This window comes from Orbicella faveolata, unplaced genomic scaffold (genome assembly GCF_042242905.1).
Source record: "Orbicella faveolata isolate gen_17 unplaced genomic scaffold, um_ofav_v1 contig_12, whole genome shotgun sequence".
Lineage (NCBI taxonomy): Eukaryota > Metazoa > Cnidaria > Anthozoa > Scleractinia > Merulinidae > Orbicella > Orbicella faveolata.
The window spans coordinates 15,933,848-16,002,500 of NW_028301539.1; the positions used below are offsets into that span (position 1 = coordinate 15,933,848).

At 39.0% G+C, this 68,653-nt stretch overlaps 2 protein-coding genes, 1 long non-coding RNA gene and 1 pseudogene across 5 annotated transcripts in view; 1 reads left to right on the forward strand and 3 right to left on the reverse strand.

The window, feature by feature from the left end:
• Positions 1 to 7,255, reverse strand: part of LOC110045286 (uncharacterized) — a 62,997-nt gene extending 55,742 nt beyond the window's left edge. The window contains exons 1-3 of the mRNA XM_089282538.1: positions 6,113 to 7,255; positions 5,378 to 5,628; positions 4,430 to 4,520 (exon numbers count right to left, since the gene is read on the reverse strand). Of these exons, the coding sequence (XP_089138664.1) occupies positions 4,430 to 4,520; positions 5,378 to 5,608 (322 nt within the window). The 5' untranslated portion in view covers positions 5,609 to 5,628; positions 6,113 to 7,255. The remainder of the gene's footprint in view (positions 1 to 4,429; positions 4,521 to 5,377; positions 5,629 to 6,112) is intronic.
• Positions 7,256 to 17,539: 10,284 nt separating this feature from the next.
• Positions 17,540 to 41,914, reverse strand: LOC110045293 (MAM domain-containing glycosylphosphatidylinositol anchor protein 1-like). Of its 2 annotated transcripts, XM_089282537.1 has the most exons (5): positions 41,560 to 41,914; positions 33,794 to 33,988; positions 19,542 to 19,670; positions 18,807 to 19,057; positions 17,540 to 17,949 (listed from the first exon to the last, which is right to left on the reverse strand). In XM_089282537.1, exons 2-5 carry the CDS (start codon positions 33,891 to 33,893, stop codon positions 17,851 to 17,853), a joined length of 579 nt encoding a protein of 192 aa, XP_089138663.1. In that variant the 5' UTR covers positions 33,894 to 33,988; positions 41,560 to 41,914; the 3' UTR covers positions 17,540 to 17,850. The 2 variants fall into 2 exon arrangements, with proteins under 2 accessions (XP_089138663.1, XP_089138662.1); XM_089282536.1 differs by lacking the exon at positions 41,560 to 41,914 and having other exon boundaries at positions 33,794 to 34,152.
• Positions 41,915 to 51,705: 9,791 nt separating this feature from the next.
• LOC110045279 (uncharacterized) lies at positions 51,706 to 58,770 on the forward strand (annotated as a pseudogene). The gene is made up of 2 exons (XR_016205490.1): positions 51,706 to 51,980; positions 56,500 to 58,770. The product of XR_016205490.1 is annotated as an uncharacterized LOC110045279 (transcript).
• A 7,494-nt stretch (positions 58,771 to 66,264) lies between these two features.
• Positions 66,265 to 67,936, reverse strand: LOC149116876 (uncharacterized). The gene is made up of 2 exons (XR_016204041.1): positions 67,828 to 67,936; positions 66,265 to 66,537 (listed from the first exon to the last, which is right to left on the reverse strand). It is a non-coding gene; the product is annotated as an uncharacterized LOC149116876 (long non-coding RNA).
• Between the last annotated feature and the right edge of the window lie 717 nt (positions 67,937 to 68,653).

Sequence of the window (68,653 nt, forward strand, 5' to 3'; positions counted from 1 at the left end):
AAAGAGTAAGGCTTCCTCTGTCGTTCTGTGAAATGAAATTTTGGGGCAAGTTAAACTGCGAATTTAGACGACCGAAAATATTTACGGTACTCGCTTGAAGTTTGACCTTCGAACTTACAGTTGTCTTCATGAATACAAGAGATAGCCTAAACAACAGTTGAAATTTTAGCCTGAATGCGGCCCCTTCTCCCATTTAAATGATTTATAGTTATTTTTTATCTTCTCTGGGCAATTTTATCGAAAGTAATATTTTTTTTACGCTGAAAAGGAGTTCTAACTTGTTTATGAGTACGTGCGTATTTGTTTACTGAAGCGGAAATTTGTGGATATTAAGTTTATTCCATTTATGTTCTATTTCGTGTGCTGCAAGGCGTTTCGTGTTCTCATTAAAAAAAATGGTATTGCCGAGCAGAAGGTTTTCTTCTCAGATTTTAAAATAACATATAGTTTTTGACTTAACGTCCACATGCATGGCTTGATTTACTCAGCAGCGTTACACCGGGTGTGATAGCGCTAAGATGGCGTGACGATAATTGACAAATCGCTTTTTGCAAATCGAATTCATCAAAAAATATTTATTATATCTTTTGACATCATAATGCTTCGAGACTACTTGATAAAGACTCTTGTGAAAAAAGTCTACAAAATTTTGAAACTCTCATGACGGTGAAATGAAGAACCTGGATCTACTATTTTTATGCCGCGGTCGTGTGATCCTCGAGTGTGGTATCACATGACAATATCAACTGAAAAATGGCCACCTGCAGTTATTCTCAAATCGTCGGTGGCATGTGCGTCACGTGCGGTCCCAGGGTTTCGAATCCCGCACATGTTCAATTTGTTAAAATTGGATAATGTGGCAAAGATATTCGAGGTGTGTTCAGAAACGGCGGAGGTCTGGGTATCTGTACTTATTTCTAACGGATATCCCTCCTCGTTTGTACAGCAGATCACAAAGGCAGAACAACCCCAAGAAGAGAGCCCGAAGCGGAATTTAAATCCACCGCCGTTTTACCTTATGTCCAGGGAGTTTCGGAGTCTCTCTGCCGCTGCCTAGAACAACAAGGCATTCGCACCGTCTTCAAGTCCGACACGACACTTCGGTCACACTTAGTGCGACCAAAGGACACCGTCAACCCGGCTAAACAAGATGGTGTTGTCTACAGGATTCCCTGTGAGTGCGGCAAGCTATTCACATAAGCTATTCACATAAGGAAGCTATTCACATAAGACTTCACCCTAATAACATCAACAGGGATAGTGGAATTGAAATTCCTGAAGCATGGATGCGCACGATCAAAAAACACAACAACAGGAGAACAGTACAACAGCGGACCACCGAGGGAACATCTACTCGTCGGAACAATGGAACAATAGGAGGATCGAAATGCACCAATCACAGCCGACCTTTGTGATATAAATGATACCGTGTAATTAGTCGACCTTATCGCCAGAAGAAGACTAGCAGTAAGCAGTCGAAACGTCGCGATCTACATTTCAAGTGACCACATCGTGAGACAAACGATAATACACTTTATTACGAGAGCCTACAGGCAACAAAATTTGCGTCTGAGGGTGGAGTCTTCTTGACTGAACCAGATCTATCCCACGATTCCCTTTCTGGTTCTTCTTATGTTGTATCCATTGCTCTGAACAGGAAGAGTTCTTTTTGTTGCTACGCCACCTTATCCCCCATAGGTCCCGATGACGAGGACATACTGTTGTGTTCAAAATACCTTCATCCACGTCAAAACAACCTTGGAAACAAAATGTGTGATATGCGTTTACTGGAAGTTTAGTTTAACGGTAAGGGTTTCGAAAAATCTGACCCCGGGGATGTAAGCCCTTGGATAACATTAAGAAAGGCATCACAGAAAATGTCACGCAGTATTATAGGACTCCGCTTTCTTACGCATTTTAAATGATACGTGAGAATGTTTCGGCGACAGAAGGAAGCAGAGGAGCCATCCGCGTTTTTGTTCAGTGAATGGGATTCAATGCTGGTAGGTGCCTTTATACCTTATTTAACAAGCAAGAGGACAACAATGCGATGAGTCATCAGATTCGCGGATTTTGATAATAACAAGCGGGGTCTACAAATTATTATTATTTTTTCAGTCATCTCTGTAATTCCCTTATATGCCTACTACCCTAAAGTTTCTCTTGACTTATCTCTTGTAGTGAGGCAAGCCGACAAGTATTCCCCCCCCCCTGCCCCACCTTTAATTTTTAGTCCCACTTCTCCACGTGGTTAGTATTGGGATCATTTTCGTGGGAGCAACTTGTAAATAGCCGGGCCGCAATATAACTCAAGAGACTATAGTCTCAAGAGACTATTACACTTTTGCATGGTCAGCTACATTGAAAGAGTGCCATTAGATTTTGATTTCGCGTATCATAAAATCACGCCTTATTGGGCCTCATGGTGATTGTCTGTTACCGTAACATTCAGTATTTTCTCGATAATCTTTCGCAATATTTTCGATCTAAAGAGAAAATTGAATTACGAATACACTGACCCGCTCTACCCAACAGTAGCCTTGCTTCGTCCAGAGAAGAATCGCTCACATCAATAGCCTTCAAATCACCTTGAATGTCTTTGTCACATTTTCGAATTAAAACACATTGAACATGTGTGGGATTCGTAACACTAGGACCGCACCTGCCCCCAACGATGTGAGAATAACTGCAGGTGGCCATTTCTTAGTTGTTATTGTCATGTGATACCACACTCGAGGATCACACGACCGTGGCAAAAAAATAGTAGATCCAGGTTTTTTTTTATCACAGCAATGAGAGTTTCAAAATTTGCAGACTTATTTCACAAGAGTCTTTATCAAGTAGTCTCAAAGAAAGATATTATATTTATATATTTTTTGATGAATTCGATTCGCGAAAAGCGATTTGTCAATTATCGTCACGCCATCTCACCGCTATCACACCCGGTGTAACGCTGCTGAGTAAATCAAGCCATGCATGTGGACGGTAAGTCAAAAGTTATATGTTGCTTTAAAACCTGAGAAGAAAACCTACTTGGCAATACCATTTTGTTTTAATGAGAACACGAAACGCCTTGCAGCACACGAAATAGAACTTAGATGGAATAAATTTAATATTCACAAATTTCCGCTTCAGTAAACAAATACACACGTACTCATAAACAAGTTAGAACTCCTTTTCAGCGTAAAAAAATATTACTTTCGATAAAATTGCCCACAGAAGATAAAAAATAACTATAAATCATTTAAATAGGAGAAGGGGCCGCATTCAGGCTAAAATTTCAACTGTTGTTTAGGTTACCTCTTGTATTCATGAAGACAGCTGTAAGTTCGAAGGTCATAAACTTCAAGCGATTACCGTAAATATTTTCCGTCGTCTAAATTCGTAGTTTGAGTTGCCCCAAAATTTCATTTCACAGAACGATAGCGGAATCCACGTACCAGGTAGGGAGTTTTGCTGTTGAAATTTGCCAAAATCGAGCTTTCTGATAATGCTGTTTAGGAGGGTAAATTTGAAAATTTTTTAAAAATTCAGGTTTGAATCTTTTCCAATTCTAATAACTGTACTTTGTAAAGGAAGGGTCATTGAATTATGTAATATCGAAATAGTTTTGATAATTGTTTTAGTTTTCTTACACGAGTCGCAAATACGAAGCACATTTTTCAGTGGTTCGAGGGCTTCTCCAAGGGTGAAAATTAAAAAGTCGCTTTACTTGAAAAATATAAATCCAAACGAACTAAAAGTTGTATTTTCCTAAATAGTTTCCAGAGGGCTTTCTTGTGAAAAAGTTTGAAGGAAATCGATTTTTGCATTTTGCACACCTATCCGTAGTATTTACCGGAAGTTACTCTTAAAACATTTATAAAAGCTTATAACAGCAACTTTAGGTAAAAACATTTAAAAGCATTGTTGCCATAGAAGCGTCCTGTTACGTGTCTAAACAACAGATACACCTAAATATTCCCTGACACTTTTCTGGAAATTTCAGAGTGTTTCACGACTGTAGCTTGAATGTTATTCAAATAATATAAGAAAAGAGGAACATCACTTAAAGTCCTCCAGCTTCTTCCCCTCCCCACCATTTGGCTAAATAGAGTTAAAGTACGCGAGGAGAAAATAAAAATAATGATTATTAAAAAAAAACACTACGATAGAAAATATGGAAAATATGGAGCTGCCAGCACATGCAATGTACCTATCTGTATGCGCATCTCCAATTTACTGTGTGTTGCAAGTTGAAACTTTTAGACCCCTGAAATTTAATTGTCCTAGCGAACAATGAACTGCTATATCCATAATTTATGCAGCTATAGAGGCATCCCTTAAGCTCTAATCCAATCCCACTTGCACATCAGAGGCCGCTGCGCCCCTGAGAACACAATTTTTGCTATATTTCTTTTCAAGCAAAGAAATTAAGGTCTTTACTCACCTAGCCTTTGACATATACCCTTTGTCAATTTAATGTTGTCGATGGCAATATCGCTTGAATAGGAAAGTCCTCTTACACCTTCAATGACAATCTTAAAATGGAAATAACGTAATCATTTTCAAAACTGATAACTATGCTCGAGAACGTGACTTAACCGTCCTACAGCACAGTAAAGAAATCTCTTTAAGATTAAAATTGATACTGTAGTCACTCGCTGCAAGGCATCTAGCTAACGTTACTATTTTTTTGTTTACAATGTTATCGTTTTTCTTTTCTTTTTTCAAGGTGTCATTTATACAACAGAAACGTTCTACGCATATCTCTTTCATGTTACCGGTCATGGGTTAGGGTCTGGTTGTTTCTTAAACAGTTTATTAGAAATAATTCCCTCCTACTTGTTCCACCCCATCGTTTCTTAATGTTTCGATGTTTCAAAAATTACTGGGTAAAAGTCCCCATGTCAGTGGCTTTACATGACTTAGCCTTTAACTTCAAAGAACAGCTGATCGTTTCATTCAAGGTGTGATATACAATAATCTTAGTAATGTTGCATTTGATGGCTGTTGCAGTGCAGTATAGTACTTTTCGCCATTGCTATGTTCAGAAATGAAATGACACCGTTAAAACTAATAAGAAAATACCCTGTAAAAAGCTGTTACTCCATAACGCCAGAGAAGCACAGGCGAAATATTAATGATGGAGCGTGCGAGCAATAAAAAAAATTAAAAATAAGCAAGCGATTTTTATTTATTTTTTTTCCAGTATTTTTTACAAAGGAAAGCATTTTCTCTCTGTTTCCATCGATTTAGTCTGGAAAAACTGTGGAAGCACTCGCCTGTGGCTCGTGTAACCACTGCATTTCTTGACGTGAACAAGGAAAATCATTTCTTTTTTTTTTTCAAATTAATAATTTCACTTCAGCTGATGCAGCCTTAGCTAATCGATCACCTGGTAATCAAAGGATGAGTTAAAGAATACTGCAGCCTCCAACCATTGGTCGGGATGATTTCCCGTTTTGATCCACTCGACTGTTTCACTGCTGTTGATCTTCGTGTAGATTATTAAGCTTCCCATGTGGGCGCCATACATATGATACATCATTGAAAAACACTTTGGACCTTGCATTACTGGACTAATAAGCCTAACGTTGTCGCCATGTTGACGACCTGTGGCTTCCATATAAGCATACTTTCCATTGCCTATAGAAAAAAAAGATGTTATTTTTCTCTGCTTACAAGAATTGTTATAATCCTTTTATCATTAACTAAAGATCACACGAGGTGATAAGGATACCAATAGTTCGTATAGCATCAGCTTAAACTATGGAATCCTACAAGGTTTAAAACCTTTAAAATGATAATTTACACTTTATACTATTCAGTCTATTCAGTAGACTTTAATTAAACGTGCCCACGAAAATTACAGAGAATATATGCAATTCGTGTGAGATGGAGATTACCGGAATATATAATTATTATACCATTATAACTGTGTAAACTCAGTGCAGTGAAAAGAACACAAGTTATATTTGAAAAGTTTTATTTTAAAAGCACTTGTCAACGACGTCTGAATATTTTTACGTGCATTCAACTGTCCTAGTTGAAATATGACTGTGAGGAATATCTTACTATCATACGTTGCGTCATACCAGTGATCGAGTTTTCATAACTGCTGAAAGGTTACCTGACACATCCGATTGAGGTCCTGTAGTTACGCTTGGCGTGCTCCCTGACCATATGACCCAGGTAAACTTCGCTCTTGTCGATTTGTCATTTTCCCAGCCACAGAAAGTTGAATTATCAAAGTCGCAGTCTGAAACGATAGAAACAAGAAGATCTGTTAGATCTTATAACCGCGCTTTTAAAATTTAACTGTTTGCTTAGCACTACCGTCGGAACGCAGTGCACATTCCAAAGCAGTTATTGATGATTCTTTTCTTACTGTAGACATCACATCACTTGATCAACACAAACTGTATTATTGCACCATCAGTGGTAGCCATTGACAAATATCCGATGACGTAATGGTCTTAATCTTTGTAGAACTTTCTTCGGGATATGTATGGGCATGAGCGATATGAATGACATGATAATAACACTATTAACAACAGCTTTCTTTCTTAAAAGTCATGATTAAATTTAATTAGTGTTTTCCACGAGTAAAGGGCTAGCAAAGTAGTCACACAAGTCATATAATTTAATAATAAAACTCTATCCCGACCGATGTATCGATTTTGGCCACTCCAGTGACCACAGATTGAAAACGTGACAGAAAATTGGCGTTACTTTCGATGATCTCATCATTAGCCAATTATAGGCCATCTTTCAGCTCTTTTCGTCATATCCCCCCCTCGGGAGAATTTTGTCAAGTTAGCTAATTTAGTATGCAAGCCACCGTAATGGCGGTCACCGTCGACGAAATGTTTATTTGCTCAAAATTGGGGCAAAATCTTTCGGAGATGGAAATCAGGACATTTGTAAGGATACAGAAAGTAATTTGGGGCCGGTTGCTGGCTTCTAAGGCTGAATTTATCCAGAAGTAAGCTGTATTTTCGTTTTCGTGCCGAAAGCCGTGCGATGAAATGTTATCGGCTTGTTCTGCTGTCTTGTTCTGTTTTTCTCTTGGTCTTTCTTGTAGCCCGCCGAGGCCAGTCTTTCGTCTAAATCAGTTGAAAAAAGTTCGAAAAAGATGTTCCCATTCAAGTTTAAGCTCTCAGGCGATAATTCTGGAGATTTTTGGCCGAAACGTTCGGCTTTGTTATGTTCGTGTTTTTCGGTTGCTATGGGCGACCGTTGCTTCCTTTGTTAGGTCAAGTCTGGGGAGTGAGGTCACAAAGAAATTCGAATTAATTCTGGTTTTGTTCGATTTCGCTGAAATTTTAACACGATAAGGCTGGATTGTTAACGAATAGATTTACCGCCTGCCGATGTGTGGTAGCTATTAACGCTGAAGTGTTATATCGCTTCGAAGTCAGGGTTTTGAAGAGATTTTTTTGCAACATGTGGGTTCGGCGTGATTTTGTAATCGGAGGTTTTTGTTGACCCCGAAGGAAAAAATATCCGGAAAAGGTCATTTCATCAACGATTCAAAGGAATATAAATATGTATATGTTCCGAGCTAAATTTCTGGTGAAAAAATATAATTTTTGACAAACGCTGGGTTTTTAATTTTTTCCCGCGAAAGTCAGTATCGGAGATGAGATTTATTAATGTTTCAACAGCTTTTGGCGAGTAAACATCACAGGTTGCGGGACTAAAAATTTGGCCGAGTGGAAGCTTGGGTCTGGTCGCAGACAAAACTGCGAAAAAAAAAAAAACACGGGTAAACCATGAACCGCGCTCGGCCCATGGCCGCGCGGTTAAAAAAGACTTTTTCCTATATTCCTCTTCTAAACGTGAATTACGTTACTGTACTCGCTGCGGTCATACGACCATATCTGACTACCTACGGCAGCAAAACAACAACAATAATAGTTAGCAAATCGAATACGAATACCAGGAAGCAGGTTGACCAATTCTTTGTTTATTAAATTAAACGTGATGACAAATAAATGACCAACTGAAACTAAATGACAGTGCTCAACGTTGCTCCTAAATAAGGGGGTCTTTTCTCCTTTTCCCGAGATTCTGATGTAGCGACCGGGATTGATCAGTACTGAAAATGTTTCGCTGCGCAGCGTCCTCGATAGTCAGGTCTCTGAATCATCTCTCCGTCAATCTAACTGTGGCACCTTCCCCGTGATAGCATAATTCTATGGAAGCTGCCAAACAGGACAAACGTCGATTGGAGAGAAAATGGAAAAAATCCAAACTTGAGATTGAACATCATTTGTACAGTGCCCAATGCCACACTCATCAACTACTACTAAAAAACACAGAGACCTATTACTACCAGCAGAGGTTATATGTTCGCGATGACAAAGAACTGTTTCGGTTAATCGACAAATATTGCAGTCCTCACTTAAATAGATAGTTTGCAGAGCCTACCCAGTATATTTAAATTCTTTTCTCCGGCAAACCGATGATCTGTGAGAGCTACTTGACAATTGACTGCGTCGAAGTACAAACTAACCCAAATATGTTCACTCTTGAAATCAGCGGCGGGACGCTTTCTGAATTTTAAACCTGTTACAGCAAATCAAGTCAATGCTGTTGTTTCAATGTCACTTCCCAGGTCATGCGGTCTCGCTTCTATTACGACGCAGCACTGAAACGTTGTCTGGACGATTTCCTGTATAACCTTTCACCTCTCATTAGTATTTTAATCCTTCCTTCTCGATGATCTCGTTTCTTTCACTCTGAAACTTGTAAGTCACACCTATTCTTAAGAAAGCAACTGTACGGGCCCAATCGAATTGACGAGCACACCGCTGCATTTTACTCTGAAAATTTTTTATATTTGAGCAAAATTACTACTTCAACTTTAAAGCTCTCCTACAACCGACGTTTTGAACTCAACAACCAATTCACATCTCAAATAGAATTTGATTAACGTTCTAAAGTCTCCTGGGACGTCTGCACTGACGCCCGTAACGTGAAATGTATGGCACGTCGGCTTGTACAGCAACCCTCCATTCTGATGTTCTGCATAGTTACCTATCGCTCAAGCTCCAACCTTCCATTTCTTTATTTCTAAAGTTTCCGAAAGGACGATTCCCGCCTAGTCTGCATCGCAAACCTTCCCTTACGAAGAGCTTTTTCAGCATTCTCACCGCGCGCAAATTGGAGCGAGAGCAAAATATTCGAACTTTTCTCTCATTTTGTTAAGGTACGGGCAATCATTACGATGGTCACGTCGGCCACACTTTATTATTTTGCTTGCTAAGCTATACCACTGGCAATCCATCCTGTTGTTCATTCAAGGTGACGAAATCTTTTCTGATATCTTCGTATTTGCTTTTGACACTCTCCCATTCGAAACCTTAGTAATCCGTTTGAGAAGAATATGCACGGACAACTCCTAGCAGAAGTTCAATTTGTCGTTGTCCGACTCAAATTTGCTCAGTGGCATTAAGATTGACTCTAGTCTTCTTGTTTGGCGACATTTTGCTTCACCTTGTCGGACGAGACAACAAACTGCTTGGTAACCATCCCTTCATGAATGTTGCCGGAGTTACCGTTGTGTGTAAACGGTTAGGAATCCGAATACCCATTCAGTGAAAACGCCTACGAATCCGAGTACTCTAAAATTGATGAATCCGGAAACATTTACGAGTCTGGAAAAATCTCCTTTAGTGTCAACGTAGTCTTAATCAGTAACGTTGGCAGGGTAAGAAGCTCCCACGACCGACCCACCACTGAACGTTTTGTCCATGCGTTCATTTCATTGCTTCTTGCTTTATTGTAACGTGCACCTTGTCCTATAGCCTCCCTTCGGACTTGATTGAGAAATTTCAGCGCATTCAAAATAAGCTAAAATATTGCTGCTAGGCTTGTCCAAGAGATTATGATCTAAGAGAACACATCCCGCATACATGGGCCTCTTCCAATAATAATCTTTTTTAATCTAATTTTAGCGCTTGGTCAAACTGCGAGGCTATTTTAAGGAAAGATACCAGATTGGCCAATTCAATTGACGTAATAACCGGCCCTGACGGTTTAATTTTAACAGTTAATCAAACATGCACCTGGATCTTTGGAGCGCAGTTCATAAGGACAGATGGAGAAAAATTCTAACTGTCTGGCACTTTAAAAGAGCTTTCCAAAGATATCTTATTCGCTTTAGGCCGTTCAGTACTTTTTGAGAAACGACTTTAGAGTGGGTTAGAATGGAATTCTTGTCAGCAACTATAGCGCTTAATGTGAATCAGTCATGCAGAGAAATGACAAGATTAATAATTACCCAGGCAGTGAGGCCCGGGTTTAAATTTCGGCTCCGTTTTTTAAGCGATGACGTATTGTGTGACGTCATCGCTTTATGCTGGCATGCATGCATTCCTTTGGATAGTGATTTCGCATAGTTTGTCGCGCTTATGTCCGTGCGCTTATGTCGCGCGCGAATTATCACCCTGTGGAAGCGAAACGCACTCTGGGAGTTCCTTTGCTGCTTTCCTTTGCTGTTTGTAGGTTCAGCGGAGTGCTTTCAATTGTAGCTTTTAAAAGAAGCTTTAGGGGTGGATTTTGGTTTAAACAGTATCGGATAAATTTGCGTTCACGGGCAAACTCATAATAAGAACATATCCTCAATACATACAAGTTTAGATTGACAAGCTAAGTCGCACAGGCGATAGGTTAAGGCTTTGCGGCTTTCCTTTGCTGTTTGTAGGATCAGCAGACTGCTTTTAATCTATATGACAAGTATACAGTTAAAACAACAAATTAATTTCCGGTGAGGTAATTAGTGTTGCCAAATGTTTTTAAAGATAATAAGGTGTCGATTTCAGAGAGAGTAACATTCCTTTTGCGGGTTTCCTTTGCGGCTTTCCTTTGCTGTTTGTAGGATCAGCGGAGTGCTTTTAATTTCAGCTTTTAAACGAAGATTTGGGGGTTGATTTTGGTTTATACACTGTCGGATAAATTTGCGCTCACTGGCAAACTCGTAATAAGAACATATTGTCCATACATACAAATTCAGATAGGCAAGCAAGTCGCACACGCGATACCTGAAACCGCCTACATAACATTTACGGATTGGTAACGCAGTTGTACTTTTGCCAGTCTTGAAGTGAATTGAATGAGCATTGTATGAGCACTGAAATATACAGTTTACAGTGGTGATAATGAAGTCAGGGTATGATTCATTTGCAGTTTTCAGTTTTTTTATGAAGTTTTGGAAATGTGCTGTTTTATATTTTCCGTCAACGAAAGAGTGGTTGTGATTAAACAATCGATAATCATTTTGTCAGGGTAAAGACAATACGAATGTTCATTGATGACAAGTATACGGTTAACAGCAAATTAATTTTCTGTGAGGTAATTAGCGTTGCCAAATATCTTTAAAGATAATAAGGTGTGGATTTCAGAGAAAGAAACTTGTACTTTGCGGCTTTCCTTTGCTGTTTGTAGGATCAGCGGAGTGCTTTTAATTTCAGCTTTTAAACGAAGATTTGGGGGTGGATTTTGGTTTACACAGTGTCGGATAAATTTGCGCTCACGGGCAAACTCATGATAACATATCTTCGATACATACAGTTTTAGATAGACAAGTGGGTCGCACACGCGATATGACAAGTCAAGAGAAAATGATTTTCTCTTGGACTAGCATATGGTTAAAACAAGAAATTAATTTCCGGTGAGGTAATTAGCTTTGCCAAATATCTTTAAAGATAATAAGGTGTTGATTTCAGAGAGAGGAACTTTTCAGCGGAGTGCTTTTTATTTGAGTTGGTACATTTCGCTGACCCCTAGCACATGGACTAACAAGATGGACCTGGTACATGAACTACTTGAATGAACCACCAATAGACTACCCTAAATGTAAACCCCTAAAATTTCTAACCCAAAAGTTTAAGAATCAGTTTGTCTGCTCATGTGCCAATCTTCTAGGTACAATTTTTAAACGTCATCGCTTCTGCATGCATTTTTGTTCCTCGTTCAGTCACAAATCGCCGTCTGGTCTTTAAAGCGCATGCGTCACCTGTGCACGCGTACAGCACATGGAATTTACAGAAGTTGTCATCGTGAAAAGTTAGCACGGATTCCATGATTTCTAAGGCGATGAAATCATATACAAACGAACACACCGTTCGAGGTAACCAACACTAAAGGACATTAAGCGTTTTCGGAACGGGTCGGTCTGCAAGCCTTACGAGAGATCAATTTACGAGCGAACATTTTGAGTGAATTTATCAAGAATCATGTTGTACCAAAGGAGCCATCAACCGGGGCTGTCAACTCCGGCTTCAACTTGATAAAGAGCATCTTCAGAAGCGTCATCGTATTTTTAGACGTGATCGTGAACCAAGTAGAATCCCAGCACGAACTAAAGAACGTCTGAGCAACAAGAGCAGAAAGGTTAGAGAATTTGTTTACGAATGTATCTCTTCGAGTGCACCTAAGTAAAACGCTCTGAGAAACTTCGTTAAGTACAACAAAGATAAAATCTCGAACTAATCGATATTTTCTCGTAATTTTCTTGTGACAGAGTTATGTGTCTTTACAAGAGTGAAACCCATGTAGCGGATTAGTGTACATTTAAGCTGAATGTACGTGTATGTTGACCCTAGGAAAACAATTCTTGCCTTTCACTGTCACGCAATCCTGACGCAATAAAAAAATATTCGAAAACCATTTAGTGGATTAAATCAAGAAATTGTGATGTTATAGGAAATTAATAAAGATGACACTTCTCTCATTTTTAAGTCTCTACGTTTTCCCAAGCTCAGATATTCGTCGAATATTTTGCACAAATTTACAGAGACCAGTATGGAGCCGCCATGTTGGTGTACCTCCGCGGTACGCCAACATTGCGGCCGGAAAATAATGTAAACATCTGGAGCTTACTTTGGCTATCTAGGCGACTGATCATCCATACTGAACAAACAAGCATTTACATAAGCACCTTTCCAAGTACTTTAACTTCTGAATGGGCTAAAAATCGCGAGATAAGTATATGTTTTTCGATAAACGCGTTCGTAGGTCTATGTCACTCACCGCCATAACTCGGAAAGTCAAAATGTCTCGCTTGCTTGAGAAACGCAGATAGGACCCGGACGCACTGGGCAAATTTTTGTTTATTTTGCGAAAAAATCTGTCATCAATTCCCTGAGACAAGTGCGTCCGGTGATTTTTAGATCTACCAAATTTTGTCAAGGCCTACCAAACTTCAAAGACGCCGTCGTCCTGCCTCGGAGCAGGACAACTTTTTGTCAGGCGTGAAATCTGACAGATTTGTCAATTTACACGCCATGATTTGAAGGAAAATGTCAATCAAGAAAATTTGATCTCTATTTTTAGTCGGAGTATTTCAGTCCGAAGTCCGCCAAAATTAAATTTATATTTGCGCGGCAATCAACGATAAACATGGAAGATTCGTACCTCGGTATGCTCCATGACGATCCGTTCGCACAGTACAACTATTACGGTTCTCAAGTCTACGTTAACGTTCCAGCTGCATCTCCAGGACCAAGCTCTGCTCAATTTGTACATCCGTATGTCCACCTGAGTCAGCCGAGTACAAGTACAAGTGCAAGTTTCACGACTACATGTAATCAAATTGAAAGCGCGCAAGCGATGGTGTTAATTTCCATGTGATTGACACTTGTGGTTAACAAATATTTTGCTGTGATTCAGTGCGCCCACGCTTGATAAATTAAAAATTTGGCAGAGACAAAATTTGTCGAGATTTTTGGAAGGGCCAAACAAATTTTGTCAGTCCAGTGCGTCCGGACCCATAACAACGACAAAGGCTGAGGAAAATAAACCGAAACGTTTATAGACTGATATAAAGACCTTGACTCATTTCACGCCTGCAAGACCTGCAAACGAGTAATAAGCTATTAATCGATTCCAAGAAATGCAATCAAAAGCAGAATACCTTAAGCACATCGATTCGATTGAATCTCGTACAAATTCAAATGCAGAACATTTAGCTCAATTGCTCGTGCTTCTCAGTTTAACGACTGCCTGGGTACACGTAGCAAAACGTCTAGTTTTTGAAGTAAATTGAGGATAAACACATAGTAGATAATTTTCCTACCCAGCACTTTGAAAATGCTTTTCAAAGAGGCCTCTCTCGATCCAAACGATGTGGTAGTTCCAGAGAAACTCTGGTAAATATTACACAGAACTTTCGAAATTAATTATGCAAAAATTTGCATCGGTATTTTCGGAGCGAAAGTTCTAACAAACTGAAAAAAAGTATTTTAGCTGTCCTGAGCTTTGAAAACCTTTCAAAAGCGATTTTTTTCAATTTCATCCGTTCAGTATTTTTCGAGAAACGACTTTCGAACGTGTTTATTGGAATGCAATTCTTGTCAGCAGCCACGGCATGGCGCCTCATGTGAATCAGTCATGCAGATAAATGGCAAGACTTATTTTTGAAGTAGACTCAGGATAAACACATTGAAGATAATTTTCCTGCCCGGCACTTTGAAAAGGCTTTCCAAGGAGAACTCTCTTGATCCAAATGTTGCGGTAAGTCCGGAGAAGCAGCTTTTCTCGCTGTGGACATGCAAACCTGGTAAATATTACATAGCACTTCCAAAATCAAATATGCAAGCATTTGTACCAGTTTTTTCGGGGCAAAAGTTCTGAGGCCATCCCCTTTTTTTTCGTTTATTGTCGAATGCGTTTCTGATTTTGGGCCGGTCGGTCGGAAAAGGTAAAAAAAAAAAACAAACAAAAAAACCAAAATAAAATTGGAAAAGGAGTCTGGAGCTAGGAGGCCCGGTACCTCAGCATAATATCCGTGGAGCCTGGAAACAACAAGCTGTGGTTACAAAGTCAACATCGCGGCAATGGAGGAAGGAAAAAGTCGACGTCGTTGTTCAAAAGAGAACAGGGAAAAACTAAAAATCTGTAAGGCAAAAAATTGCTTATGTTTCAGATTAAAGTGACAGTTGTTTGAAATAATGTGTCATTGCTTTCATTGCCTTCTGTGTAATTTTTTTTTGTTTTTTTTTTGAAAACGCGAAAATCTGGGTCGGTCGGACGACGCTAAACAGAGAAAAAAAGGGGGATGGCCTAACAAACGAGAAACAAATATTTTAGCTGTCTTGGGCTTTGAAACAACTTTCGAAAGAGATACTTTTCGCATCAATCCGTTCGGTACTTTCCGAGAAATAACTTTCAAGCGGGTTAGGAATTAGAGTCTTGGTGCTTTGTGTTAACCATTCATACAGGGGAATGACATGACTTCTATTAATTTTTTAACTTTGGAGAAGCATGTATAATTTTCCTGCCCTGTGAGCACTGTGAAAATATTTCCAATGCTAACAATGTGGTATACATGTAGTTCAAAACAAACTTATTTTTCTCTTAACCCGTCATATTTTCAATTTCGTGTTTACTGTAGTAGTCGCGACCCGATGAAACTTGGCCATTGCCTGTGCGATCATGGGACCTAGACTAAAAATAACTTTGACAGCGTGATGCGAAGCTTGAAATAGATTGAAAAAGATTATACCGCACGGGGATGTGTTTTCATTTTCATTTTCTCTTGGCTTGTTACAAAGTCGTCCCACTAGACTACATTATCTCCATGATGCGGCAACTGCAGTAGCTCCCTTTTTCCATACGCATTATATTCGAGGTCATGCCCCTAGCCTATAAATCAATTACGCTCTTTTGTAGCAGCTTGGGAAAAGAGAGTGGTTGAAACAAAGTAAGACATAGTGATTGTTTTTATTATATAAACTGCAATGTTTTACAAGGATTTCCATTTCCTGAGAAAAGCCGTAATTGAACACGTGTAAAATTACGATTATTTCACTCTGATGATATCGATGACGTAATATATAACTGAACAATAGCCTCTATTTGGCGCGAGAATATATATATCTTATTAGATTTTTCGGTGTGTAGTATTAACCTCTTACTAACCGAGCGCGAGGGCCGTACTGGGGAATATTGGCCCGAGGTCGTGGCAGTACGTACCGAGCACAGCGAGTTCCGTACAAAAACGACCGAGGGCCAATATTCCCCAGTACGGCTCGAGCTAGCTAGGTTAGTAAGTAGTTTAATATATGGCACTCGGGCCATGCTTGTTTGTTGTCTGTTAAAACGTACTTCCGGTCACGTGAATTCAAAGGGCTTCCGCCGTAACATGTTTTTGATGACGCGAGCAACTCAGAAAAAAGAAGCCACCACGAGTTTAATTTGAAAACAAGTTTACTGAAGATGAATCATGATGAATATAAACAAGACTTCAGAACGATTTATAACGGAATTTGACAGAGGTCTCAACAGCTGTAGGTTGAAATTCGGCAAAGGGTTTCTGTCGATCCTGGAATATTTTGATTTGCGCATCACAAAATATGGATGAAGAAAAGTCAAAGTTGGTTGTTGTGAAAATCATTTAAACTTATACACAGCTGACGAAGAAGCAGCCTTAAAGTAAATCGTCCTCGTCACTCTCGATAACAATTCGACGCTTCTTTTCATTCTGGACAATTCTGCGCTGAAAATTGGAAATTTTTGCTGGCTCGTACTCTTCTCCATTTTTCCTGCGTGTGTTCATAAAAAAAATTGCACAAAGGTGTTCAAGCTCCGTCGCAGGTAGGCTTTCAGTTCTTTTATTTGTCATACCGTTACCTTCCAGGTAGTGGAGAAGAGTGTTCATTTCAGTAGCCGTCTTCTTATTTGTGTTTGCACTTTTTCGTTTGTTTATAAAATCGTCTATGGCCTCCTGACTTTCGCCAATGCCTGTGTCAGTTCAGTCTACATTAGACGTTTCCAGATCTCAAGGACAATAAAATTCGCTTGGTGATTATTCGTCTTCCTCGTCCATGTTCTCTGTAAAATCTCAATCTTTTAGGTAGTTTCTTTGCGAAGAATGAGAGTATTTACACGTTTTCTTTTCGTAGTTTCAGTTGCAAATCTCGAATTTGCCGACTTTCGAAAACAAAAAATACACAGCGTATGACCGTTTCCATGGAAACGGTCAGTATGGCGAAATCCCGACTAAGATAGAACCAATCAGAACGCTCGGATTTACCTCAAGACTATCTTGACATATAATAATGCTGTATATTTTTACGAGTTGTGCCGTATTTTGATGAGCCCATAGGGCGAGTCAAAATACAAACAACGAGTAAAAACATAAAGCGATACTACACACCAAAACATCTGATAAAAAATTTATTATTCAACTGCCGTAGTCAATAAATTTATAAGTGGAAGAGGGAGAGTGCGACAGTTTTGCGTGCGCGCGCCGACATGTCCGGCAAACAGGTTTTCTCCTGAAGTTACTCTTAAAACATTTATAAAAGCTTATAACAGCAACTTTAGGTAAAAACATTTAAAAGCATTGTTGCCATAGAAGCGTCCTGTTACGTGTCTAAACAACAGATACACCTAAATATTCCCTGACACTTTTCTGGAAATTTCAGAGTGTTTCACGACTGTAGCTTGAATGTTATTCAAATAATATAAGAAAAGAGGAACATCACTTAAAGTCCTCCAGCTTCTTCCCCTCCCCACCATTTGGCTAAATAGAGTTAAAGTACGCGAGGAGAAAATAAAAATAATGATTATTAAAAAAAAACACTACGATAGAAAATATGGAAAATATGGAGCTGCCAGCACATGCAATGTACCTATCTGTATGCGCATCTCCAATTTACTGTGTGTTGCAAGTTGAAACTTTTAGACCCCTGAAATTTAATTGTCCTAGCGAACAATGAACTGCTATATCCATAATTTATGCAGCTATAGAGGCATCCCTTAAGCTCTAATCCAATCCCACTTGCACATCAGAGGCCGCTGCGCCCCTGAGAACACAATTTTTGCTATATTTCTTTTCAAGCAAAGAAATTAAGGTCTTTACTCACCTAGCCTTTGACATATACCCTTTGTCAATTTAATGTTGTCGATGGCAATATCGCTTGAATAGGAAAGTCCTCTTACACCTTCAATGACAATCTTAAAATGGAAATAACGTAATCATTTTCAAAACTGATAACTATGCTCGAGAACGTGACTTAACCGTCCTACAGCACAGTAAAGAAATCTCTTTAAGATTAAAATTGATACTGTAGTCACTCGCTGCAAGGCATCTAGCTAACGTTACTATTTTTTTGTTTACAATGTTATCGTTTTTCTTTTCTTTTTTCAAGGTGTCATTTATACAACAGAAACGTTCTACGCATATCTCTTTCATGTTACCGGTCATGGGTTAGGGTCTGGTTGTTTCTTAAACAGTTTATTAGAAATAATTCCCTCCTACTTGTTCCACCCCATCGTTTCTTAATGTTTCGATGTTTCAAAAATTACTGGGTAAAAGTCCCCATGTCAGTGGCTTTACATGACTTAGCCTTTAACTTCAAAGAACAGCTGATCGTTTCATTCAAGGTGTGATATACAATAATCTTAGTAATGTTGCATTTGATGGCTGTTGCAGTGCAGTATAGTACTTTTCGCCATTGCTATGTTCAGAAATGAAATGACACCGTTAAAACTAATAAGAAAATACCCTGTAAAAAGCTGTTACTCCATAACGCCAGAGAAGCACAGGCGAAATATTAATGATGGAGCGTGCGAGCAATAAAAAAAATTAAAAATAAGCAAGCGATTTTTATTTATTTTTTTTCCAGTATTTTTTACAAAGGAAAGCATTTTCTCTCTGTTTCCATCGATTTAGTCTGGAAAAACTGTGGAAGCACTCGCCTGTGGCTCGTGTAACCACTGCATTTCTTGACGTGAACAAGGAAAATCATTTCTTTTTTTTTTTCAAATTAATAATTTCACTTCAGCTGATGCAGCCTTAGCTAATCGATCACCTGGTAATCAAAGGATGAGTTAAAGAATACTGCAGCCTCCAACCATTGGTCGGGATGATTTCCCGTTTTGATCCACTCGACTGTTTCACTGCTGTTGATCTTCGTGTAGATTATTAAGCTTCCCATGTGGGCGCCATACATATGATACATCATTGAAAAACACTTTGGACCTTGCATTACTGGACTAATAAGCCTAACGTTGTCGCCATGTTGACGACCTGTGGCTTCCATATAAGCATACTTTCCATTGCCTATAGAAAAAAAAGATGTTATTTTTCTCTGCTTACAAGAATTGTTATAATCCTTTTATCATTAACTAAAGATCACACGAGGTGATAAGGATACCAATAGTTCGTATAGCATCAGCTTAAACTATGGAATCCTACAAGGTTTAAAACCTTTAAAATGATAATTTACACTTTATACTATTCAGTCTATTCAGTAGACTTTAATTAAACGTGCCCACGAAAATTACAGAGAATATATGCAATTCGTGTGAGATGGAGATTACCGGAATATATAATTATTATACCATTATAACTGTGTAAACTCAGTGCAGTGAAAAGAACACAAGTTATATTTGAAAAGTTTTATTTTAAAAGCACTTGTCAACGACGTCTGAATATTTTTACGTGCATTCAACTGTCCTAGTTGAAATATGACTGTGAGGAATATCTTACTATCATACGTTGCGTCATACCAGTGATCGAGTTTTCATAACTGCTGAAAGGTTACCTGACACATCCGATTGAGGTCCTGTAGTTACGCTTGGCGTGCTCCCTGACCATATGACCCAGGTAAACTTCGCTCTTGTCGATTTGTCATTTTCCCAGCCACAGAAAGTTGAATTATCAAAGTCGCAGTCTGAAACGATAGAAACAAGAAGATCTGTTAGATCTTATAACCGCGCTTTTAAAATTTAACTGTTTGCTTAGCACTACCGTCGGAACGCAGTGCACATTCCAAAGCAGTTATTGATGATTCTTTTCTTACTGTAGACATCACATCACTTGATCAACACAAACTGTATTATTGCACCATCAGTGGTAGCCATTGACAAATATCCGATGACGTAATGGTCTTAATCTTTGTAGAACTTTCTTCGGGATATGTATGGGCATGAGCGATATGAATGACATGATAATAACACTATTAACAACAGCTTTCTTTCTTAAAAGTCATGATTAAATTTAATTAGTGTTTTCCACGAGTAAAGGGCTAGCAAAGTAGTCACACAAGTCATATAATTTAATAATAAAACTCTATCCCGACCGATGTATCGATTTTGGCCACTCCAGTGACCACAGATTGAAAACGTGACAGAAAATTGGCGTTACTTTCGATGATCTCATCATTAGCCAATTATAGGCCATCTTTCAGCTCTTTTCGTCATATCCCCCCCTCGGGAGAATTTTGTCAAGTTAGCTAATTTAGTATGCAAGCCACCGTAATGGCGGTCACCGTCGACGAAATGTTTATTTGCTCAAAATTGGGGCAAAATCTTTCGGAGATGGAAATCAGGACATTTGTAAGGATACAGAAAGTAATTTGGGGCCGGTTGCTGGCTTCTAAGGCTGAATTTATCCAGAAGTAAGCTGTATTTTCGTTTTCGTGCCGAAAGCCGTGCGATGAAATGTTATCGGCTTGTTCTGCTGTCTTGTTCTGTTTTTCTCTTGGTCTTTCTTGTAGCCCGCCGAGGCCAGTCTTTCGTCTAAATCAGTTGAAAAAAGTTCGAAAAAGATGTTCCCATTCAAGTTTAAGCTCTCAGGCGATAATTCTGGAGATTTTTGGCCGAAACGTTCGGCTTTGTTATGTTCGTGTTTTTCGGTTGCTATGGGCGACCGTTGCTTCCTTTGTTAGGTCAAGTCTGGGGAGTGAGGTCACAAAGAAATTCGAATTAATTCTGGTTTTGTTCGATTTCGCTGAAATTTTAACACGATAAGGCTGGATTGTTAACGAATAGATTTACCGCCTGCCGATGTGTGGTAGCTATTAACGCTGAAGTGTTATATCGCTTCGAAGTCAGGGTTTTGAAGAGATTTTTTTGCAACATGTGGGTTCGGCGTGATTTTGTAATCGGAGGTTTTTGTTGACCCCGAAGGAAAAAATATCCGGAAAAGGTCATTTCATCAACGATTCAAAGGAATATAAATATGTATATGTTCCGAGCTAAATTTCTGGTGAAAAAATATAATTTTTGACAAACGCTGGGTTTTTAATTTTTTCCCGCGAAAGTCAGTATCGGAGATGAGATTTATTAATGTTTCAACAGCTTTTGGCGAGTAAACATCACAGGTTGCGGGACTAAAAATTTGGCCGAGTGGAAGCTTGGGTCTGGTCGCAGACAAAACTGCGAAAAAAAAAAAAACACGGGTAAACCATGAACCGCGCTCGGCCCATGGCCGCGCGGTTAAAAAAGACTTTTTCCTATATTCCTCTTCTAAACGTGAATTACGTTACTGTACTCGCTGCGGTCATACGACCATATCTGACTACCTACGGCAGCAAAACAACAACAATAATAGTTAGCAAATCGAATACGAATACCAGGAAGCAGGTTGACCAATTCTTTGTTTATTAAATTAAACGTGATGACAAATAAATGACCAACTGAAACTAAATGACAGTGCTCAACGTTGCTCCTAAATAAGGGGGTCTTTTCTCCTTTTCCCGAGATTCTGATGTAGCGACCGGGATTGATCAGTACTGAAAATGTTTCGCTGCGCAGCGTCCTCGATAGTCAGGTCTCTGAATCATCTCTCCGTCAATCTAACTGTGGCACCTTCCCCGTGATAGCATAATTCTATGGAAGCTGCCAAACAGGACAAACGTCGATTGGAGAGAAAATGGAAAAAATCCAAACTTGAGATTGAACATCATTTGTACAGTGCCCAATGCCACACTCATCAACTACTACTAAAAAACACAGAGACCTATTACTACCAGCAGAGGTTATATGTTCGCGATGACAAAGAACTGTTTCGGTTAATCGACAAATATTGCAGTCCTCACTTAAATAGATAGTTTGCAGAGCCTACCCAGTATATTTAAATTCTTTTCTCCGGCAAACCGATGATCTGTGAGAGCTACTTGACAATTGACTGCGTCGAAGTACAAACTAACCCAAATATGTTCACTCTTGAAATCAGCGGCGGGACGCTTTCTGAATTTTAAACCTGTTACAGCAAATCAAGTCAATGCTGTTGTTTCAATGTCACTTCCCAGGTCATGCGGTCTCGCTTCTATTACGACGCAGCACTGAAACGTTGTCTGGACGATTTCCTGTATAACCTTTCACCTCTCATTAGTATTTTAATCCTTCCTTCTCGATGATCTCGTTTCTTTCACTCTGAAACTTGTAAGTCACACCTATTCTTAAGAAAGCAACTGTACGGGCCCAATCGAATTGACGAGCACACCGCTGCATTTTACTCTGAAAATTTTTTATATTTGAGCAAAATTACTACTTCAACTTTAAAGCTCTCCTACAACCGACGTTTTGAACTCAACAACCAATTCACATCTCAAATAGAATTTGATTAACGTTCTAAAGTCTCCTGGGACGTCTGCACTGACGCCCGTAACGTGAAATGTATGGCACGTCGGCTTGTACAGCAACCCTCCATTCTGATGTTCTGCATAGTTACCTATCGCTCAAGCTCCAACCTTCCATTTCTTTATTTCTAAAGTTTCCGAAAGGACGATTCCCGCCTAGTCTGCATCGCAAACCTTCCCTTACGAAGAGCTTTTTCAGCATTCTCACCGCGCGCAAATTGGAGCGAGAGCAAAATATTCGAACTTTTCTCTCATTTTGTTAAGGTACGGGCAATCATTACGATGGTCACGTCGGCCACACTTTATTATTTTGCTTGCTAAGCTATACCACTGGCAATCCATCCTGTTGTTCATTCAAGGTGACGAAATCTTTTCTGATATCTTCGTATTTGCTTTTGACACTCTCCCATTCGAAACCTTAGTAATCCGTTTGAGAAGAATATGCACGGACAACTCCTAGCAGAAGTTCAATTTGTCGTTGTCCGACTCAAATTTGCTCAGTGGCATTAAGATTGACTCTAGTCTTCTTGTTTGGCGACATTTTGCTTCACCTTGTCGGACGAGACAACAAACTGCTTGGTAACCATCCCTTCATGAATGTTGCCGGAGTTACCGTTGTGTGTAAACGGTTAGGAATCCGAATACCCATTCAGTGAAAACGCCTACGAATCCGAGTACTCTAAAATTGATGAATCCGGAAACATTTACGAGTCTGGAAAAATCTCCTTTAGTGTCAACGTAGTCTTAATCAGTAACGTTGGCAGGGTAAGAAGCTCCCACGACCGACCCACCACTGAACGTTTTGTCCATGCGTTCATTTCATTGCTTCTTGCTTTATTGTAACGTGCACCTTGTCCTATAGCCTCCCTTCGGACTTGATTGAGAAATTTCAGCGCATTCAAAATAAGCTAAAATATTGCTGCTAGGCTTGTCCAAGAGATTATGATCTAAGAGAACACATCCCGCATACATGGGCCTCTTCCAATAATAATCTTTTTTAATCTAATTTTAGCGCTTGGTCAAACTGCGAGGCTATTTTAAGGAAAGATACCAGATTGGCCAATTCAATTGACGTAATAACCGGCCCTGACGGTTTAATTTTAACAGTTAATCAAACATGCACCTGGATCTTTGGAGCGCAGTTCATAAGGACAGATGGAGAAAAATTCTAACTGTCTGGCACTTTAAAAGAGCTTTCCAAAGATATCTTATTCGCTTTAGGCCGTTCAGTACTTTTTGAGAAACGACTTTAGAGTGGGTTAGAATGGAATTCTTGTCAGCAACTATAGCGCTTAATGTGAATCAGTCATGCAGAGAAATGACAAGATTAATAATTACCCAGGCAGTGAGGCCCGGGTTTAAATTTCGGCTCCGTTTTTTAAGCGATGACGTATTGTGTGACGTCATCGCTTTATGCTGGCATGCATGCATTCCTTTGGATAGTGATTTCGCATAGTTTGTCGCGCTTATGTCCGTGCGCTTATGTCGCGCGCGAATTATCACCCTGTGGAAGCGAAACGCACTCTGGGAGTTCCTTTGCTGCTTTCCTTTGCTGTTTGTAGGTTCAGCGGAGTGCTTTCAATTGTAGCTTTTAAAAGAAGCTTTAGGGGTGGATTTTGGTTTAAACAGTATCGGATAAATTTGCGTTCACGGGCAAACTCATAATAAGAACATATCCTCAATACATACAAGTTTAGATTGACAAGCTAAGTCGCACAGGCGATAGGTTAAGGCTTTGCGGCTTTCCTTTGCTGTTTGTAGGATCAGCAGACTGCTTTTAATCTATATGACAAGTATACAGTTAAAACAACAAATTAATTTCCGGTGAGGTAATTAGTGTTGCCAAATGTTTTTAAAGATAATAAGGTGTCGATTTCAGAGAGAGTAACATTCCTTTTGCGGGTTTCCTTTGCGGCTTTCCTTTGCTGTTTGTAGGATCAGCGGAGTGCTTTTAATTTCAGCTTTTAAACGAAGATTTGGGGGTTGATTTTGGTTTATACACTGTCGGATAAATTTGCGCTCACTGGCAAACTCGTAATAAGAACATATTGTCCATACATACAAATTCAGATAGGCAAGCAAGTCGCACACGCGATACCTGAAACCGCCTACATAACATTTACGGATTGGTAACGCAGTTGTACTTTTGCCAGTCTTGAAGTGAATTGAATGAGCATTGTATGAGCACTGAAATATACAGTTTACAGTGGTGATAATGAAGTCAGGGTATGATTCATTTGCAGTTTTCAGTTTTTTTATGAAGTTTTGGAAATGTGCTGTTTTATATTTTCCGTCAACGAAAGAGTGGTTGTGATTAAACAATCGATAATCATTTTGTCAGGGTAAAGACAATACGAATGTTCATTGATGACAAGTATACGGTTAACAGCAAATTAATTTTCTGTGAGGTAATTAGCGTTGCCAAATATCTTTAAAGATAATAAGGTGTGGATTTCAGAGAAAGAAACTTGTACTTTGCGGCTTTCCTTTGCTGTTTGTAGGATCAGCGGAGTGCTTTTAATTTCAGCTTTTAAACGAAGATTTGGGGGTGGATTTTGGTTTACACAGTGTCGGATAAATTTGCGCTCACGGGCAAACTCATGATAACATATCTTCGATACATACAGTTTTAGATAGACAAGTGGGTCGCACACGCGATATGACAAGTCAAGAGAAAATGATTTTCTCTTGGACTAGCATATGGTTAAAACAAGAAATTAATTTCCGGTGAGGTAATTAGCTTTGCCAAATATCTTTAAAGATAATAAGGTGTTGATTTCAGAGAGAGGAACTTTTCAGCGGAGTGCTTTTTATTTGAGTTGGTACATTTCGCTGACCCCTAGCACATGGACTAACAAGATGGACCTGGTACATGAACTACTTGAATGAACCACCAATAGACTACCCTAAATGTAAACCCCTAAAATTTCTAACCCAAAAGTTTAAGAATCAGTTTGTCTGCTCATGTGCCAATCTTCTAGGTACAATTTTTAAACGTCATCGCTTCTGCATGCATTTTTGTTCCTCGTTCAGTCACAAATCGCCGTCTGGTCTTTAAAGCGCATGCGTCACCTGTGCACGCGTACAGCACATGGAATTTACAGAAGTTGTCATCGTGAAAAGTTAGCACGGATTCCATGATTTCTAAGGCGATGAAATCATATACAAACGAACACACCGTTCGAGGTAACCAACACTAAAGGACATTAAGCGTTTTCGGAACGGGTCGGTCTGCAAGCCTTACGAGAGATCAATTTACGAGCGAACATTTTGAGTGAATTTATCAAGAATCATGTTGTACCAAAGGAGCCATCAACCGGGGCTGTCAACTCCGGCTTCAACTTGATAAAGAGCATCTTCAGAAGCGTCATCGTATTTTTAGACGTGATCGTGAACCAAGTAGAATCCCAGCACGAACTAAAGAACGTCTGAGCAACAAGAGCAGAAAGGTTAGAGAATTTGTTTACGAATGTATCTCTTCGAGTGCACCTAAGTAAAACGCTCTGAGAAACTTCGTTAAGTACAACAAAGATAAAATCTCGAACTAATCGATATTTTCTCGTAATTTTCTTGTGACAGAGTTATGTGTCTTTACAAGAGTGAAACCCATGTAGCGGATTAGTGTACATTTAAGCTGAATGTACGTGTATGTTGACCCTAGGAAAACAATTCTTGCCTTTCACTGTCACGCAATCCTGACGCAATAAAAAAATATTCGAAAACCATTTAGTGGATTAAATCAAGAAATTGTGATGTTATAGGAAATTAATAAAGATGACACTTCTCTCATTTTTAAGTCTCTACGTTTTCCCAAGCTCAGATATTCGTCGAATATTTTGCACAAATTTACAGAGACCAGTATGGAGCCGCCATGTTGGTGTACCTCCGCGGTACGCCAACATTGCGGCCGGAAAATAATGTAAACATCTGGAGCTTACTTTGGCTATCTAGGCGACTGATCATCCATACTGAACAAACAAGCATTTACATAAGCACCTTTCCAAGTACTTTAACTTCTGAATGGGCTAAAAATCGCGAGATAAGTATATGTTTTTCGATAAACGCGTTCGTAGGTCTATGTCACTCACCGCCATAACTCGGAAAGTCAAAATGTCTCGCTTGCTTGAGAAACGCAGATAGGACCCGGACGCACTGGGCAAATTTTTGTTTATTTTGCGAAAAAATCTGTCATCAATTCCCTGAGACAAGTGCGTCCGGTGATTTTTAGATCTACCAAATTTTGTCAAGGCCTACCAAACTTCAAAGACGCCGTCGTCCTGCCTCGGAGCAGGACAACTTTTTGTCAGGCGTGAAATCTGACAGATTTGTCAATTTACACGCCATGATTTGAAGGAAAATGTCAATCAAGAAAATTTGATCTCTATTTTTAGTCGGAGTATTTCAGTCCGAAGTCCGCCAAAATTAAATTTATATTTGCGCGGCAATCAACGATAAACATGGAAGATTCGTACCTCGGTATGCTCCATGACGATCCGTTCGCACAGTACAACTATTACGGTTCTCAAGTCTACGTTAACGTTCCAGCTGCATCTCCAGGACCAAGCTCTGCTCAATTTGTACATCCGTATGTCCACCTGAGTCAGCCGAGTACAAGTACAAGTGCAAGTTTCACGACTACATGTAATCAAATTGAAAGCGCGCAAGCGATGGTGTTAATTTCCATGTGATTGACACTTGTGGTTAACAAATATTTTGCTGTGATTCAGTGCGCCCACGCTTGATAAATTAAAAATTTGGCAGAGACAAAATTTGTCGAGATTTTTGGAAGGGCCAAACAAATTTTGTCAGTCCAGTGCGTCCGGACCCATAACAACGACAAAGGCTGAGGAAAATAAACCGAAACGTTTATAGACTGATATAAAGACCTTGACTCATTTCACGCCTGCAAGACCTGCAAACGAGTAATAAGCTATTAATCGATTCCAAGAAATGCAATCAAAAGCAGAATACCTTAAGCACATCGATTCGATTGAATCTCGTACAAATTCAAATGCAGAACATTTAGCTCAATTGCTCGTGCTTCTCAGTTTAACGACTGCCTGGGTACACGTAGCAAAACGTCTAGTTTTTGAAGTAAATTGAGGATAAACACATAGTAGATAATTTTCCTACCCAGCACTTTGAAAATGCTTTTCAAAGAGGCCTCTCTCGATCCAAACGATGTGGTAGTTCCAGAGAAACTCTGGTAAATATTACACAGAACTTTCGAAATTAATTATGCAAAAATTTGCATCGGTATTTTCGGAGCGAAAGTTCTAACAAACTGAAAAAAAGTATTTTAGCTGTCCTGAGCTTTGAAAACCTTTCAAAAGCGATTTTTTTCAATTTCATCCGTTCAGTATTTTTCGAGAAACGACTTTCGAACGTGTTTATTGGAATGCAATTCTTGTCAGCAGCCACGGCATGGCGCCTCATGTGAATCAGTCATGCAGATAAATGGCAAGACTTATTTTTGAAGTAGACTCAGGATAAACACATTGAAGATAATTTTCCTGCCCGGCACTTTGAAAAGGCTTTCCAAGGAGAACTCTCTTGATCCAAATGTTGCGGTAAGTCCGGAGAAGCAGCTTTTCTCGCTGTGGACATGCAAACCTGGTAAATATTACATAGCACTTCCAAAATCAAATATGCAAGCATTTGTACCAGTTTTTTCGGGGCAAAAGTTCTGAGGCCATCCCCTTTTTTTTCGTTTATTGTCGAATGCGTTTCTGATTTTGGGCCGGTCGGTCGGAAAAGGTAAAAAAAAAAAACAAACAAAAAAACCAAAATAAAATTGGAAAAGGAGTCTGGAGCTAGGAGGCCCGGTACCTCAGCATAATATCCGTGGAGCCTGGAAACAACAAGCTGTGGTTACAAAGTCAACATCGCGGCAATGGAGGAAGGAAAAAGTCGACGTCGTTGTTCAAAAGAGAACAGGGAAAAACTAAAAATCTGTAAGGCAAAAAATTGCTTATGTTTCAGATTAAAGTGACAGTTGTTTGAAATAATGTGTCATTGCTTTCATTGCCTTCTGTGTAATTTTTTTTTGTTTTTTTTTTGAAAACGCGAAAATCTGGGTCGGTCGGACGACGCTAAACAGAGAAAAAAAGGGGGATGGCCTAACAAACGAGAAACAAATATTTTAGCTGTCTTGGGCTTTGAAACAACTTTCGAAAGAGATACTTTTCGCATCAATCCGTTCGGTACTTTCCGAGAAATAACTTTCAAGCGGGTTAGGAATTAGAGTCTTGGTGCTTTGTGTTAACCATTCATACAGGGGAATGACATGACTTCTATTAATTTTTTAACTTTGGAGAAGCATGTATAATTTTCCTGCCCTGTGAGCACTGTGAAAATATTTCCAATGCTAACAATGTGGTATACATGTAGTTCAAAACAAACTTATTTTTCTCTTAACCCGTCATATTTTCAATTTCGTGTTTACTGTAGTAGTCGCGACCCGATGAAACTTGGCCATTGCCTGTGCGATCATGGGACCTAGACTAAAAATAACTTTGACAGCGTGATGCGAAGCTTGAAATAGATTGAAAAAGATTATACCGCACGGGGATGTGTTTTCATTTTCATTTTCTCTTGGCTTGTTACAAAGTCGTCCCACTAGACTACATTATCTCCATGATGCGGCAACTGCAGTAGCTCCCTTTTTCCATACGCATTATATTCGAGGTCATGCCCCTAGCCTATAAATCAATTACGCTCTTTTGTAGCAGCTTGGGAAAAGAGAGTGGTTGAAACAAAGTAAGACATAGTGATTGTTTTTATTATATAAACTGCAATGTTTTACAAGGATTTCCATTTCCTGAGAAAAGCCGTAATTGAACACGTGTAAAATTACGATTATTTCACTCTGATGATATCGATGACGTAATATATAACTGAACAATAGCCTCTATTTGGCGCGAGAATATATATATCTTATTAGATTTTTCGGTGTGTAGTATTAACCTCTTACTAACCGAGCGCGAGGGCCGTACTGGGGAATATTGGCCCGAGGTCGTGGCAGTACGTACCGAGCACAGCGAGTTCCGTACAAAAACGACCGAGGGCCAATATTCCCCAGTACGGCTCGAGCTAGCTAGGTTAGTAAGTAGTTTAATATATGGCACTCGGGCCATGCTTGTTTGTTGTCTGTTAAAACGTACTTCCGGTCACGTGAATTCAAAGGGCTTCCGCCGTAACATGTTTTTGATGACGCGAGCAACTCAGAAAAAAGAAGCCACCACGAGTTTAATTTGAAAACAAGTTTACTGAAGATGAATCATGATGAATATAAACAAGACTTCAGAACGATTTATAACGGAATTTGACAGAGGTCTCAACAGCTGTAGGTTGAAATTCGGCAAAGGGTTTCTGTCGATCCTGGAATATTTTGATTTGCGCATCACAAAATATGGATGAAGAAAAGTCAAAGTTGGTTGTTGTGAAAATCATTTAAACTTATACACAGCTGACGAAGAAGCAGCCTTAAAGTAAATCGTCCTCGTCACTCTCGATAACAATTCGACGCTTCTTTTCATTCTGGACAATTCTGCGCTGAAAATTGGAAATTTTTGCTGGCTCGTACTCTTCTCCATTTTTCCTGCGTGTGTTCATAAAAAAAATTGCACAAAGGTGTTCAAGCTCCGTCGCAGGTAGGCTTTCAGTTCTTTTATTTGTCATACCGTTACCTTCCAGGTAGTGGAGAAGAGTGTTCATTTCAGTAGCCGTCTTCTTATTTGTGTTTGCACTTTTTCGTTTGTTTATAAAATCGTCTATGGCCTCCTGACTTTCGCCAATGCCTGTGTCAGTTCAGTCTACATTAGACGTTTCCAGATCTCAAGGACAATAAAATTCGCTTGGTGATTATTCGTCTTCCTCGTCCATGTTCTCTGTAAAATCTCAATCTTTTAGGTAGTTTCTTTGCGAAGAATGAGAGTATTTACACGTTTTCTTTTCGTAGTTTCAGTTGCAAATCTCGAATTTGCCGACTTTCGAAAACAAAAAATACACAGCGTATGACCGTTTCCATGGAAACGGTCAGTATGGCGAAATCCCGACTAAGATAGAACCAATCAGAACGCTCGGATTTACCTCAAGACTATCTTGACATATAATAATGCTGTATATTTTTACGAGTTGTGCCGTATTTTGATGAGCCCATAGGGCGAGTCAAAATACAAACAACGAGTAAAAACATAAAGCGATACTACACACCAAAACATCTGATAAAAAATTTATTATTCAACTGCCGTAGTCAATAAATTTATAAGTGGAAGAGGGAGAGTGCGACAGTTTTGCGTGCGCGCGCCGACATGTCCGGCAAACAGGTTTTCTCCTGTACAAATCACTGTACGATATCGCTGTATATTTGTACTGTTATTTGGACGGTATTCGCTGCAGTTGGATAATAACATTCGGATATTCCCCAGTTTTAGCTGGCGGATATTCAGTCACTTCGCGCTTAGACCGATCGCGCGCGAACGAACAATTTGTGGAGAGTCTTCGGAAATCTTCGGAAAGTGGTCGGAAATCTTTGGAAAATCGTCAAAAACGTCGTTATTAGTATGTTAATATAATAGACAAATAATACATGGTTTCTTGTAGATATGAAATTTATCTTCTCGTGTCCAACTTTATATCTCAAGGGCTCACTCGTGAAAAATTCCATATCTACACGCGCCCATACCCATGTATTATTTTCTATTTCATTAACATTTTCAGCCTCTCAAGATAAAGCGTGGTGAGCGTTGAAACAAAGTAGGTAAAAGTAATAATCAAAGGTATTTATAACAAAATTCTCGTCTCGTGATTGGTTCTCCGCGCGCCTATTCGTCACGTAATCGACGCTTGATCACGTGGGTGTCCAATTACAGATATCCAATTTGAACTTTTGTAATTGGATACGATTACTTCCTTAATAATATACATGAAAAAATTACTCGATTTTGATTGGCTGAGAGCAGTGCAAATGAGAAAAAAATGGCTTCAAGAAAGATCTTTAGGCACTTCCTCGACGTGAATTTTTTCATGTTTGTATTATTAATAAGTAATCATACGGTTTTTCCCGTTCAATTTGGAATTAATTTGCACTTGTGGGTTTTTCAAAAAGCTGAAACTGCACTCGTCGAAGCGGCTCGTGCAATTTCAGCTTTTTGAAAAACTCACCCGTACAAATTAATTCCAAATTGAACGAGAAAAACCGTATGATTACCTATAAGAATTGTTTGACCTAATTACTAATTAATCGTATCTATCGAAAATTTCGGAATAGAAAATGTCTTTTGGGAACTTCGTTTGAGCGAAAAGTTTGTAGCTCTTTTCGTAAGTTTCAAAAACTGTAGGAAACATTCAGAAGGAAGCCATTAAAGCGTGCGTAATTGACGTGCGAATGACGTAGGTATCCAATTACACGTGCTCGTAATTTCAAAATGGCCTCGCGCGGTTACTCCTTGTACTCTACTCGGTCCAATTACTATAACTTATTACCCGTTAACATTTTCAGCCTCCCAAACTGAACATCTCTAGACGAGAAAGCTGTCCAATGAGTTAAGCGTAAGGGAAGAAAACCCAAAAATAATTAAGTAGATTTAGTAGGATTTAACCGAAAGCTTTGCATTTAGATAACCTTAGGCGATAGGAAGAAAGACAGAAAAATCAGCAATGTTAATAATTGTGCCATCTGTGAGCGAGCTATATTCTTTCTCGTTACTGGAGACCGATTCAGTTTGAAAACTCGAGAAAAACGAAAGCAAAGAAAAAGTAAATACAGAGCAAAGTCTCAATTTACGGCTAGCCTTCTTTAGTGCTAGAGTTTAGGACTCACAATCCTTCAAACTCGGCAACTGAATAGCAGTGAGAGAATTCTCGTCCAAACTTTGATTATGTGTGCCCAAAACAGTAATCCATTGAAAGCAAGCGATATTTAATTTCTTTCTTAAGATGAATACCACAAACTAAACTTGACTTCCAGCACTCGGTTGCTTATATACAGTTGTGTTTAACAAATAAAGAGGCCTCGACTGTGCTCTGTTCTGTTGTAAAGCACGCAGGAAGCGGTAGAGCACGGAAGAAGTGTAGGGGAAAGCACGAGACGTAGTCGAGTGTTTTTCCTTACTTCTTGAGTGCTCTACCACTTCCTAAGAACTTTACAACAGATCAGGGCACAGTCGAGGCCTCTTTATTTGAAATTACCAAACAAGGAGCTCAAAGCTTGCGGATGAAAATGCGAAATGCTGCGTTAAATTTGAAAGAAGCTACAGTTACTTACGGCTTGCAGCCGCTTGCAGCAAGATTGCCCGAACTAGCGTAAAAGTTAGAAAGACTGAACTGCCCCCACTGGTTCTACTACGAGCACAGAAGAGAATATCAGAGCAAGCTTTGAACTGGCCACTCGTCGGTTCACTTCGCTGAGATGACCAGAGAACGAGCGTCACTACACTGTATGTGAGTGTTGTTTGAGCAATTGGGCATTTTTACAATTGTTGTTTTCGGTCGTTGCTTTACTTCTAAGGTATAATTTCTGCCTTCAAAACAAATATAATGTCTGTTATCGAATCACTGGTTAGGTTGAGAATTTGCTTATTTCGCTACGTGTTTTGTCGGCGGGAATCTAGCAAAACTTGTTATTTAAGTACAGTTTTAACGCTACTGTTACTAACAATGATCTCCGTGAACCATATTTACTGCAGGCATAGAGCTCGTTTCCATTGCGTTTGTCTGAGTCACAGGGGATGTTTAATTTGGGTCAAATTTGTCAAAATTCGGAAGCAAAAATTTAAAAGCCAGCATACCGTCATCAACCCGTGCTCTGTTCTCTGATAAAGCACGCTTTTTCAGTCAATCAGAGCGCGCGTTATATGAAAACTTTATTATAATGTGACATAAAATAATTGATTAGAAAGTGCAAACAATTTAACCGTTATATTGCTCACATTCCCAAATTTAGTCGAGATGTAATTTTACACCAGGATGGTCATTTAGTTGTACGTAGGAAAATTGCGTTTTCGAACTCTCGCTTCCCTCCTTTATCATAAAAAGCTACCTACCCGAACATTTACTGTAACAAGCCAAACCTGAAATTAAACTGGCAAAACAAAGAAGACTAACAACAGCGTAGATCAAACAGCATTCCCGTACTCCGGTACGGTCGGTACGGTTCAACATGATTTATAGATGAATGTATGATGCAGTCTGTTACAGTCAACTATCAGGACTGGCCTTTTCTCATTATTTTTCCACTTCCTTCTGTAGCTCAGATGTTTTGTCCACACTCGATGGTGATTAAAAAATAAAAACCTTCATTCGCTACAACCTTTTTTGTCACGTTTTCTCAAATGGTATACCGCATAATAAGTACAATACTTTTTTAAATAATAGTCTTCTTTGATGGCGTTTTCCAGGATATTAAAATTACTAACTTCTGAAAATCTCACCTGAAAGGAGATGACTGGAAATACTTCTTCCCGTGTACGGCCATAGAAAAAATAGCTTGAGAAACGTAAAGACGATATGCCAATCTTTGGAAGAAGTCATGTCTTCAAGTTGGCTTTCGTCTCTGGTGAAAGTAGGAATCAGATCAATGGAAGCCTGGTTAGCGTAGTGTTTTGGCTCAAATGACCTCTGTGATACTGCAAAAAATACATTGCCAGAATATTTCATTATCATAGAAATTGCAATGATATTTGCAAGGGCAAATGACGGATATAGTGTCCTCTGCGTATAGCTAATTGGAAAAATATCCATTATTGCCCATTTTAAGACTTTCGATAAGTCAACAATTACAATAAATATTAAGATTTCGTACTTAATGAAGGAACTGTTAAAACTGAAGGTAAAATTGAAAAAAAAAGAGATAAAATTTTAAGAAAAAGCCTTGCTGAGTTGCACGTGTAGTCACACTTCCTGACTCCAAATCGAGAAGGCAGTTTTTAGTCTTTCGACTGATTTGCAACCTGAAATTCAATAGGGAGTTTAAGAAAACCACGACGGCAACGGCAACGGGAACGTCGCTAACCAAAAGGTTTAATGACCAGAACAATGGCTTTACACGTGCATTATAATTCTTGGTACATTTCTTTGCCGTCCTCTGCAAAACAGCAACGTGAAATGACCAAATTCTGCGTTGTCTGGAGAACGTGAACGGCAACGGCTAATTTTTTAAATTTATATGCCAAATTTAACACTGTGTTCCATGTTCAGTTTCGAGGTAATTTTGACAGTGAGAAACAAACTAAATGACTTAAAGGTATCGCGAGATTCGTAGGTAAAATATAAGTTCATTTTTTAACCGACGTTGTCTTCAGCGTCGCCGTCGTGGTTACTTAAACTCCCTATTTACTTGGACTTTACTCGGCCCCTTTTTAGCAGAAAGAGTGAAATCATAATAAACTGAATAAAAGCAAGATCTCAATGACCGAGGCTTTAAAATTTGGCCACGAATTACTTTCTTTTACATAATTCTAGAAATTAAGTGAAATTGTCACCTAAAGTGTGCTTCTTGTTAAGAGTGCTGGCGTTTCCAAGGTGCTTTTTACTCTGACGGAGCAAACAGTGATAGTGAATTTAACATTCGTACCGGATGTTCATTTCCCCGTACCTTTACCATGTTGTGACGTTATTTTAGAATAATGATTGCCAGTTTGCTCGAAGCAGCTGTTTGCGTTTTGGCAAGTTCCGGTTTTCACTGTTAACTGAAAAATGCCACTTTTGCATCAAAGAGCAAAAACAAATATGTCTTCTTGTCCACCGTTCATCAAAGCGGTGAGAATAATTAGCGGCTAGACGAGTTCACATTAATATTAGATTCAATCGATTGAATCTTTTTACTTGGAGCATAGTCGGTAGAAGGGGTTATCAACTATGCTCGGCGTAAAGGTAATCCCTTTGTGTCATGTTAGTAACTAAATAGTGTCTGTACGTAATGCATTGTTGGGACTGTAGCAGATAAAAACGGTAAACTCTTCGCAAATTTTGCTTTTTAAATGCTCATATGAGAAATTTACTTGCGAAACTGTTATTTCATCAAAAGTATTTTTAAATTTACTACATCTGCCGATTTGCCTTAACATGGCATGGCGACACGTAGTCTCCAGCGGCCATAGTGCTATTATTATCTCTTCGCCACAATTAGGGCGGAAATAATTATTATTCTACGACTACGACGTTATCGTTAGGATTATATGCGCTTGACCCCAGCCTTGATTTGGCTTAAGTATCTCTGCATAAAAAAGGTAATTGAAATAAATTTGCCACTTATTTCCAAAAAGCGGGCTAATTACAAAAGCTATATATGCCCTTAATATATTATCAAATGTATAATGGGGCTCAAATGGATTACCCAGTTTCTCAACGGTTAATGTTGTCAATAGTTCCGCCACCTTATCAGCAAGGAGTAATGTCCAGGTGCCATTACGCATTGTCAACTACGCTAATTAACCGTAGCAGCTTGAAGCAGTTACCAAATTACTGGCTAGTAGACAAAGTTGGGCTCGGTTGTTTTACTACAATTTTCCATTACGTAAATTTATGAGGGCACGAAATATATTAATACCGTAAATTTTGTCGTTACGGTGTCGGTGAATCTTTGGCACTATGCAGGCGTAGACTTGATAGATACATGTAGCACTGACCGAACTTTGATCCATTGTTCAAAATATTGGGTTGCGCTAATGTAGCATAAAGGGCTTTAAGTCAGTTCCGTTATTTCCACGAATTTCCAGCGTTATCGTACATTATACACAAAAAGTGATATTGTACCTACAGAATATTCTGGAATGGATTTACTACCTATCTTGACAGCGGATGTCCGTTTTTATTTCAGCGAACTTCAGGCATTGCTTGCAGAATGAATTTTCAACAGGAACATTCATGCAAAAAACGGTAATAAGTCCTCTAAATTATAAATTATTTCTTTCTCTCCTTAACTCACTTGAAGCTCGTTGTTTGGGAATTAAGCGTTTTAAATTTCATCAACTTAGTGGAGTAGTCTGTTGTGACAAAATATATTAAATGAAAAGAAATATTTTATTCTCTGTAGCTCGTGAAGGATTTTTTTTACCAATAGAAGAGTCTGAAACTCGTGCTCACTTTGGTTGACGTCAAAGACATTTCTATTATAATTAGAAGGTCCCATTGGAGGTTTCAATTACTACCTATTTTTAAATATCCCGTTTCGCTTTAATAGTGTGGTTAAGGTAAATAAATTATATTATATTATAGTTCAAAAGTCTTCTGGTGTCTTTTCTCTTCATCGACAAAGCTTGTATAAATGGAAGTGGGAGATTTAACAAACTGAAATAAACTTAAACCTTTTCAGTGAGAAGAGTAACGCCAGTTTAATTGTTTTGGATAGAATCTTAGAACTTAGGTGTAATTGGCAATCGACGCGAGGTATTAAACGTGGTATTGGGACCTGAGCGAGGAACTTGAGAATGTTGTTAACTTTCGTCATTGCAAATTGAAATTCCGCCTTTATATGCTTTCACGGACAGGGTCAAACAATGAAAGGAAGCAAGTGGAAATGCAAAGATGAAAAAGTATTTTTCAAGATGTTATTTACTCTCAGTTTAACTGGACTCGGCCGCATTTTTTTCTCGAAAAGCTTAGGATATTGGGCGTGGCTCCGTCATTCAGTGGTATCAGCGTTTTGCATAAGGTTATGGGTCTTTTCAAAGTTTAAGATATGCCATCGTTTGTTTTTCACATAGAGGCTAATATTACACTTTTCAATCGATTTCAATAGAAAACCCCTCCGCAGTTCTGTATAATTATGAATATAGGTTCAGTAGCATTTAGATTTCAAGTTCAAATCGTTGGAATTGGTATTATGTACGTTTGAAGCTTTTCTTTTTGGCAAAACACAACGAAATTGACATCTTTACAACTATAAAGGAATTTTCTCTAAAGGAAAGTCACTTGCCACTTGGAAAATTAACGGCGCTAACTGATCCGGAAAGAATTCAAGGCTGTTCAGTTGAGCTGATAGCAGAGGATCTTCTGGTGTTTAGCAATGGATGCCGTAGTGGGAGCTATACTTTTGAAGATAGTTTCAAAGGATCTTCCTGGATCAGGTATCCTGTCAAACATTTCTTTCATGTTTTTATCAACATTATTATGAAACTGTGGTTATCAAGCCACCCAATTGGCTCCTAGATCACCAGGCTTTGAATTGAGTGCTGCTTGTCAACTCTACGCAATGGCAAATTTCTCTTCGTCACATTATTTGCAAGGTGTTCTACCTTCTATGACAGGAGAGCATGCTGACCCATACGTTTTCTGTTTAGCTAACAATAGGTTGAAAAAAGAATTTCGTGGATACTTGTGATCAACACCCTCGGATTCATGGGCTACGACTGAGTTCTTCAAGGCTACAAAAGGATCGTTTCCTTCAAATATATTGCTTTTTTTGGTCGTCTGTTTTCCAGATCTCGAAACCTTTTCAGTTCAAATGTTTTTACCTCCCACACCTGCCGAGATTCTGATTTTGTTTCACCACATCAAATCAGGAATAACTGGATCGACATACTAATAGTACAAGTACAAGCCAACCGCAACTGCCGCCCAGCGCCTGCCTACAAATGTAACCGGTTTTCTTTTAGCGCCTGCCTAACTGTTTTTCGTTGAAGAAATTTGTTTTGAGCAAACGTTTTCAGCTATCAAAAAAAAAAAAGAAAAAAAGAAAATGCCACTAGCATCAAAATTTGGCATTTTATTATGGTATAGTTTGTCTGACATCAAGAACTCTATTCAGGAGCCAATGCTCAATTCCATTGTTTATTACGACTTTGTGTTTCAAGAGATTAATCTCTAGGGTCTGTTTCTATGAACCCAATGGCGGAAAATTGCAAAACTCCACGATAAAACGGTTTAATCGCCAAAGAATTACCATCCAATAGATACATTTCGCTAGTGACAGGAATTGATATTTTGAGTTAATCTGTTCCTAGCTGTAGAGAAACAACCTCAATCGATCTTTACGTTTATGTAATTTGTAGAACACTCCCAAGACAGTGTACAGAATATGTATGCAAGAGTTAATTTCGAAAAAAAAAAAAACCATGAGGGGCACATGCTTTACTCAGTGTTTAGTAAATGTATAGCTCCGATCCTAACCCTAAAGTACAGGGAATTGAAAGTTACTAACAACACAAATGAGTTGCGCTGAAACTGAAGAATTGAAGCCTGTGGGAGAAAGAAAGAAAGACAGAAGGAAAGATTTTTTTTTTCAATTTGTGTGCATTTTCGTAATTTGTAATAGCGCTTTTCCCCATTTCGTACCCCTTACATTCTCAACAGAAATATATGTCACTTTTTGAAGACATGATTGATCATCCCAGTTATACACACAACGTTTAAAAACGGTTATGAAATTAAAGCCTGAAAAAAACATTCAGGCTTGAACGGGGACCTCTGCGATACCAGTGCAGTGCTCAACCAACTGAGCTATCAAGCTAACTGGCAGCTGGTCACTTTGCGAGTTCGTAATATACCCGTAGATGGTGAAGAATACAAGTGAATATATGAAAGATCATATATTTGAACTGCGGAGAAAGATATGAAGACATGACTGATCATCGCAGTTATACACAAATTAAGCGGTTATGAAATTAATTTTTTCAGGCTTTATTTTCACAACTGCTTAAGTTGTGCGTATAACTGCGATGATCAATCATGTCTTCATATGTTTCTCCGCAGTTCAAATACATGATCTTCCATATATTCACTTGTATATGTCACTTTATAGGAAAGACAGTATTTTTTCCGCCTGAAGTAAGAGTTTCATATTTTTTAAATAACCTTTAACCTATCCTGACCAGCAAAATATTAAAATGACCATTCAAAAGAGAACTGAGGAGATTATTTTTTAAAAGATGGTTCGTAATGTCTTAGTCCGTGAATCAAAAGAAAGGATATTTTATTTAGAAATATATAATATATTATATATTTCCAATATACACACTATGTTACTCACTAAGAGTTCAGGTGATGTTCACCGTTGAACCGAAGATAGTGCTCTTCAGCAAAGGAGCAGATCATACCAATAGATGGACTACTCCGTTGTTGGTTTTCTCTTTACAAGATATATGGAACCGTTGAAATAATCATGTCAGCAGCTGTTATTACCAAAGGCACAATATAAAAGCGCTGTTTGTGGTGATGCGTAAGGCTTTTGGCAAAGTTAAAATAATAGGCACCTTAGCTCTTTGTACGATTTTTTGTTCATTCGAAGGGTTTTCGTTTTGGCGCAACTGGATATAATTTATAGTCATTTATATCAACTTCCCATTTTCATTTTTATTCTTATTGAAAGTCTTCCTGCTTGCAGTTATCATAAATTTATTCAAGCTAATCGAAGTATATGTCATAAAGATGTCACAACAGCGATGAATGATCCATGACTTATATAGTTTATTAGCTCTGGAAGAATACTTCTACAAGTAGAAAAGTGAACTTCCACCTTAGGTTTCTCATTGCATTCTATAGATTAGAGTGAGAGAAACGAAAGCGCGAGGGCAAACTGTTTGAAATCCCAAAGCAAGTGTAGCATCTAAAATATTGATATCAAGTGAAAGCCACTGACAATTTTTTGACAATAATTTGCCTTTCCAATGAAACACCTGCCATTGGTGCCAAAATACAAAGTGGGAAAAAATTGTGAACGCAAAGTTTATTCAGCAAGCAGCAATTTTTTTCACCTTTAAATCATACGATTTGTATCTCCGCTGTTCGGGTAAACTCTTTATAAAAAAGAAAAATCGGATTGTAAAACTCCTGCAAGGGCGGTGGTAGCACTACGGGTTACAAAAAGAATAACTTAACAATGCACGCATTAAATAATAAAGAAAGCACAGACATCGACGTGATGATCCAAGTGAACTCAAGTTTGAACCAACTAATGTGATTTGGCGGTAGCGACACCATCAGAGAACTGAAACCAGTTTGAAATTATTAGTAGTAAAGCAAAAATGAATTGATCATAGCCCAGATACAGTGTACCTTGTCCTCAGTCTGCCTGTCTCTTTCATTCTTAAAGGTATGAATGACTGATTAGGGAAGATGCCGTGCAAGCACAACGTATAGCGAACCATTCTCCACTCCATGAAAACAAACATGTTGCATGCAATGATCTGTGTCTTTACTGCACCCAAATTCGTAATTTGTCAGTCAGAAGCCTGTCTACAGTCCCGGATATCCTACAATATCAAGTCACTAACATGATGGCCAGATTTATGGCCAAATTTACTCGTTTGGTATCGCCGTGGGTATTCTGGCTCTACTGCGAACCATAGCTCGGAAAGCTCGTCGGATTCGCCGAAGCTTACCGTCAGCTTTACTCAGCTATATGTTGTTGTACATGCCACTTCTAAAAAGAAGTCAGAGGTTAAAGTTAAGGTAGCAATGATGAGTATGACCAATCCCAGTCTAACTTGATAAGATGCATCAATACAAGCATTTGTTACAGCTAGCACACCGTTTAGAAATAATTGTTCAAGAACAACAGGGAAATTCTTTTTTAAACCTAAAAAAGACGAAAAAGTGAAAAAAAAAAAAAAAAAAAAAAAAAGAAAAAAGACCGTCCGTAGAAACTTCAATACTGGAAATTAAAATCTCCTTTTTCAAAAACAGACATGTTTCCCACTTGAAACGTTCTTTGTATAACGGCCGACCAGTTCATAAAGAAAATAAATACGCACAAAAGGTCGGAACTCCTCGCTGTTAAATCTACTTTAAAACTCATAGAGCGAAATCACATAACATAAAATTGTGCCAAAAGTGACAAGTAACAGTATACTGCAGCACGTTCAGAGAAAAATAACTTAAGAGCGTGTAATGAACTTAAAAGTGGAGTTCTTCGGGGGGAAAACATCCTAAATTTGTGCCATCTGCTGGACCTGAACCAGTACTATCTCTGGTGTTTTGCTTAATTCAACTAAAAGAATTGGTTCTCTCGTTATTTTCACAAAAGCCTAGGAAGTTAACACTGTCTGCTTTTAGTTATAACTATTAAAAACTAGACACTATGAAATGGATTTGCTGGGCATTACGGTTTCTTATTTTTCGGCCTTAACTTTGGATTCAATCGCCGGCTACCCTACACCTGACAGAATATATATTTCTGTTATAAAAATTCAACTGGTGAGCTGCTTTTTGTACACGACGTATCACAGAAGTAGAAATACATATAATTTCTGTTACTTACCAGAATCGATTTGGTGTAGAATTAGTTGCAATACGTTGACTATTGATCATCAATAGCCTTTTCAGGGTCTTCTTGGAATAAAACCGATAGACCAATTTGTGCAATAGCAACACAGTAGAAATAAGTTTGCGAAATGCGCCCGAAATAGATTTGGTGACAAAATTTAACCTCACTAACCGATTCTCTTGTATTTACTTAATATCACCATCAGCGATGGTTTGCCACTTGTTTTCCTGTCAAATAACGTGACTTCAAGTCATATGAATTTGCTCAGCTTCGTCTTTGTTATTGTAGTGTCGATTTTTTCAATAAATTTGAACTGTCCGTGTATTTAAACTTCCGCATTTAAAATGAAATTGCGTGAAAGTGTAAACACAGGCGCTTTTAAAACATAAAAGAAGCCTGAGTCGACGTTCAATCGAGTATTTCCGCCTCATACGACCAATTTCATCTCTTCCGGCCATTCCCATAAAAAGTCTGGATACTGATATGAGTAATAAACCATTGTATTTTGGCATTTTTTTAATTTCTAGTTTGCAGGTTTGCATAGTAATAAGACAATGTGAGGAAGACACCTGTCCAAACAAACCTAGTTAAATTTCAGAGGTAAACCTCATCTTATTTGCTCCTAAGAAGAATAGTTATGATCGCATGTTAGTTGCTGAAATTTTGGAGAGGTAGGCGTTATTTTATTTGTTCATGGGTAGAGTAGATGAACCCGGCCAGAGATATGTTAGGTCTTTCCGAACCTTTAAAGATGGAAATAGTAGAATTATAAATGCTGACTATGAAAAAAGAATATGAACAAACAAACAAACAATATACTGATTAACTACTGAATTGTAGTGGTCTATAAACCTTCGCAATTTTGCTTATTCATTTATTTAATTCACAAAATTTTCTATGATTCCCTCTTTCTTTGATTCATCCATTCCTCCATCCATCCATCCATCCATCCATCCATCCATCCGTCCGTCCGTTCGTTCGTTCATTCAGGCATTCATGCAATACTTTCATGCATTCACACATTCGTACATTCACGCATTCATTCCTTCCTTCCTTCTTTCCTTCCTTCATTCATTAGGGTTTAACCCTGGCAACGTACAAAACTGGTTTTAAAATCGACGAATAAAATCACTGATCATGAATGATAATTAAAACTTGGAAAGCCACAATTAGCGAAATTGCACTTACACAATGAAATGTTTAGAAATCGCCTACTCCAAGAGACAAGATCATAGTTTCTTGTCTACTCTTGGCTGTAACAAATAAACGTTTGATTATTTTGTGACAATCAAGTAAGAGCTCTGCGATTAACCTTGAAAATAACTTCCTATTGATATTTCGTTAAATTTATTTATTTATTTATTATTATTATTACTATTTTTTTTTAATCTAGCGTTTTCATTCTATTTTTTTTTTGTTTCATTTCACAAAGACTTTTGGTGAATCTAATTTTTGCAAACAATACCAGCTTCCTTAACCAGTATTACTTTAGAAGAGACACATACGGCGATGGGAGCTATCTGCACCCTAGCCTACCCACTAGTTTCAAACTCGTCTAGGAAAGAATCACTGGCTAGCGTAGCTTGACCATTTGGCAGATATGTTTCAAATGTATTAGTTATCAGAAAACCCAGGTGAGAGTAATTTACTCTAGAACTATGTCAGTCATTTAAAATGTCATCTGGCCATCACGTTTGAGATAACAGGAAAATTGTTCACGATTTTGTGGACGAATATAAAAACTTGCCAGCAGTACATTTCTGATATGGAAAGCATAAACACCACTTTACCTTCATAATCCGGCAAAAAAATTCCAATTTTGTTAGTGGTAAATAAGTGTTTTTGATAACAGCGAAATATAGCAGCCGCATTGTTTACGTCCTTGGAATCTGCAACCTTGAACTTTTGTAGGGCAACGAATCTCTTTCAGACAATTAAGGTTTTGATGCTTTTAAGGAGGTGTCAGTCGAGGAGACATCTTTCTTGATCACGTATTAAATACGACAAAAACAAAGCCGAAATCATTTGAGTAGTCTTTGATTGTTCAAAGTACTAAAAAACATGGCCAATCTCACGTCTGCAGTTTGGGTGGCAGAGCAGAAGTCGTCTTGTTTCTGTCACTTATTTGTCAAATTCGGATTATCGAGAAGGAAATCTAGAAAATATTTCACCCAGTTTTACACTGATATTTACTGGCAAGAGATTACTATTTACTTTACAACAGGCTGCAGTGACATAAACTTTATGTATGTTTTAAAATGAAGCTTTCTGTTAAAAGGAACTCCCAGGCTAATCGACTAAGTGCCTTTTTTAAAGGCAGAAAAACTTCTGCGAGCGGTAAACTTCATACAGATGAAGATGAGAAAGGCGAATTGTGCAACCCATGTAAAGATAGTGAACATTTCAAGACAGAAGTACAGAGACACAGCTCTGAATCAAACCGGGCAAGCCAGCCTGAATATCTCATCGTTCTTCACCGTATTCTTCAGGAACAAATAATCAACACCAAAGAAGTATACAACCTAGCAGGACATACAATAACAGTAGAAGTACTTGAAGATACAGAGTTGTAGTCTATGGATTAATTCCTTCATGAAGAAAGAAACATGGTGATTGTATAAAATCTATGAAAGCATATGTAAGAGTGGTCAGAGAACAGAGATCTTGAAAGTCTTCACAGGAACCTTTCGAAGCTAAATATTCACGGCAACAGCTTAGCGTATATCAATTCTAAAGAGGAAGGTAAAGATGACATCAGCGACACAAACAGATCCTTTGAAAAAGCACGAATTTAACAGGTATTATAATGATGAACTGCGTGTCAGGTCTGTCAGAAAAAACACATGCTGTCGCTACTGCGGAAGTTGAGTCATATGTTTCATATAATCCAATGTTTTACAAACAAACCTGCTATAGGCCTTTACAAATCTAAACGTGTTGAATGAATGAACTGTGATTGTAGTCGGAAATATTCCTCTTGTAAACACCGAACAGTACGTGACTTTATGCCTACACTTTACTTCCAGAACAATTGTACTTTGAGAACAGTCGCATTGTATTTTTTTTGTAATTTTTCATTTTTTTTTATTGCACTTATAATACAGTACAATATGACACACAACTTAACTACACTTAAACATACTTCTAACAATACTTTACTCAGTTACAAATACCGAATCACAGTGTGTTGCTTACAATGGACTAGTGACAGTAAATTACATAACTAAACGTACACTACATACACGTAAATTACTTACAATATATTACTCACAGAAAACTACTTACAATACGTTACATACAATAGAGTCTTATTTACCATTCCTTTTTCGGGAGAGGGGGTTCAAGAAACAACGTCGACAGTTTAGATGAAATTACAAGTTAAGAGTTTTTCCCAGTTTTTGTTATATTTAGTCACCTTTTTATGTTTTACTGCTATTCGTCGTTCTATGTCCTGAACTATTTTAACTTTTGCTACGAAAACATATAATGATGGTTCCATATTGTTCAATTTGCATTTATAAATATAAAATTTTGCCATAAGTATCAGGTGATTTAAAATGATATTATCTTTGCTTACACTAAACTCACCAAATAAGATAGTAAGATAGTCATAAGTGTTTCAAAATGTCGGTGTGGAAAAAAATGTAACCTGCACATAGAAAAACTGCATTTAGAACTTATTGGACCGCTAATGATCCCGACCAAGAAATAACGAATGGCTTGGGTTTATATTAGAGGAAAGTGAAAACATATATATATAATCAAAGAGCTCTTAGAGCTTACTTCTGAAAGCAAATTATCATTTTTTTGCTCTCGCCGGATTAGACTTTACTGATTTGTGCACTCTGCTGCGGAAACGCGTGCTATACTAGTTAATGGTTAGGTTGCGTTCTGATTTTCGTGGGCAATAGGCCCACAACACCGAAAGCTAGTACCAACTCTGTTGGGCACCTTCAGCCAAGGAGGAGCGCTCGGATACTGCCATTATGAAATTCTTTATTTTTTAATTGTCAGCAATCCATTGGCTATACATGAAAAAGAATTTTTTGTTGTTGTCTTCATTGCTTTTAAATTAAAGTATCAAGATTTAACCAAAACCCAAAGCCATTAGGTCTTAATGGTAACAATCGCAACAAGCAGCTTTAGCAAGCTTAAAACTGGGACGTTAATTAGTAACTGTTTGTTAAAAAAATTAATTTGCTTTTTGAACCAAAAAGGGAAAATCCATACGCTATATGCGTTAAAATATAATGGATACTTCGGTTAACAGGGCTGGAAATAACAGTCGGCCGACCAAATTTTGAATATGTCCGGCCATTATGATGTCCGAACATTTCAATCACCGACACCAAGTTATTGTCCATCCATAAATTAAAGTTGGTTATATACATTGTTAAAAGGCTCGAAGTTGGTTGCAACCGGTACGGTCGCCAATGTGGCTAAAATTTCATCTTTGGCGACCACGTTTCTCTGCGTTGACGATCAATAACGTTTTTTTCTCAGTCATTATGTCCTTCCAGAAATACATAGTGAAAGATCTTTGCTTCCATAACATTCAATATAAGGAAAAAAAGCAATCTATCCGTTTGTTTTGCTTTAAAGGATTCCCTCAAATCGAAAAACTTGCAAATGGCTAATCGCGTTTGAAATCGCCCTATAATGCATTGCAAACCCTTGAGCATTGAGTACGTCATATATGCCTACCGATTGTGTCTTTTGTAATGCGTACACAAAATTAGCGGCCAAAAACGTCGTGGAAATTTTTTTCTTTATAGATTTTATGCATTGAGTTCTTTTCTGAATAAAATTCCACTTGATTTTTATCACTTAGTCGCCAAATGGCTACTCAAAAGTTTTTTTTAATTTTGGGCCCTTGACTCTGACAGTTTGAGCCATATCCAGGAGCCATTACCATATCCAGTAGACTTTCTCAAAGTCCTTTTAAATTTTTTTTCTGGTTGGTTGGGCCTTTTAAAAGGACTTTTCATACCTGTTTGGCGCCAAATTCACCGCTCGAAAATTCTACCGGTGACGTCATGACAATTGACGGGTTTTATCATGAAGTAATCTGAGACTCGAGAAAGACGCCATCTTTGTTTTTGTTTCTTCGAAGCAATGGAAGACGGTCTGGAAGACATGAAAGGTGTTTTAAACTTCGGCCTGCAGAAATTAGGTTACAGCAAGTTACGAGATGGTCAGAGACGAGTCGTGGAGGCTTATCTCACTGAAAAGGACGTGTATTTTTGCTCTCCGACTGGATCGGGCAAATCGTTATGCTTTGAGATTGCTCCGTTTGTTTTTGAGGGAATTGAAGTGGGAGTCGAAAACGCAGAAAAGCAAACGGATATATGCTCCATTTGTCTTGTGGTGGCCCCTCTCGTGTCATTAATGAAGGACCAAGTTGCTGGCTTGAAAAGTCGCGGCATAGCAGCAGCCATTATCGGCCCTGAAAGTAGTGCCGCCGAAATGAAAGACATTCGACTTGGTCGGTTCAACCTTTTGTTTGGCAGTCCTTAGGCTCTGTTGAACTCTCACAGAACCGTCATTCGAGACTTAAAGGACTCGACCAAAGCTGTTTTTGTCCACGAAAGTCACTGTATTGCAAAATGGTAAGCATGAGGTTTAAGACAGAAACTATCAGGAAACTGAGCATATGTCAATCATTTTTTGGTCCGTTGAACGTGATTGGTCAGTATAGCCATGATGGCATTGGCTGAAAGACTCGTGTAAAGTTTATCATCAGTCATTGGTGGGTTTCGATCCGTCTATTGTTTGTCAAATAGGTCGGTTTTTGGTCCGTGTATTGTTAAGTCGGTCTGTTAGAAGTCCGTCTGTCGGTTTCGTTTCCGTCATGGATAAGTCGTTTGTAAGGCGCCGGTAGCTGTTGACATCTGTTAAGAGACGTTTGTTCTAGGTTAGTGTACCAGCTTTCCAGAGTCAGTCGTTGAAAATAGTTTGTACAGTAGGTTAAGCACTGAGCAGAGTCCCAGTCAATATTGTGGTTTGTCAGTTGATGATGTACAGCAATGTGATTGTTGGCATCACCATTTCTCGTGGCTCGTTTTTAAGTGTTCAGTCAGTCTTGTGTTAAGGTTTCTGCCAGTCTCACCAATGTAGGAGGCCTGGCAGTCGGAGCATTTGATCTTGTAAACTGCTCCCTGTCTGTTGTTAGGTTCGTCTCTGTCTTTCACGTTGGTCAGTAAGTGTCGTAACGTAATTGTAATTGGGAAGAATTGTAATTGATCGCATTCGCATGGGGATTGACCGCAGGCTCCGTAAGGAACAGGCTGGATTTAGATCTGATAGAGGAACCAGGGAGCAAATTTTCATCTTACACAATATATTAGAGCAAGTGAATGAATGGCAGGCAACTCTCTATATCAATTTCGTAGATTTCGAGAAGGCGTTTGACTCAGTGCACAGAAATGGCTTATGGATGATAATGAATCAGTATGGTATCCCATTTAAGATCATCAACATAGTTAAAGCGCTGTACGATGGCTTTGAATGTGCTGTTGTCGAGGAAGAAGCAACTTCAGAATGGTTTGAACTAACGACTGGTGTCAAGCAAGGATGTACAATGTCTGGCTTTCTTTTCCTGCTCATTATAGACTGGGCAATGAGACATACTGTGAAAGAGGAGGGAATCGGGCTGAGGTGGAAATTTACATCAAAACTTGAGGACCTCGACTTCGCTGACGATGTAGCTTTAATTTCCTCAACACAAAGACACTTGCAGTTGAAAACAAACAGGCTGGTAGAAAATGCAGAAAGGACAGGCCTTCGCGTAAATGTCGGGAAGTGCAAAGTCATGAGAGTCAATGCAAGGAATAATGAAGCCATCACAGTGAATGATCTGGCGTTGGAAGACGTAGAGAAGTTTATCTATCTAGAAGCCACAGTATGTAAACAAAGGGGCGGAGAAGAAGACATCAAGGCTAGGCTAGGGAAAGCGAGGGGAGCGTTTGTGAAGCTGAATCGAGTGTGGAATTCCAGCAGTGTGTCGAGGAAGACGAAGATCAGGCTATACAAAGCATTGGTCAAACCAGTTCTCATGTATGGTTGCGAAACATGGAAAATGAACGAAGGTGATGCTAAGAAAATCGATGTGTTTCAGAACCGACGCCTGAGAAGGATAATGAAGATTAAATGGCAAGGTAGGATTAGTAATAGAGAGCTACTGGGAAGAGCTAACGTGGAGAGGTTGAGTGAAGAGGTAAGAAGAAGGAGATGGCGATTCATTGGACACATCCTCAGACAACAACCTGACAATGACCGTGTTACAGCCCTGACATGGACCCCAAAGCAGGGTGGCAGTCCTGGAGAGAGGTGCGCACTGCAGGGCAAGACAGGAATCGATGGAGAGCACATGTGGAGGCCCTATGCGCCAACTTGGCGCCAGGGGACAGGTGAAGGTGAAGGTGAAGTCGATGATGTTATAAGTATGGTCCCTGTCCCTGTCCCTACTCCCTGACTGTTGTTAGGTTCGTCTCTGTCTTTCACGTTGGTCAGTAAGTGTCGTAACGTAATTGTAGGTTTGTGGGCTACACGAATGTTGTAGGGCTGTAGGATCCGTGAGATGGTCTCAGAAGTGCCCTTAATGTAAGGTATAGTCAGTGTAGTAACAGGTGTAAGGTTCCTGTTCGTAACGTCAGCTTCAGTAGGGTGGTGAATGTTTCGTCTAATAAAGTCAGCGTTGTAGTTGTTTTGTGAAAAACACGTTCAAGGTATCTGTTTTCGTCACGTAAGCTGTCCGGTGTGTTACAAACTAGTTGCGCTCGTCTCGTCAAAGTCTTTATAGTCGTGGCTTTGTGTGAAGTCGGGTTGTAGGATGATTCGTCAAGTAATCCGTCGGTATGCGTCGGTTTTCTGTACACTGTCGTTCGTAGTTCGTTGTTGTCGCGGCTTACCAAACAGTCTAGAAAAGGAAGTTTTCCATTTACTTCGATCTCTTTAGTAAACTGGATGTCGGCGTCGCGACCCGACGCCAGCAATTCAACGTAAACTTAACAGCAAAATACTTACGCTTAAAAAGACTGACGCTATTGACACTCAACGCTACTATCGACTGAGGTGCTCAGTACCTCAACCACCGAAACTTTACGGACTACCAAAACTGCACAAACCTGGTATACCGATGCGACCTATAGTGTCATTCTGTGGGTCCCCTACGTATCAATTGTCTAAGTACTTGACTACCATACTGCAACCCCTTACTGACAAATCAAGACGCAAACTACAATCTACGGAGAACTTTATTCACGTCTGAATATAAGGGAGGGAGGGTATGATCGCAGGTTAGCATTACCCAACAAAGCAAAGTCATCTGTAGCCTCTTGAAGCAGCTCACTTCCAGCAGGTAGTGTTACTATTTGCTCAACAAGCTTGTTAATCATGCATGTCAAGGCACATTTGCCTTTAAACAAAGACGTTTGTACCTTTTGCACTTTAACGTGTTGTAAACGAACAGATGGGCTCAAATTATCCCATGCAGCCTGGTTTACACAAACTTTTGTCAGGCTTTCACAATTCTCAGGGCGATAATATTTGTTTATCTTTTCCGAGAGTTTTCCCTCCGGCAGTCTGTCTTTCATAACGTATTTATGACGTTTGCCAGTCCTGAGTCCACATTCGGATCAGTTTCCTCCTTTTGCAGATGCTGTTGCTGCTAAGCACTTTGCTTTTACCCTCATTAGAAGGAGGATAGGAGGTGTCAAGCAACTGTGCGACAGACGCGTCCAAATTTATAGTGACTATACACTTCTGGCTTTTGCCATTAGCCTCTTCTCGCTTCTACTTCGTGGGGGGCTTGCCCTCGTATTAAGGATATCTTCCTCTTGAATTTTCTCGTCATAGGAAATCTCTAGGTCGGCTTTAACCAACTTTAAAGTCTATGGCCTTAGCCATATTTCCGGACACTTCTTGCATGGCTGCTAAGGATATCTTCGTCTTGAATTTCCGTCATAGGAAATGCTTTTACCGCCCTACAAGCCTCAAATGGCATTAACCATATTTCCGGCCGGACAGTGTTGCAATCTATCCTCCTCTCGAGTTTCCTCATCAGAGGATATCTCTGGGTCCGCCTTAGCCGACTTAAAACTAAAAGCCTCGGAAATGACATTAGTCACATTTTCGGGCAGTGTTGCAAATCCTTCTTGCATTGCAGCTAAGAGAGCTGTCGAAGGTCCTTCACCATGAAGATCCTTCGCCAATCTTGGCGCCATTTTCCATTACATTGGACTTCAATGTCCTCGAGCACTTTTAGTTCAAGAGCTATCGCTGCTTTCCTTTTTCTGTCCAGATGTTTCCTTCCTCTGACCAGTATCCGTGTCGTTGTCAGGCCTTCTAACGTGCTTTAGACCAAATTATTGCTAAAAATGTTCACTAGAAATAAAAAAAAAAAAACTTTTGTTTGCTCGAAAAGGCAGCAACACACTGAGTTCGCGCAGGCGCGATGCTATCTCATGTAAGACCTCAATGCGGTGACGGAATAGAATCTTAGTGAGACTGCCCCTTTAAGCTGAGCTTCATTAACATAGCCTGGAAACGATGGCTTCTCAGGATCCCCAGCTAGCCATTGCTGAGGAATTAAAGCAAAAATACAGCCATATGACGATGTCTGGGAAATTTTAGTATAGAGCTGGGAACGAAAAACGCAAGCAACGCCGCATGTTGGATGGAGGCCTATTAGTCTAAAGCATTGTGTTCTTTTTGTTGTTGTTACCAGCCGGATGAAGTTAATGGACTTAAATATAACACTGAAATACCAATGTTTATCTAGGGAGTATAGATCGTTTTCACTGTCACGCAATAAAAGATATAAATCAAAACCCATTTAGTGGATAAAGTCAAGAAATTGTGATCTAAAAGGAAATAGATAGAGAAGACACTTCTCCAAGTTTTAGGTTTGTGCGTTTTCCCAGACTGCAGATATTTGTCGAAACGTTTCGTAGAAATTTACAGAGCCCAATATAGAAACGTCATGTTGGTGCACCTCTGTGGTGCAACGATATGGTGGCCGGAAAATAGTGTAAACATCTGGAACTTACTTTGGCTATCTAGGCGACTGATTATCTGTACTGAACAAAAAACATTTACATAAGCACTTTTCCTAATGATCTAACTGCTAAACAAGCTTCAAATCATGAGATATGTAAGATCGAAACGCCTCAAAATGGTGTTAATATGCGTTCGGTTAATTAGAGCGTATATTTCGTATTGTATCGTGCAACGTGTTGGAATGTGGCGCTTGTATCGTTACGTAATTTATTCAAATAGCCTGTGCCGAGCAGCGCTCTTTTTTAGTTCTCGCAATGCGGATCGGAGTGCAGTAGTGAAATCGAAGCATCTAGTGCAGTTGTTGTCTTATCACAGCGGCATCTCAGCCAGTTATAGCCCAGCATCGCATTACAAATGTAAGTCTGTTACTTTCTTGGGTTTTAGTTTGCGCTATTTTCGCTTTGTTTATGTTTGTTCTGTTCGTGTCTATTTCAGTTTTAACCACAATGAGCCACAGTTGTTGATCGCCAGTAAATAAAGTGTGCGTTCTAAATTATATTACTTGCTGGAGATAATGTCACGTCCTGTTGGTAGCTTTAAGATAGGTATATATTTTTTGACTAAAGCGATTGTAGCTTTATGTCACGCACCGCCACAACTCTGATCTGAAATTCAAAATACGCTGGTTTTCAAACGAAGTACACTATTAGCTGTAACATTGTAAACAGATATAAATTTACCCCCTCTTATGCGTGATGGCGATAAAAACTTTGGTGGCTCTTTAGTTTTCGATTTTAGAAAATGATGACGTCACATGAAAACGATCTATATGCAGCGTTTGTTGGCGGTGGTCAAAAAAAACAAAGGCACAACTTAAAGATTGCAAAGAAAATCCAAGTCCGTTTTTGATGATTGAGTGGTGCAGTAACAAAAATTCAGTCGAAAGTGTACGCAAGCCATGATTTGAGACGGCTTTGATAAAATCTATATTCACCCTAATTCCCCATTCACACCATTCCACCATCCATGCCATTCCTTATTTTTTGGTCGGGATCATTTGCGGTCCAGTATGGGGATCATTTGCGGTCCCGGATCATTTGCGAAAACGCTCTTCAAACTGAAAACGTCGGCTTTGCGTTTTAGAGTGGACGGAAAACATTTTCAAAACTGAGCTATTCGAAAATGATGGTGTCACGATAATCATGTGATCTCTTTACCTGAACCTTCCTCAAAAACAAATCCAGAATGACCGCAAGAATGCATGATCCCGAGGCGAAGCCGAGGAGGATATTGAGGTCGAGGGGGAAACCAAACTCACTGTTTCCCGTGGAGCCAGTCATTAAGTGTTTTGTTATATCTCCCAACTCAAATATAGGGGAAAAGGCGAAAACATTATTTGCTTGACGCCGGAAGGTACAAGAAATGTGCCGCACTTTCAAGGCGCTTGACCTGATGACGTGAGAGTCGAAAGTTCAAGTTTTTGTTCTTTCTTTGTTCGTTTTGAGGTTCCTCACTGTTTTACCTTGGGGCTGGTCATCAAGTGTGAAACGAGCATGTGAGGTTTTGTAAACAAGCATTGCGATACCGCATCTTGGGAAATGAAGTAAAAGATTTTACAGAGAGGCTGACACGTTTTTTACCCTCAGGTAAGGAGCAAAGATTTGCCTTACAAAATATATTTAAAAAAAGCAGTTTAATGTGGTATTCGGTCTTCCCATCGCAAGATGTACACAACTCACCCGACTACAGTAATGTGCATCTCGATCAGAAAGAAATATTTTATATTTTAAATGCCGATTGAAGGTAGAGTTTTCCTGAAATAACGGCTAAATCGAGGAAAGTCTTATTTAAAATCTACAATTTGACCTGTAGCGGTGAATATTTTATTTCCAAGCGTTAACGTTCATGTATATTGGTTATTGGTGCGACCGCCGTGTATCTTTGTTTACCATGAAAATGGCGATTATTTGGTAAATTTGCGGGGCTTTCTACTGCGCGCAGTGAAAAATGGCCACAAATTTTATTCCATAAGTGTCTACATTGACATTAGTACTTTTGATTTATCGTAGACTCGATCCTAGATCAGGTCCCAAATATCGAAGAAAGGTGAACCGTTTGCATGTAAAACATTCAGCTTGTTAGTTTTAAAAAACTGTGTTTTAGCAGCATCCGACATTTATAGCTAAAATTCAGAGTCTCCCAAAGCAAATTAGCCAGTTTTGAGTTCACCTTGAAAACCACCTGGCAAAAGCTGAAAAAAAATTGAACTGATTTAAATAAATGTGATATTTGTACATTGTATATAATGGTTGACTTTCACTGAGAAAATGAGACCAATCGGTGAAGGTCCGAAATTTACCTTATCCGTTCTTACGCGGGTAACTTCTTAAGAGGACGTAGAATTCTACTTAGGATGGTCTTTGAATGCCTAGCAAGGTTTAAAGTGGCGTTTACCACGCTATCCACGGCCGTATTGGTAAAAGAGAAGTGCTTCGCCGAAGTAGCAGGATAACGGTAAACACGGTAACTTTGAACGCTTTGTACAAAGTCAATATACTTTGGCCGAAAAATGTTTTTCCAGAAACGTGATGTATATCCCTCCAATGTCTAATTCATCACTGTGATTGCTTTCAAAAGCGTTGAACGTTTGAGAAATAATTATTTTAAAATCAGTTCCAACACTCCATCTAATTTAGTATGCAATATTTGAAACTTTATTTTTTAATCGCTGCTATCCAATCATCACCTTGCTTTTATTTCTCAATCGATTCACGTGAATTTTCGCCGGGAGCCTGTTTGCAGACTGCGTAAATCAGAACAGACGATGTCGAGTTCACCTGCACAGACATGATGGCCAAGATTCTATCTCGCGTATTTCTCTTTCGGACATGAAACGGCACGTTTTGGAGCTGCGTGTTGGAATTTGAACAGAACTGGTAAAGAAAGCCGAGACGACCACTCGGAGGTCAAGAAGGCTAGATATTGTTGAAGTTCTTTTTTTGCGTGTGTTTATCGATCGAGCTAATATGTATCCAGCCATCTTGACTGAACAATCTTGGTCAGTAAAAAATTATTTCATGGCGTTAAGATTACTGTTTTATTGTGGCATACATCAGTTAATCCTAGCCGTGCAAGATAGCTCTAACTCCCTCACTGGGGTAGCCCGTCACAGCGCGAAATTTGGTTTATCTAGCGCGCTCACGAAGCTAGCTGACCATGTAATGATAGCAATTACTGACTGTGAATAAATTATAAACTCACGATATCAGTATGTCCGTGTATAACATTTAATGAAGTCTGCACTTACAAGCAGAAATCAAGTTTTTAGAGAATAGAAATTGCTGTACAACCTAATAGTAATGACCAAAATATAAAAACAGAGAAACATAACCTTAAAGTAATTCCATCCTCTTTGAATGGTTAGCAGGCTCGATTTCCACCGCTTGTCCTCCCGTACAGCGGCTAGCAGGGTGTTTTAAGCGGATGGTTTTATAAAGGATAATACATGGCCGCGTAGTCTCCTCCGCAGCCGTTTTATGGGATGTTACTCAAAGCTCCCAAAAACCCGCTGCGGAGGAGACTAATGGCCGCGCGGAGATACGAAATTTATCTTCGAGTGTTGAAACATGAGAAGAAATATTTCGTATCTCCAAGCGACCATGTAATTTTCTTTTTATTGGCGATTTTCCGAAGACTTCCGACCACAATAGGAAGATTTCCGAAGATTCTCTAAAAGGTTTCCAAAGATTGTCGAAGATTGCCGAAGACTTCCGATGATGTTCCGAAGATGTTTCGATTATACATCAACAAATTTAAGAGCAGTTAAGGGACAAAAATGATATCACACATGTGTGGCTAAAAATGATATCCTCACACTTGGGATATCGTTTTTATCGATTTGCTACAACTCGGTATATCACTAAATTTTTATAATGGTAATTGAACGGAGCGGAGTGCAATTTGTGTAGGTAATCATACGGTTTCGAGTTCAATTTGGAATTAATTTGCTCGAGTGAGTTTTTCAAAAAGCTGAAATTGCACGAGCCGCTTCGGCGAGTCAATTTCAGCCTTTTCAAAAACTCACAAGTGCAAATTAACTCCAAATTGAACGAGAAAAACCGTATGATTGCTTATTAATAATATAAACATGAAAAAATTCGCGTGGAGAAAGTGCCCGAAGATCTTTCTTGAAGCCATTTTTTCTCATTCGAGAAAACTTTTTTCAAAGTTTCCGCACAAAATTTTCATCATCCTTTTATGTGATATCACTGGCTTAGAAAATTTCCCGTTGTCTTTCAGCCAATCATAGCTCAGAATTACGATGTGTAATTTGCACTGGTGTTACATTTTTTGCACTGGTGTTACACTTTTTGCACTGGTGTTACACTTGAACTGCACTGCTCTCAGCCAATCAGAATCGAGTAATTTTTTCATGTATATTATTAGGTCTGAAATCATACGCGTGATTTCAAAATCACAAGTCGGTCTTCAGTAGTTCGATTTGAAAATCACAAGTAGGTCTTCAGCCTGAAGGAACTCATAATCGTCATTAAAAAACTGTAATTAATTAAATTCGTTGATTGTTTTGGAAAAAACTACAATAACAACAAGTTTTTGGCAATAGTAGTTGCAAAATTCGCCACACAATAGCTTTTTGCCTTTCAGTTTGCCGAAATTTTATTGGTTACTTTAAACTAACATTGGAATCTGATTGGTTGTTTTGTTTACTGTCCTGTTCTCATTGGCTGAGAAAAAGATGCGATTTAGAGCAAAAATAGTGCGATTCGTGAATAAATCCCACCCCTGAGAGCCAATCAGATTGCAAGGATAGCCAGTGATTTCAAAATGGATTTAATAAAAATTTTAATGACGCAGTTTCGTCGAATAGATGATATATATATGTCGACTCTTAAGATATATTTATTCCAATACTAGATACTGACGAAACAGCTCTCGGACGCACACGCCGACTCAAACCCCCACCGTGGTACAAGGTGGAAAGGATGGTGCCCCCCTTGGATGCAAATAGAAAGACATCACTATCCTGGCTACCATTAAATAAATCTTTTCTGAAACCTTTTTGTCTTTCCTGTGGAATTACACTGGTCATTTGCGCCTGCTATATACAGATAACCAGTATCCTAGACAACGGAAACATACACATCTACGATCGATCACTTTCTCGGCACAGGGAAACGATAAAACAGTCCAGTAGTTCAGCTCCCAAAAAGAAGGTGAAGGAAATTGCGCGGCGGCCCGGGAAAAAGATTTTCATCGCTTTTGATTACTGGGAGCAACTGACGATGGCTACAAATAACTTCCTTGATCTGACAGCCCTTGCTGCGTATGGTGGACGACAAGTTGTCCTTCCATTTGTAAAAGACTCGCGTTTTTACGGCCAATCCACTGAGAAGGGTTTTGAAACACTCGCACTGTACTATAACGTGCCTGCACTCAATCGCACGCTTCGTTCGCACGATCATGGTACGCTTATAAGCTGGAAAGAGTTTCAAGACGTCTGCCAAGGGAAACTGGACGTACTGGTACATTTTGATTACACGAACGTAAGTAAGAGCAAGAAATATAATCGAACCACACGCGCATTTTTTCCTTGCAACGAACGCCACGGGAAAACATTTGGGGATTTGAAAGTTGAAAGAACAATTTGCATGAATGTGTTTGCGGTTGATTCAGTAGGAAAATTCGAGAATGAAGTTATAGAGAAGTTGCCATGTGTTGGCTTGGCTGAATGGAGAGGAAGTAATAACAAAAGATCATTTCGAGCACAATTTAATTTGTCACCAGTTGTAACAGATCGTTTGCACTTTCGGGACGCAGCCATTTTCTTTAGTCCAAAACTCCTTCAAGTCGCGCGAGATTTCATCGCAAAAAGTCTTGGCCCATTTTTTGTCTCTGCGCACATTCGTGCAGAAAAGATGCTAAAGTTTGGAACTACTTTTAACAGTAGTGTAGCGGTCAAGGAGTGTATATCAAACTTAACGACGCTAGTTCAAAGGTACAAGAATACCAGTACGGTTCCCATACCTCTTTTCTTAGCCACCGATTTCGCAGACTATGGAAGTTCGTCTTATCGTGCAATAGTTGCCCGAAAAAACGCTAAGTCATTGATGAAGATTTTAACTCCTCTAAAACCAATTATTTTTGAGCCTTCAATTTACAATCTTACGGATCGAGGTGCCGTGGCCATTGTGGAATTGAATATTCTGGTGTCTTCAAAGCGTTTATTTGTAGTAGGAGGCGGCTCGTTTCAAACGTGGCTAGCTGACAAATTCCTTAATGAGAACGACACTGACCACAAATCCACAGCTACATGTCAAAATGAACTGTGCCACAGATTGTGTTGTTTATAATTTATCAGTAGAGGACTAGCATGACTTTTCAGACTCACCATTACCATTTTATACAGGCAACTCGCTGACATGATCTGATAAAGTGATTAACGAATTTGAATTGGCCGAATCCAATATATCTTATATAAAAAAACTGGATTTATTAGACAGTTGGGGATATTAGTAGCTACCATGTTACTTTGCATTTTCTATGAAGCCCGCCAGTCTTTGTAAACTCAATTATTTGAGTTTACAAATCTCATAAAAAATATCTGATGAATATCTGATATATGCTTGGGTTCCTGAAGCTCCTGCGTAAAAATCGAACATTAGTTCCGGTGTCAGGGAAACGCCCTACAATCTGAGAGGCGCTGGCGTCAATTTATCTTTACCCAAATTCAACTTAAAGTTTATGAAGAACTCGTTTACCTATATTTGTGCGCGGCTGTGGAATAGATTAACTACACTGAGTGAAACTGGCAGCGATAGTTCTAATTTTAGGATTAAATTGAGAACTGTAGACCTTTGACTGTATATTTACAGGCCTATCGTTATTCCATTCAGATTTCTGCTGTGAACATTGCTGAATTTTTAGTGTTAATAGTATACATATTAATATATGATTAGATAGATAGATAGATAGATAGACAGACACCTTTATTTTAAAGTAAAAATCTAAAGGTAAAAATTTAGACATATTTTATACTGTGGATACTTAACTGTATTGTTTTTGTGACAATGTAACTTATTTTATTATTATTATTTTCTTTAGGTGCATACACGTTCGTATTTTGATCGAGCTTAGTATACTTAGCTGTTAGACGCAACGTGTTTAAATAAAGTGTTATTTGATTGATTGATTGCTTGCAATTAGATGTATTCAGAATTAACAATCATTCAGATACGGACTGCCTTGTTCTGTCCTAAGTTACCCTTAGTCGGACTTACAAGCAAACTCTAGCCCGACCGTAAAAAATGGCGGGGTGGATGTAACCCCTCCCCTGGGTATTCGTTGCATTATTGTTATTACCCATCCTCTCCTCCGCACGTCTGATACGTCTAGATCTGAGGAAATTGGTCTCGAGGTCTCAGTGGATCTCTGGAGTCACAATACAAGACAGTGGCATCGCCATAAGGGACTATCTGACAATGCCGATTACACTGACAAAGGCAGTTCGTTTATTAAAATAATAAACACTTATAAATGATCCAAGACACTACGTTGTGGTACACCAACAGGGACAGTTTTGGTCACTGTTAGCTATTGAGGTCTTTGTTTTCTATTGAAGAGGTACGATTTGAACATAGAAACAACCTCGTCCGTGCGTTCAGTCCCAGTCCACATAGACAGCCCAGTTAACTCTCCACTATCCACGTGATACAAAAAGGAATCAGCAAAATTCGTTAAAACCACATCTGTATAAGGTTTTGGACGAAAGCCAGACTGTTGAAAAAAAAAAATTGTCCTTTTGTAGGCATGGATGCAGGTGCGAATGTTCAGCCTTTTTACAATATTACCAACTGTTGGCAGGACCGTGTTTGGATGATAATTGTTTGCATCGCAACGTTTTCCAGACTTAAATTGTGTTCTTACGGTTTGTTCAAGTTTCCAGGTACAAGAAAAAGTCGAACAACTTAGTTAGAGAGCGACTGAAAAATACGGGTTTATAAGGTGCCATGACAACGGCTGCCTCCTTTAGGAGACGTCCACCAATTCTGACAAGCCCTTTAGCTTTGTTTGTTCAATTTGTCCTTGGCAAGTTCAAACAGGAATTTCTTACCAGTTTATGTGCATCCAGAGGACCGATTTGTTTCTGAGACAAAAGAGCGAACATTCTGAAGACTACTTTGATTTTCTCAGGAAGTTTCGTTCCAATCGTTGAGAAGTGCGTGCATGCTACATTTTTGCCTCTCTGGAGCAACCGTGATTTTCGTTTTCTTTGGACCTTGCGCGGGTATCAATCTCGGCATTCGCAGGTCGTCTCCATACGTCAACAAACTGAATATAGAACTAAACTGTGCAAGGTTTTTGAGACCTGCTGACACGACAAAAAAGCCGATGTTTAGTTCCCAGTGCTCCTCGGCTCAATTCAGGGATAAATCGTACACCCCGCGGTCTAAAGAAATGCCGCTTTTCAGCAAAAGGCGATAGACGTAAGACATCGTTTACAAAGTGGAAAGGTTAAACCTCGTAGCGAAGATGGCGGGCATTTTCAATCAAACATGGTCGATTTTAGACATGATATTTTAATATCAAGAGATAACGTTTTTTCAGGGAGCGGTTCAGCTTTGATATTCAGCCAAAAAGTTAAAGTAGATAACTAGAAGTGCTCAAAGAGAGGTTAAGTGCTACCTTCCTTAGAACCTGTGGGTCATACCCTGTAACTGTGTAGCGGAAGGAATCATTGTATTTTTATAACACTACAGATAGTGCGTTCGTTTTCGATGAGTGGCGTAAATCCACCGGGGACGGAAAATAGTGAAAACCTCAGAGGTATGCTTGTATGTTGGAGTGTTTGAATAAACAAAGAAATCGCTGAAAGCTATTTTTTAACTAAGAAGCAATAATGGCTCAAAAGCATTTTTCACATTAGTACAGGATTTACTAAGGCCAGTTTCTCTAGATTATTTTTTTCCATCTTTAGAACACACGACAAACTCTGTCAGGGAATCGAAAAAAAAAAAAAATTGTATAACAAGGGCTGTTATGGTTTTTTTTTTTTTTTTTGGCTGATACTTGAACTTTCTCTGGGGAAAAATGATGCATCACTGCACTTCAATTAAGTTGGTAAGCTACAAACAAGATTAACTTGTACTTAATTGTCCCATCCGGATATGAACCTTTCGAACCGATTAATTCGCTTTAAAAGGTTGACTTTATTACCAATAGCTCAATGGCTTTTTTATCGATCTTTTAACGTCAGAAAGTAGGATTTCGAAATCGAATTATTTTCCCCCCGAAAAAGCTATAACATTCTCCATTTGGATCTCATTTTAGCTCACTCCTCTGTCACCTTTATGGCATTCCAGTCCGTCTAAGAAAAACCACAAAGTGATCAAAAGCAGATTAAGAACTGGAATATTCCAAACAAATATTACAAAGAATCTCAACATAATGGTAATTGGTTTGGATGAACGTTTTATCTGTCATGTAACAGCTTTTAGTCGAGACATGTAAAGATGTGAGCATGAGATACACACACATCTGCAGTATCATCTGAGGCTTTTAATCTTTATCACTGAACTCCAGAAGAGCAAATACTTCATGGACCGTTTTGGAAACATTCCAGCAAGATTCCTTTTACCCACTGATAATAGCTATCTCTGCGTGTTTCATAAAATGATAGCTTGACAATTTTCACAACTACAAAATTACTCGGCGACTGACGCCTTCCCTTTTGACCGTCTTCAGATTTGAAAAGAGATAAATTTATTTGAGAACGCCAAGGTAAATCCCATTTTTTTAACATAAACCGTTTACAACTACTTAGCCTTGGCCTCTGATAAATTGTGACATCTCAAGGGCTTTAAGAGCATCCATTGCAAGAAATCTGGCATATTTTGACATACGCGAATTATTGCGCCATTTTGAGTGGCCAGTTTTAAACTTGACAATTTAAAAAGAGTAATTTTTATACATCCGCCTATGTTGGAGGTCTATTGATAGAGGATAAAATGCTTTACTAATAACATAGTCGTTTATAGAGATATTTACGAGTTGTTATCCCATGGAGTCTTCATTTACATGTATATAATCGTCTCTTTCTTATTCGGTTTATGGTTAATTAGCCGGCAGGCCATAGTCCGTGTGTTTAATTTCTTACCCTGAATTTCTGAAGAACAGGTTGATGGTAGTGATGACCATATGTACAGAGTTTTAACGATGCAGTTTAACGAGTCTTGCCAGCAGCTCACATTAATCCTGATAAACGCTAAGTCAGTTGTACCACTATTAAGCTTAATGGCTTCGACTTGTGAAGAGCGATGAGAGTTAAAATTCAGTGTCTTCAATAACCAAGACTTTGATCTTGCTATCGTTGATAGTGTACTCTTTTAGCGTCAACTCGTCTTGATGTAGTAGAATCTGTAACAGTACATCGATGGCTTCAAACTTGCATTTCAGCCTGTTGTCTTCCACTGGAGACGGAATACTTTCACCAGTCGTTCTCTTGACAAAGAGCTTTTCTTGAGGAGTGGCACGGGGTCGTGTTTGCGTACGTTCATTCGCAGACGTTACAGCCTCGAATTCTCGTTTAGTAAAAGAGGAAGAGTACCGACGAAATGATTTCATCATGAATTAAGGCTCTGATATCCCGACACTAATGATCCTTGAAATGGTAAGACGACCGTGGTACTCGCTGCAGCTCTGTCGAAGATGAAGATGAACTCTTTGTAATTTTTTAGTTGGGGTCGCCGCGTCTGGTCAAATAGTCTCTATTATTGCTCTACGTAAGTGCAACTTTTTTATCCAAGTAAAACTGTCAAGACTGCTGTGGAAGTTATCCAAATTTCCCGCAGTTGTAGTGTGTTTCTTGCACTAATCTTTTCTTTGCCGCCAACTCGAACACCGCGTACGAGGTTAACTGTTCGTGAGAGCTCTAATTTACTCAATTTTTTTTTCTGGTATCGTGATAATCTGATATCGTTGAACTATTTTCCGGTCTTAAGGGCCTTATTTTGTAACTGGGTGCATTGAAATGACAATAAACATCACAGAGGGCAGAAAATACTGAGTACATTCGTAGGAGGTCCAGAACATGTTTATTTTCAACACTCCAACAAAAATACCCAGCAGATCATGTGTCTTAAAATAAAAGAAGCGGTTTTCTCTGCGAGCACGTTCTCTGTTTAATGATAAATGTGGTTTCATTTCCGGCTCACATACTCGGCCAAAGCTTGTTAAGTGCATATAAAATTATGAAAAGGGCCGCAGTATAAGCTTATCTCATCAATCCATCCGCTAGCGGATGATAGTGGGTTTTAACATTACTACAGTAATCCGTTGTTTTCAGTCAGCACTTGAGTTACTCGAACTTACGTTGACGTAGTCACTTGACGTCACGCAGGTCAGTTTACCATGCAGGGAGTTCAAATAAATCGTTCTTTCTAGAGAATGTCAAGTGATGCTGTGATGATAGCGCGGTGCTGTGCGAGATATTTATAATGCCATGAAACGATAACGGCCCCCAAATTATTTATGAATAGTTGTCAGTCTGTACTATGTAGAAAAAAAAAAAATCAAATTTAATGTGTAGACTATCGTGTTTTTTTCTTTTCATATGCTTTTATCACTGTGTTAAAATTTGTGATGATTTATTTTATTTTGATCTTTTTTCGGATATTATTGAGGGGGAATCGCTCAGCCCAGGAAGGCAACCCGAGTTGAAATTCAGAAATCAGCTAGGTGGTCATACAACTAAATATAGGACTGATAGGAGAAGTAAGAGCGAGCTTTAAACTTAACGATATTCTAAAGAAAAGAAGGGAACGGTCGAGCATGTTTCCTGACAGCCATTTTCCAGCATTGCGACGTTATAAGGTCTATGAGGGCAACACGCCTCATATAGTCATCACGCATGGAATAGAAAGCTGACTCAGCGCTCAATTGAGGAAAGAAAAAGCTCTACACATTACGCCTTGCGTTTCAAGTACAATGATGTTTTTCTTTCTTTAATCAGCCTAAAGTTTTCTAAACAAACGAAACATTTGCCTTCTCGTGACTGTGATAATTACCTGTTGATTACAATCACCTGGGTTAGAGGTCGCCTCAAAAAAAAAGAAGAAACGTTCCATGAAAGCACGTGCATTCAACAGTCAGCCAACAGAATCGAACTTGTATAAATAAACCCTCGGCATAGCAATGGGGGTACTTTAATTGGTAATTATGATTTTGCAGTGGATTAACTTTACCTCAATAATACGTCGTAGCCTAACGTTTTCCCATCACATTTTGGATTACTACTTCTTCCAAATTTATTTACACATACAGCTAACTTAACTATTGACATATCTGTATTTAGCACGTCACTCTTCACTGGTTTAAAACGTACGTTATGTCTATCACCAGGAGCCATAATCGGGAACGGAGACCGTAAGTCTTGGGATCCGTGCGCACCTATATGGGACAATTATTCTATTTTTAGAACAAATTGCGCCATCCTGACGTCATATATCCGCGCGGATCCACCCACATGTCGGGGGCTCTCGCGTGGGTGTTGTCACGTTGCGTGATCAAATGGTGAGAGGTGAGAGACCTTGAGAGATTATCTTGCGTATTTTTCACAGCGATGGCAGGGAATAACGCAGGGAATAGAACCAGGGCGCTTATATGTAGTTTTATGCTCTGAGCTAACGGAAAAGGTGGGATTTTCAGGGTCGAAAACAAGACTTCAATCTCGCGCTGGGAATGAATAATAAGATCTGCTCGCGCTTGTTGTAAGCTTACGCATATGTTTTTGCATTTGTTCTGACTTAAGAATATAGCAAGAAAACTCTCTACTCTGGTATCGAGTTAATTTGTGAGTTTCTCAGACAATGGTTAATCATAACCAAAACCTGGTTTGGTGGTTTCTTATTGTTTCTGCTTGTTTAGTGAGTTTGCAAAAGTTTTTGAAAGGAAAGTCTGACGCGTACAATTAGTTCATTTGCATAGCGCAGCTCGTGCACTTTCAAGTCCGAGTCGGTGTTTTCAATTGTCAACAAATTTTGACAAAGATTTCTTTCGTTCTTTTGTGCTGAGATGCTGCAACAAATTTCACGAACGTAAAAAAGGCTACTAACATCATGTGTGTTTCTTCAACATAAGCATAGTGACGTTTTACACTGCGAAAATGAAAATAGACGAGGAGTTTTGATAACTCGATCAACAAAATCGAAATCGTTATTCGAAGTTGATTAAAGAAAGCGTCATCGTAACTTTGCTGATTATTTCTGCTTTATTCGCATATTTTCAGCTTAGCTTTTAATATGTTTAATGAGTTCGATGTACGCTTTCAGACGAAAGTGCTGCGGAAGTACAATTTGTCATGTTTACTGACTGTACAAAACACGCATCGGCGGGCACTCTCATTTATCGACAACAGAGAATTTACTGGATTTTTACACGAATAAAACTGAGCAGTATCTACGGACGTAAAGTTATTGGGCCTTGATGAAACATCAAGCATTCCTTACAATTCAGGCGAAACTCAAAGTAGCAATTATTTGTTTTACTTTTCGGTCGCGATAGACTGGCAAATTCCTCGCAAGCGTACGGCAAGAGGAGCTAGGAAACTATGAAGTCCTGAAGCTCTGCTATATCTAAATATATCCAGCTAGTTTTTTGCTGTGTAATGGAAAAGCTGTTAATCTTCAACATATGTGAAATTTAAAGTGGAGTAATGCACATCTCATGTAAAAGAAGCATCCGTCGGAACACAACTTGGTCAGCGATATATATCTAAGCTTAAAGCGGAACATATCTTAATTCGACACTATCCTACTTCACTCAAACTGGAGCAGCTTACAACGCGCGACATCCGCAAAAATCCTCGCAGCATGTACGCGCGTGTGCCGCAGGCGATGGCGCAATTTGTTCTAAAAATAGAATAATTGTCCCATATCATGGGGACAACCCCAATACTAGAAATGGCGCGCGCTTACGGTCTCCGTCCCCGATTATGGCTCCTGCTATCACGCAACCTTCTTTTGAACGTTCCCAATTAAGGAAAGTCTCCATAACAACTTTCTCGTCGTTCTTAATTTCTCTTTTCCCACCTTCTGGTACTTATCACAGTTAGATGGAATTAGTATACGTTGCGTGCCCAGGTTCCGTGATAGACCCTAGGCTGTATTCTCCCAGCACAACCCTCGCCCCCGGGTGTGATAAGGATTGTAAATTGTTGTGTTAGCTTGCATTAAGTATTGTTCAAGTTAGTTACGTGCGAGATGCAGGTTGCTACCCGCATAAGGCAGCCTCCTCTTCAGGTTATCTGTTTGTTAGCAGTTCCCATGCCCCACTGCGTAGAAAGTCCCGCGATTGGTGAATTTATGATGGTCAGACTTAAATCTGCGCTCGTGCTTTGACCATTTGTTGAGTACATTCGTTGATGCGAAGGGAAGCGTTCGAAGAGATTGATTATTTTGAAGTAGTTTTTCTCCTAAAATAGCGAGGAAATCACGCCATTTCGTTCGTGACGAATTTTCAACGTCCAGGCGTTTCAATCTACTTTAGGCGAACGGCCTGGAAACTAGTTTTTCATCGTCCGATGTAATGCCTGGTTACTAAGTTACGGATGCAAAATTCTACTGAAAATCCGTATTTATTGAACAAATACCTGTCAAAAAATACTAGAAACATATCAAGCGTATGTCAAAGTTTGCGGGCATCATGTTTAATAAGTTTATTCGTAAACTGTGGATAAGACTTTGAAGTGGTTTTCGTTTCACTGTTGCTCGGTAAATTGGAAAGGCTTTATTATCAATTTTGTCACAACTGTTAAAATCAAGTGTGTTTTCCGCGTAATCGAAGAGTTGTTCCGTTCTTCTCCCGAAAATTTCCGCCTAATTTGTTATTTTATTTGCACCCTGTCAGATGGCATGTATTTTCCTCTCGCGCTGTCTTGCTAATTCCTCTTGGTGGCATCTGAAAGTATGACGCTTAACATTAAGGAGAAAGTTTCATATACCAACTTTAGACCGCCGGTGGAGGTGCAGTGGCCTCATGGTTTTCTAGTGTGCTCGTATCCATGTGATATCTTTATGTCTCACCCCCACCATCTTTCTACATGGGACAGCAGTTCACTTCCAATATGGAATCCCTAGTTATTATAGATGGCGTCTTTAAGTAAACACGTGTAGTTTACTGAAGATAACTTTAAACCCATATCACTCGACATAAAGTAAATCAATTATGCCAGTCTTGAGGTCACTGTTATAGACCGCTAAAAATGGCGAGAGATGCATCCGGCACAGTAGCATTGCCAGAAAAAAATCAATCGCGTGAGCTTGAGAGAGAAATATGAAATAATAAGTGCACCAGTCCTGCTAATAATAACCAAGGCAGGTGGGCCCATCAATAACCGGACGGTGGTGTATACATGAACGTGTCGAGACTTGAAATAAATCGTCAAGTTTCGATCACCTTTCACCTTAGGGTGTTATATTTTCAAACATGTAGTTTTTCCTGCATAAATTTTAAGTTTACAGGTGTCTTTTTTCGATAAAATACTTCAAGAAATAATAATGAAGCGGAGAATGATCAAAAAGCCGAATAAGTTGATAGGTTTTGAAATAGTCTCTTCGTATTCTTCTGAAGTTAGATGACTTGAAATGTGAAAACCGGACCGATGATTGTGTCTTTGAGGGTGCTTTATAACAGACCATCGAGGGAGGAGTTATTAGGTTAAGCGTTGTCATGTGATTTTGTCAAATCTTCTGAGCCTCGCTTCAAGCTGTAAAACTTTAACAGTCGATTGCGAATTATATTAATCAAATTGCTTTATCTTGTATAAAAAGGAGCCTATTTCTTTTCATTAGAATATTATATCAGTATTTTGGCACGTGCTACAAGTAACTACACCAGCGTACACTGCTAATGAACCTACGGAATACTGATTAAACAGTAACAGGATATATTCTAATACTAGAAATTTTGTGGCACTTTCACATGGAAGTACCCATTGTTTTCAAAACTGTGTTAATATCTCCTCTCCATTATGTTATTCCTTCGATTTTTCATTTATGACAACTTTAGTGAATAGAACGATGTATGCAATTTTTGTTTCGCTAGACTCGTCTAGTTGAGATTACATTACAGTCTGCCTTAGCGATGGTAAAACCACTAAATAAATATCTAATGTTGCATTCGTCGACTACAATCGATAACCAACCAACGGCAAAGAAATGCGCTGAATGCTGCGTAAGTGATAGTTACCTTACTAGAAGTAACTTGTTCTCCCTTGGTAGTCAATCTACTTGTTTTCTGTTTTAGCGCGAAGATCCTGCTGTTCAGCAGAAGACGTGATAGTTTTATGAAAATTTTTCATGACATTTATCTGACGAGACACTGTTAAAATATACTGTTCAAATAGCGATATCTCTATTGAATCAAATAACGCTCTTAATTTGCAGTTGAATTTTATTCTGGAAAGGAGCTCATTTGAATATGGTAATGCACATTTCTCAAGAAACAATTTGATGATATAGTCATCAAGAAAATGTGTTTCATCTTTCCAGCCAACTTGCAGTTTCTACAGTTCCGTCGTGTTCTCAAATGCCCGTCGTGTTTTATCACAGTGTAATACACGGCTCAGGCTTTTTTATTTGTTAATGATATATGGAGTAATCGAGGGATGAAAATTGTGCAGTTTATCGGATTAATCTTAGTCTACGAATTGAGTGATATTTAAGAAGTAGAAAACATGTACCGTGTTTCTATCGAGTATGGAAACAGGAGTGGAAGATTAAGTTTGGAAGAACGAGAAATGCTGTGGGAACACGAGCCGACAGAACATGTTTTCTACACGGAGAACATGGGGGTCATGAAAGATACCATGGGTAGGTTGTGAAGGGAGGGGGGTGGGCCTAACCAAGATTGTAGAAATTAGGTACGCAATATATCAGGACTTTCCAAGAGACGATTGTGCAAGGAATACGTCGGAAGAAAAGTCAACAACGCGCCAGGGGTTAATTTGCGCCGAAATTTTGCCTTTGCACGTACTCCCTCCCGCTCCCTCAGAGTAATAACCTGAATAACTTGA

Excerpts from the sequence above, each read along its gene's own strand:
- LOC110045293 (XM_089282536.1), bottom strand. The coding sequence starts at position 34,103 with ATGGATATTTTTCCAATTAGCTATACGCAGAGGACACTATATCCGTCA. Across the intron at positions 19,671-33,793 it reads TTCCAGTCATCTCCTTTCAG|ACTGCGACTTTGATAATTCA; the intron begins GTGAGATTTTCA and ends CTATCGTTTCAG. Across the intron at positions 17,950-18,806 it reads ACTCATCCTTTGATTACCAG|ATTGTCATTGAAGGTGTAAG; the intron begins GTGATCGATTAG and ends TTCCATTTTAAG.